The sequence below is a fragment of the Alosa pseudoharengus genome, unplaced genomic scaffold, assembly GCF_046254945.1.
Source record: "Alosa pseudoharengus isolate Yale_2024_CS ecotype anadromous, Long Island Sound unplaced genomic scaffold, YU_APseudo_1.1 YU_APseudo_1.1_scf_3, whole genome shotgun sequence".
In the NCBI taxonomy this organism is placed as follows: domain Eukaryota; kingdom Metazoa; phylum Chordata; class Actinopteri; order Clupeiformes; family Clupeidae; genus Alosa; species Alosa pseudoharengus.
Genome location: NW_027468718.1, coordinates 30,391,188 through 30,463,276, shown reverse-complemented (window position 1 = coordinate 30,463,276; position 72,089 = coordinate 30,391,188). Strand labels below are relative to the sequence as shown.

Sequence of the window (72,089 nt, the reverse complement as noted above, 5' to 3'; positions counted from 1 at the left end):
ACTAATTTTTTCCGACACGTGAATAACTTCGCTTAACAGAATACTCATAAGAGTGAATTTCTAATGGGTGAGTTACAGGTTTTTGCCATTTGCGTGACAGTGTTTCGATGTTGTAAATCCTTTTGTTATAAGAGGCAATACAAAATATCCCACATTGACCAACTATTAATTCAGACATTGCTTTAATGTTTTTTGAAACGCTGTTGCATATCGGGTAAATTTGTTGACGTCTAAGTGACATGTCGGCTTTGTCACCGAACATGACTAGCCTATAAACCAACATTCGATATATAGAATTGTTTGAGGGGCTGACGTTAGCGTGACATTTTTCACCATTGAAATTCCACCTCCCACGCTGCCAACTAATACCAACGTTAGGCCAACATGTGCTTGCTATCTGGGTAGCTGCCCATTCCCCCTGACCCCCAACGGCGCCCCTGCAGCCCAGGCTCTGAAAATTGCTGATTGTACCTTTAACATGTAGTAGGTATGTCAGTGCATTTGCCCTAATTATTGGGAATGGTAGTAAATAATTTGTCTCAATTAGCCCCTTTCCACCAACAGAGAACCGGCTCCATTCCCGTTCACAAACCACCATTTGCACTGTCCGGAACATTTCCACCAAACAAAAAAAAGGTTCAGAGCTGGAACTAAAAAATTGTTGGTTTTTTCCTGCAAACCGGAGTGGGCGAGACATTCTACTATTCAGAGAGAAGCAAGCTAAAAGCGTGAGTTTTCTCTACCGATCAACCGTTGCCATGAGTAGACTATTCAACTAGCATTTCACAGACATTATCAGCTAATACCTAAGTATTAGATGTACCTAAGTTCTACCGTTCTATCAGTATATAAGTATAAGTATAAATACTCTTTTGATCCCGTGAGGGAAATTTGGTCTCTGCATTTATCCCAATCCGTGAATTAGTGAAACACACTCAGCACACAGTGAACACACAGTGAGGTGAAGCAACACACTAATCCCGGCGCAGTGAGCTGCCTGCAACAACAGTGGCGCTCGAGCAGTGAGGGGTTAGGTGCCTTGCTCAAGGGCACTTCAGCCGTGCCAACTAGTCGGGGTTTGAACCGGCAACCCTCCGGTTACAAGTCCGACGCGCTAACCAGTAGGCCACGGCTGCCCATTCCACCGTTTTTACAGAACCACTATGCATGCAACCCCCACTATGCATGCAACCCCCTCTGTTGATGACACATCCTTGGTTCCGTTCAAAACTGGTGGAAATGTGGGCTGGTTCACAGATAGCGCCAAGTTTCACAAACTCTGAACGGAACCAGTTCAAGACTCAAGAAAGAAGTTAATTTTGTATTAGCAAGCTAGTTAAACTACTTTGGCTAATCAAGCAACTACACCACAGTCAAACACTTCCTGGGTATTTTCAAAGGCCTTAAGTTTAAAATACTGCCAATTGTAGTCACAAAATGCTTTATGTGAAACTAAAAAAAACTTATCAGGTAATAAAACTTATCAGGTAATGCTTTTGCCATTCTGGGATGAATCCAGCCCTGATATGTAGTGACCTCACTCTACCTGCGCTAGATTTCCTCACCAGCAAAACAGTGGCGACTGCTGGTCTTTCAAAGAGGGGAAGCTCATTTTCGGCCTACATCATAAAAATTGTCCATTTATTTATAAGTAAATTCTGCCCTACGTTCTTTTTCAAGAAAATGCTCTGTGACCCTGTCGTACCATTGTGTTACGGGTGTAGGACTTGAGCCACTTACAGAAGAAGCTCCTTTCTACACCTGGAGATGTAGCTCCAATTGTTGCACTGTCCAACTCCATGTCTTTAAGGAACACCAAGTAATCACACAGCTTTCCCCTATTACCCTGCAAGTCCTGATCTAAATACAGGACTTGAAATTCAGACCCCAGTCTCCCTGAATCAAAGTCATGGCCATAATGTTTCATGACACTTTGGAAGGACAATGCAACTGCAACTGCAACATGCAACTTAATCTTGCACATGCACTTACATATTCATTGCTCTTTTCATTGCGTTTTATATGCCCTGTCAAAGTTAGACAGACCTCCAAACCCCACCTTTGACCAAATAACACATCCGTGAGATGGTTTCATCAAGAAGCATGGCCAGCAGTACATTTTCTTTGTCACAGCACTACTTGTCACGTGACAACTTTGTCACACTAGAATAGCTGAAAGAACCTGTTGCACTAAATCAATCTTAGGTGTTGATCTGCCCTGCTGTTTAATTCTAAGTTTCTCCTTGTAAGGAAGACTTTCAAATGGCTTCGCCAAAATCAGGTCGAGAATATCAGCATTGTCTGCTGGCTAGTTTACCCCTACGACACTAGCCTAGCCTACTGTATGAATGAATAAATGAATGCTCTGATGAAGACATTTTGAAGTTTTTTGGTTAGACGTACACCCTTTAACTCATTGAATGCCAAGCTGCTTTCGGGAGCTTTGTCCTGAGTGCCAGCAATCTAGACCATTGTTGATGATTTTTGTACAGCCACAGCATATTCTGTGTTATAGCTATGAACACGTAGAATAGCTCGATTAAAAGGTGAGACTTTAAGCTCTCGGTGGGTGCAAACCGTGTATTTCTACACGCCTCTGTTCCTGAGAAATCCCAAGCTAAACAGTGGCTAGTTTTCATCAAAATCGCTGTTTTTTTTTCTAGAAATAGAGATATAACGTCTTTCATGAAATATGAAGTGTTGCCTGTTACTTACTTCTGTAAACATTCCGGGAAGTGATCAGCGAGACCTGGCGAGACTGCCACTTAGTGATAGACCCACGAAAATGGCCTGGTTTTGACCTGACGTGCATGCGTCACTGATTCGACCCAAAGCGGCAACCGAGGTATGATAAAATGTCCAGATAAAATGTCCAGATTGTGCGTTTTCATGAGTTTCACGATCGTCATATATTTCATTTCCATTCATAACAGAGTTCCCAAAATCACATATAAGGTGTATTAGAGTGTCTAGTTTCTTAATTAAAAAAAAAGCTAAAAACGTAATATTACGTTTTTGGCACTCAACGCATTACGTTTTTGGCACTCAATGAGTTAATGAAGTTTAACAAGTCAAGCCAACTCTCTAAAGACGTGAAGTATCCTCTTGATACCAAAGAGCACCTGCTTTTGAGACACACATCAGTGACAAAGCACTTCTAACCGCCAACCTTTTTTTGGTATTTGAGGATTTATACAATCTTAGTATGTAAAAACTTCATAAAAGGGCAGCAATCAGATCCACTGTTAGACTTAAACTCAGATTATAAGTCTATTTGAAGCCCAAAGCCAAAACAAGGCAACGATAAGCAATGGGTATTGGCCATATTTGCAATTTCATCTAGTTTCTGTAAATTACATTAAATTTCAAATGGAAAAGTGATTTCAAACCATTTTTATATTCAGAAAGCAGTCTGTAAAAAATAGATTATAACACAATGAAAGTGGATGGCCTGTACAGTTCACAGTCTTCGAGGAAACTTCCCATTATCTTACTGTTACTGCATTATCAGATACCAATCAATCAAAATCAATAATAATAATAATAATAATAATAATAATAATAATAATAATAATACACATCAGTTGTAAGTGATTGCTGTACATGCCCCATTGTCTTGAAAATACATGATGCCACTGGTGAAAATACATATCACTAGTGAATGTTAAATGGAAAAAGGTCACAGCTATGCATGCCTCCCCCCTGCCGATGCCACAACACTCCCCCACCCAGCCAACCCCCACTGGGACCACACAGGAAGAATCTGGCACTGCCCCAGGTGCATACAATTGTGAATAATAACCACTTACAGTGCGATTTAACAAACATTAAAGGCCACTATATAGCTTTGCTGAGTATGGAGTTTACACAATGGGTGTGTAGATCATGAAGCTATCAAGATCAGTATAAAAGACGCCGTGATAATGAGTTGATATAGTACTACCATTGCTCTTGTGGAAGGCAACCATCATCATCATGGGCAGGGTAGGTCAAAGAAAATAATTTTCACTGTTTCATTGCACTACTAATATCAATGGACTTGTCTCTTTGCTTCACCAAAGTTATTTTTTACAATATTGACAGCATGAGTTCTGCTGTAAAGATGTTATCTTTTACATTCAGATCATCTTCTACGAGGACAAGAACTTCCAGGGTCGCTCCTATGAGACCAGCAGTGACTGTGCTGAGCTGACCTCCTACCTCAGCCGCTGCAACTCCTGCAGGGTGGAGAGTGGCTGCTTCATGGTGTATGAGCGCCCCAACTACATGGGCCACCAGATGCTGGCTAGGAGAGGAGACTATCCTGACAACCAGAGACTGATGGGCATGAGCATGAGCGACTGCATCAGATCCTGCCGCATGATCCCCATGGTACGTTGTTTGTTCCTCGTTATGTAAAACAGTCCCACCATTATTTATACAGTTCCATAAACACCGACAACCCAACAGCCTCTTCTACCTAATCCCCACCATGAACGAGTCATTTTGCCACTAAATGATTATTTTAGTTTTGAGAAACAGTGCAATTTTAACTCCTTCCCTCATGACCTGACTTTGTTTTCCTCCTACAACAGCACAGAGGAAGCTTCCGCATGAGAATTTTCGAGAGGGAGAACTTTGGTGGACAAATGCACGAGCTGATGGATGACTGTGACTCCATCCAGGAGCGTTTCCGCATGTCTGACTGCCAGTCCTGCAATGTGATGGATGGCCACTGGCTGATGCACGAGCAGCCCAACTACAGGGGCAGGATGATGTATGTGAGGCCTGGAGAGTACAGGAGCTTCAGGGACATGGGAATGGGCCCTATGAGGATTGGGTCTATTAAACGTATCATGGAGTCCTGTTAAAGTTATTTGCCATCATGTGACACTACCTGTACCTCAACAAAGCTGAATTAAACAAACTGTTTTGTCAAACAACACACTTTCATTGTTTTAATTTGAAATTAAGGAGCATTATGTTATTGCTGCCGAAAAGGTTAAGGGAAATGGGACACATTTTACTGTATATTTTCCTGTACTATATATGAAATATTACATCAGTTCAGTCAAAGTGTGCAAAATAGTGTATAACAATTGTATGATACAGTCTATGATGAGCAAAATGATTTTAAGCTTAATATTATTACTGTTTTATGTTTTAAATTTATGTTTTATGTTTTTACAGTCATAAGCTTGTGAAAAGATGTTTAACATATGTGTAACAAAGTTTTGTAACTTTGGAAAATAATTTGTGCATGTGCAAAGATATTTCGCACCTGTAGAAATGTTTTGTACATGAAACGTTTTGTACGTGTGAAAAAAATTTGTACCTGTAGAAATAATTTGTGTGAGTCTCATATTCGTGTGAGTCTCCTGCTTGATGCTGCGCGGCGCTTTCCTATGCAAAATGTAAGTTATGTCCATAACTATGGATCTATGAGACCGACCGATGACAGTCACCATGGTCTACTTATTGAATGATGCCATCCTTCTACTTATTCTCGAGACTATTATATCAACAATATCATGTGACCAACCTGGAGGCTGTCCTGCAGCAATATAATGCATCCAAGGACATGCCTCTTCCTCTTGCCTGGAACGCCTAAGCTCGTTCCGAACAACAAGAGATGGTGACGGTCATCGGTCGGTCTCATAGATCCATAGTTATGGACATAACTTACGATCTATTTCGACCTCCCTCTGACCGTCACCGCGCATTGGATGAGTAGTACCAAAACTGTAGCCAGGACAGAAGATTACCACCAGTCAGGTCGGCAACCAACATAACAGTGGAGCCGATAGAGGCGGATGTCACATTTACTCTATAAAGTCTGGCAGGGATCCATGGAGTACTTCACGATGCCACTGCACATATGTCACCAAGAGAAACCCCTTTCAATGGTGCCCATGAGATGGCCATACTATGTGTGAAATGAGCCACCAAGACCGCAAGGGATTGGGAGACACTGCCCAGAGAAGGCCTGAAAAATTGTCTTCACCAATTCGTAGGTCAAAAAGTGTGTAGCCAACAGGTGAACCATCTTCTTACCCCCATAGCACACAAAGTTATGTGTGTGCGCTCGTCACAGCAGCCACATAAGCTCCCAATGCCCTGACTGGGCAGACAGCATTAAGAGCCACTTCAGCTTGGCAAGCTGGCTCAGGACAAAATGCCTCCAGTTCAATGACATGGCTAACTGACTGACATTATTCCTCCCCTATGAAGAGTGCACATAGCTCCCTCGCCATCTTGGTAGAGCATGTGGCCAAATATATGCAGTTTTATGCATCACAAAGTTGGTCTACACATGGGGCTGCGGTCAAAGACCTCACTACCAATACAAGGGGACGTTGCAGGATGGAGCTCTCAAACATCTGCCTGGATGCAGGTATACTCTGCTGAAGCAAATGGCATGTAGGACTGCCAGAACTCCTGCAACCCTTTAAGGGGCAAGAGTGGCCCTCATTGTGAGGGGGTTCAGGTAGGGCCCTAAAAGACTGCCTCCTGAGTTTAGTTTTAGCTGAGGGACTGAACATGGAACAGCACAGTGTCTGTGTACTGCATGACCTGTACCCAAAAAGTGTATTTCAAGTTGGTAGTGGTGAACCACTTCCTTAGCATCTTGACGGGTAAGAACGGGTAACAAAATTTCGGTGTCCACCACTCTAGTTCATCCGAAACAAACAAGAAAAGGGCCTTAAAGTGCTAAAAACCGGAATTTTCCTTTAAGGGAGATAGTAATTTAACAGAAACAAAAGGGCTCTGCACCTCCAGTGCATGAGTCTTAACTCTGGAAACGTGAATCCACTTGAGGAACACGTTATCTTTTTTGTTTTGTTTTACACCAGGAATGCTTATTGCCACTATGCGAACATACGCCCTAGGGGAGTGAGCAGATATTACATCCACTGCACACCCACACCCAGCTTGGGTAGGTAAACAAAAAGACTTGCTGTGTGCGAACACACTGCTAAGACAAAAAAAATGTTATGCCCTAGAACGCGAATGCGCTGTTTAGGCTACTAGGCAGAGATACTGTACGCGAACACTTTTCCTTTACAGTCTATGGTTATTTCAGGCAAGAAAATGTTTTGGATATCATACAAATGATGATCATGTGAAGGACAGACATATACAAGAGGTTTTAAACAACGATGTACCAGCTTGGCTTTTTGTGTAAGGTTGCCTTTAAAGGAGAATTCTGGTGTGATATTGACCTAAAGTGTGTTGAAACATGATATAGAGTGTGAATAATTCCGTGGAAATGCATGGATTCCAGTTGCTGCTACTGGAAGCAACTGGAATCCATGCATTTCCACGGAATTATTTTTGGAATCTGATCCCTTATCATACCTGTTCATTCGTACTCGTGGCTCGACTTATCGTGACTAAATTCAAGATGGTAATTCAAGAACGGTAAACTTCCTGAAGGTACTGTCTGTATAAATCATCTTGTAAATAAACTACCAGTGCTTTTTTCAAGTTCTCAATGTCTCGTTTTAAATGTCAGGGCCCTCGGAAGTCTACTAATGAAGTGTGGAGCTATTTTGAGCCTTGTAAATGGTGTAAAACAGTGATTTATTTGCATGGCTAGGCCGATGCCCGAGGCACCCCCTTTGAAAACCTGTTAGTAGCATCGGCTAACTAGCGCCAGATTTCGGAGTGCAGGGGACAAGCAGACATGAGCTATGAGACATACGTTCACACTCGGTATCATGTTTCAACACACTTTAGGTCAATATCACAACGGTATTCTCCTTTAAGGTAGATAGTCTACACTAGCAATTAAGTTACTCCCTTAGGCTACTGTTTGTTTAGTCCACACAGGAAGGTGCATTTGTTATTATTAAAACTCTAGACAACGTTTTTGTTGACGAACCATAGCCATTTTTGCACGTCTTTTCAATATATTTGGCCAACACATCAACATTACCTTCACAATTATATGTAAACTGTTGTTCATGGAACAATTTATATCCACGATCCAGTTTTGATCGGTTTGTTCTGCTATGCAGGTCCACAATTTCCACCACCTGTGACAGTCTGAATTCTGGCAGATCGCTCAAACTTTTGGAAAACATTACACAACTCTGCTCGCAGTGGTTAACCGGAAGTGTGTTTACACCTAGTTGATGTTCAAAATGGCGGCGTGAAATAGGCTTATTCCACAGACATGGTCATTTGAGATTAATGATGAAATTGGAGTGCAGCTGCCTGACCTGGTGTCCCACTTGAGCACTGAAGAACTGAATCAAATTCAATCTGAAATACAGTTAAAAATATTACCTGGGTCATTCCACGTCAATTCAACCAGGACCCACGCACTTAGGTCTCAAAAAATTCTGAAAAAATTACCAGGTGTACCTATGTTACCCAGGAGACACACTGTAAAATTACTCTTATGTAAGATCAATACTTTCCAAGATACAGCCAGTTTTACAGGGGGAGGGGTGTGTCGATTTTGTTCGTCCTCTTTTTTTTGTCAAAGTTCACAAGCCCACAGCGCAAGAACTAAACCATGTAGGAGGCTCACATTTTGCATGCTGGTACATAAATAGGAATAGTATGTAGCAAAATCGTCACGTTTGGTCTGGATAATCCTGCATGGTCATAGCTGTCCCTCAAAGTTGATACAAATTTTATTGGAGTTTTTGGCTGGGCTTTGTTTAAGCCTTCAGAAGACATATTTGTACTCAACAAAGGCATATTTTTCTTACTGAGATAAGTAGAAACACTCTCACAAAAAACAATGAACAGAAAATAAATTCCTTCAGGGTCTGAACAGCAGACTTTACAAGTCTAAAAAATCATTTTGGTTCTCATTTTCAGAGCACCCAAACACCTTGTGGGAATATACAAAGATTTTCTTAATATTTTTTTCTTTATTTTCCATGATCTTTTCTTTTCAAAAACACCAATTTGACTTGTCTTATGCAAATCTTTCTTTTTCACTTTCCACCCTGAACATGGGCAAAATGCACCATTGACATCAATATGTTTTGTACAGAGCTACCACAGGTTACTCTATACAACCACAGGTGGCAGTGTGGTGACTCTATATAAAACATATTGATGTCAATGGGGCATTTTATTTTGGAAAATAAAAAAGAAAGATTTGCATAAGACAAGTCAAATTGGTGTTTTCAAAAAGAAGGGATCATGGAGAATAAAGAAAAACATATTTAAAAAAAGATTTTTCAAAAGATTTTTCAGACTTGTGAGGTCTGCTGTTCAGACCCTGAAGGGATTTGTTTTCTGTTCATTGCTTTTTGTGAGAGTGTTTCTACTTATCTCAGTAAGGAAAATAAATCAAGAGCCTATGTTAAGTACAAATATGTCTTCTGAAGGCTTAAACAGAGCCCAGCCAAAAACTCCAATAAAATTTGTATCAACTTTGAGGGACAGCTATGACCATGCAGGATTATCCAGGATTATCTACATACTATTCCTATTTGTGGGCCCTGGTTGAACTGATGTGGAATGACCCACCTCTTTATGATCAGCATCACCACTAATATACTAACGGTCCACCTTCCAAGTCCGGCCTGTAGCAGTGGTATCTCAGATTATGGGGATTTGTTGATATTCTCAGGTAAAAGAAAAAAAATGAAATTGAAACCTTAGCAAGTTGTTTGCTCTGTGGGGATTGTTATCCTTATCCTTATTGTCTTATTTTGTTATCCTTATTTTTTGAATATGAAACATTTTTTTTAGTTATTATACTGATGTTTACATAACAACAATGTGATTGCTGCCAGGGCTGGTATCACTGTGTGTGCCAGTGCCAGACACTGAAGGACAGTTAATTTGCCCTGGCTGTAAAGGACCCATATAATGAATAGTTTTCACGACTTGTTGCTTCATGTGTATACAGTACATGTGCTATAGATTATGTCTCAGAATAACATAGTACACCCCTGCTGATGACAATGACAAGATGCCATTTTTCCTTTGTTGTGACATAGACAGGCTTGTAGGCCTGTCTTCAGTATAAGTATAAGTATATATACTTTTTTGATCCTGTGAGGGAAATCTGGTCTCTGCATTTATCCCAATCCGTGAATTAGTGAAACACACTCAGCACACAATGAACACACAGTGAGGTGAAGCACACACTAATCCCGACGCAGTGAGCTGCCTGCTACAACAGCAGTGCTCGGGGAACAGTGAGGGGTTAGGTGCCTTGCTCAATACTGCAGACACCTAACATGGGCAAGGAACATAAATAGAAACATAAGTGATAATATAAACTTATTTTATTACACAGAAATTTGTCTTGGTATACAATGGGTCAATCTAATGTTAAAAAGTAGTAAAATGCTTGCTTACCTGGGCTAGATAACCCAGGCAACATAGGCCTATATATAGTCACAATGGACTTTACACTGAATTTCTGGTAGCACGGCCCCCAGATATAGATAACCCAAGTAGGCTCAGGGGTACAGACAAAGGTGTATGCATATAATGTATGCATTGGTCAATATGGTTATTTTGCATGTGGCCTTTGTGCCCTCCACCAAATATGCCCAACTGAAGGCCAAGTGGCCTTGCCCCCAGAATGGTGAAGCCTGGTCTCACTCATTGGATCCAAATAACAGTAATAGCAACCTCCGAGTAATGTTAGGGTAAGTTAAGCTATAAGCACATAGCCAATTAAACATGAAAAACTGAACGTGACACTTTTTGAAACTATTTCAGCTTGTGTAGGCCTATCAGTGCTTTCTGAACATATTGAACACACTTTTAAAAATACCGTGATAATACCGAAAACCGTGATAATTTTGTATAACCGTGAGGTTAAATTTTCATACTGTTACATCCCTACGTGAAAGTGAAAGTAACACATTCGAAAGGCCAACGAAAGTTGAGGTTGCTTTTGGTAGTAGGCTACAAATACTTTCACCACAAAAACTGGTGCACTAAATAGCGATTCTGTCGTCTTTGAAAGGTTCTCTTATTGACGCATTGAACTGCAATTTGGATTAACACCTGCTTTTACAAGGCGGAAGTATTTAGGCGCAGAATAGACGTGCGCTTTCAGGAGCAGTCTTTGTACATACCGCGGAATACATAATTAAGCGCTCTTTACGCTTCCCCTCCCATCTTTTTACGCTAAACTCCCACTTTCCCCTGGATCCTCCCATGAATGCATATGCATAACATGACAAACGCAATCTGCCACTTTCAGCTCCCGCGACAGGCAGTTTGCGCTTTTACATCATTGCGGCCTGTTTGTACATACCTCGCAATGATTTTACACGCACATTGCGAAACAAATACGCCTGAAGTGGGTGCAAAAGCGTTAGTACATCTGGCCCTGAGTGAATTGCTAGTAATGCAAACTGTTTTGATTGTTTCACCTTTCAGGTGTTGTCGGAGGATACAGATGCAGAAAGTTTTTTGTATCAGTAAGTTTTTAGGGAAATGTTGCAATATTGCACTTTTGCATTCCTATTCTAAAGTGCAAAGAATGTACTTTAATGTTTGTTTAGTTGGTGGTTCTTACAACTACCTTCAACTATCAGAACATTTGAACAACACTACAATGGAAGAAAATCTGGAATAAAGTTGATTTGGGATCAAAGGCTTCAAACATCACTCATTACACATTACAACTCGTTGTGCTATGACTACACCAGGGTTGGAAATAAATACATTTGTATGTTAGGAACGTCGTCCGGCACTGCCGCCCCCACTCCCACAGCAATTCAGACTTCTTTCATCTGTGGTCCCACGATGGTGGAACAATCTGTCAAACTCCATCAGTGCAGGGGCAACCCTCTCTATCTTCAAAAAACTCTTGAAGACACAACTCTTTCCTCGATCCACTCCAATTCCCTCTCTTGTCTTCTCTATCTCCTCTTCTACCACTTCTCCTCCTTCATACATCTACTAATACGTATATGTACAGTAGGCAATGCTATCCTTTAGTACTAGTTTTGATAGATACAGCGATAACTCCTAGCTATATTCTCCTCTGCACTGTAGTTAAATGTTATTCTAACGCTGTAGTTTAAAAGTTAACATTTTAAAATGCTTAAATGGTAATAGCTTACATTTTATTCTATTGAATAAATAAACTGGGCATCCCTGCCTTAGAGTACTGTATCTGTGGTGTACGTGGTAGTTCACAGGGGAATTCCAGTCCCGGATACTCCCCATTTCATGCAATACTAAAGGAATAGAATAATAAAGTAAAATTTGTCTTCAATAATTGCATTTAACATTACAGCATTATGACTGTATGTTTACAGTAATATCAACACATTGGCTGTTAAATTTAATCTGTCCAGTTCCTTGACCTAGACCTGTTAACAATTACATAAATACATCTTGTTATACTGTACATGTATCTGTAAATCCTTCCAAAATAGTCAAACAACTCTTTGTGAGGGGAATTTTCTACAGAGCACGGCCAGACAATATAGAAACAAGTCCAAATAATAACCCTTTGGTGTCTGCTTTGAAAAACAGACCCAGTAAAACATAGGCTGATGACTCAGGGCTTTCAAACAAAGACAAAGCAGATGGTAAGGGAGGATGTTCAGTATAAAAATGGCCATAGGGCAATGTGTTAGCAAACCAGCTGTGAGATACCATCATCTATCACCATGGGCAAGGTAAAGTTCCTAAATGTAATCTTAGGGTTGAACGATCTGCTCCTTGATATACCTAAACCGCATTGTGCTCCTTTGTAACATGTGCCAAATGTTCAATGTGTAAACAAGGCTGATTTGAATAACCCCCCAAACAAATAATAATCAAATAATTGAAAGACAGATAAGAATATGTTGTATGCATATGGAACACTAACACATGAAGATGTACTGTATAGTGTTGTGTGGCAACAGTGAAACTGTGCCAACAGTGAAATTCTTTCCCAGTCCCAAGTAGGGTACAATTTCTCTTGCTCCTACAGTACTCTTAGCATAGCAGTATTTTCCCATAGAGGTATGATCAGAGATGCTGTCTTTTTTTTTGCAGATCACTCTGTACGAGGAGAGGAACTTCCAGGGTCGCTCTTATGAGTGCATGAGTGACTGCTCTGACTTTTCCTCCTACCTCAGCCGCTGCCAGTCATGCAGGGTAGAGAGCGGCTGCTTCATGGTCTATGAGCGTTCCAGCTATACGGGCAACCAGTTCTTCATGAGGAGGGGCGAGTACTCTGACTTCATGCGTATGGGACTGGGTGACTCCATCCGCTCCTGCCGTATGATCCCTATGGTAATCTATTTTTATGATATACATTTCATACAACAATGTTTACTGTATATATTTGATGTGATGGCTCTGAATTCCATAAATACAGACAACCCAAGAACCTCTTCTACTTAATCCCCACACGAACGAGTCATTTTGCCACTAAATTATTATTTTAGTTTTGAGAAACAGTGCAATTTTAACTCCTTCCCTCATGACCTGACTTTGTTTTCCTCCTACAACAGCACAGAGGAACCTTCAGAATGAGGATCTACGAGAGGGAGAACTTCAGCGGTCAGATGACGGAGCTGATGGACGACTGTGAGTCTATCCAGGAGCGTTACCGCATGTCCGACTGCCAGTCCTGCAACGTGATGGAAGGCCACTGGCTCATGTATGAGCAGCCCCACTTCAGAGGCAGGATGATGTACGTGATGCCTGGCGATCACAGGAGCTTCAGGGACATGGGCATGACCATGAGAATCAGCTCTATGAGACGCATCATGGATTCTTGTTAATTGAAGAGGATGGTGGACTTAGAACTCACGTGTATGGTTATGGAAGTAATCATTTAATTCCCATGTATATTACATTAAAATAATTGGACCTACATTATCAACTTCTTCTTGATATTTTATCTAGGAATCAGCAATAATTCTGATGATTTCATCTTATTAAAGCAAGTGCAAATATAGCTGCAAGCAGCAATGCGGGGGCCTAGCAGTGCGCTATAGCAGGAATAGCGTTGCCAAGGCATGAGCAAGCACGCACAGCAAGTTTGATGACAATTGGATAAAGAATGGCTGAGAAATAAGCTCATTTACTTTGTTACAGCACCCCTAGAGGCCAAATTACAACGCATGAAGTCAGAGTACTCGCCCCTTGTGCGTTCTCACAATCAGCTACCATGTCCCTCTACCAAGTTTGGACTTCATACACCAAAGTGTTGCTGAAAAACGAACCCACTTCCTGTATTACAGCGCCCCCTATAGAGGCCAAATGATACCAATTTCCTACTGTGTCATCACAATCAGATAAGAAGTCCCTGTACCCAGTTTGGACTTCATACATTAAAGTGTCTCCGAGATGTTAGCCCACTTCCTGTTTTGCGGCTTCATCGCCATATTTGATTGGCTGTCATGGGCCAATAAAGTGGAATTTAAAAAATGTGACAAGTATTGTTTGTGCGGCTCGGTCTGAAGATCATCTCCACCAAGTTCCGTGAAAATCAGATGAAATTTGTGACCGCTGAAACTTTTTGTAGAGTTTGGACTAAATCCAATATGGCGGAGGTCCAATATGGCGGAAAATGATGTAATAGGGGTCATTGAAGTTAGGTCGGTCCAGGGATTCCAACAGTGCCTGATATGTGAAAATCGGACGCACCGTTCACTGGTCACATGCGTGAATGCAATCCAGGTTCGACCCATTGGTGGCGCTAGAGTGTTGGGCATAGAGTTCTGGAAATTGGTGAGAGTGATGATGGGACAGTGCTGAATCAGTGTGCCAAATTTCATAATTTTAGACCCAGGGGTTCAATTTTCGGCCAAATTTTGACCCATTGGTGGCGCTAGACGGCTGGGTTTAGAGATCCGTAAATGAGCGTGAGTGGTCAGTGAAGTGTCCCGAAACTTTCTGCCACATTTCAGCACTTTTTAGCCAGGCGTTCTTTGGGCTGCCATAGACTCCAATGGCAGATATATAATAATAAATATAGCTGCAAGCAGCAATGCGGGGGCTTAGCAGTGTGCTATAGCAGGAATGGAGTTGCCATGACATGAGCAAGCACTCACAGCAAGTTTGATTGCAATTGGATAAAGAATGGCTGAGAAATAAGCTCATTTACTTTGTTACAGCGCCCCTAGAGGCCAAATTGCCCCAATGTCTTTGTGAGCTCTCACAATCAGCTACCATGTCCCTCTACCAAGTTTGGACTTTACACACCAAAGTGTTGTTGAGATGTGAGCTCAGTTTCCTTATTACAGCGCCCCCTATAGAGGCCAAATGATGCCAATTTCCTACTGTGTCATCACAATCAGATAAGAAGTCCCTGTACCCAGTTTGGACTTCATACATTAAAGTGTCTCCGAGATGTTAGCCCACTTCCTGTTTTGCGGCTTCATCGCCATATTTGATTGGCTGTCATGGGCCAATAAAGTGGAATTTAAAAAATGTGACAAGTATTGTTTGTGCGGCTCGGTCTGAAGATCATCTCCACCAAGTTCGTGAAAATCAGATGAAATTTGTGACCGCTGAAACTTTTTGTAGAGTTTGGGCTAAATTCAATAGGGCGGAGGTCCAATATGGCGGAAAGTGACGGGATAGGGGTCGATGAACTCGAGATGGTCCAAGGATTCAGACGCTACCTCAATTGTGAAAATCAGACAAAAGAGTCAAGGATCATTCGCATGAACGCATGTCCAGCATTGAACTGGTGGTGGCGCTAGTGTGTTCAATGTATATGCATAAAAATTGCTGTGAGTGATTGGGACAGTGTCCTAACTAATGGTATCAAGATTTGTTATGTTAACTCAAAGAGTCACCGAGATGTTAGCCCACTTCCTGTTTTGCGGCTTCATTGCCATATTTGATTGGCTGTCATGGGCCAATAAAGTGGAATTTGAAAAATCTGACAAGTATCGTTTGTGCAGCTCGGTCTGATGGTAAACTTCGCCAAGTTTCGTGAAAATTGGATGAAATTTGTGACCGCTGAAACTTTTCGTAGAGTTTGGACTAAATCCAATATGGTGGAGGTCCAATATGGCGGAAAGTGACGTAATAGGGGTCAGTGAACTCTGGTCGGTCCAGTGATTCCAACAGCGTTTTATTTGTGAAAATTGGTCACACCGTTCAATGGTCACATGTATGAATGCAATCTAGTTTCGACCCATTGGTGGCGCTAGAGTGTTGGGCATAGAGTTCTATAAATTGGTGAGAGTGATCATGGGACAGTGCTGAATCAGTGTGCCGAATTAGAGGGTGACAAGGGAATCAATTTTCACTCCCGTCCCATCCCGAGCCCGCACAAATACTCCCGTCATATCCCGATCACGTGACAGCCCCCCCAAAAAAATTCTGTCCCGCAAAATCCCGAGAGAAAGACTCCCGAATCCCGTCCCGCTCCATATGTTGATGTCTAAAGTTATCCGACTGTTAGGCTACCCAGTAGTGTGCGGTGACCATACATTTTGGTAGGGCAAAAAGCCTTGTCTAACTTTTCTTTAATAGCCGATCATTTTGGGATACATTAAAATTAGGGTTACATATTTTACAGGACTTTGTGCAGGCTATGCTTAAATCATTTCATAGTCAGAATTGTAGATCTCATCCCATCAGTTAAGTTTGCACTGTTCTCATCACGTTAAACCAGCGAAGCATATGGGTAAACAAAACTATTTTTTGTGTTCCTCCAGGGTTATGCGATAAATATATTGAGGAGTGCGATCGTCGAGGTTCCATGCCCCAACATTGCATGACACATTAAACTCAACGAGAATCGCTTTCCCGGACAGCTCGTGCAATTGAATAGAGCTGTCCTTTGCTGACACTTTCGCCTGTAACTGTTTCTTTGCATCCATTTTGCCTTAGGACCTAGTCGCTGAAGCTGATTGATTGTGAACAGGGCAGCTGCTTTGTCTTGCTCTGATAGGCTACCAATCAACAAACGTATTGTGGGTTGTAATTGGTTCTCTTTTCTAAAACGAAATGCCTCACGTCTTTGGGCACACTCACTGCATTGCAGTGTCATTTTTTTAAGTTAATCTATGGCTTCCCGCCAGCTCCCGTTTATTATTTCCTGTCCCGTCCCAATCACGTTACCAACAGTGAAATTTACTCGAAAAATTGTCACCCTCTATGCCGAATTTCATAACTTTAGACCCAGCGGTTCAATTTTCGTCCAGATTTTGACCTTTTGGTGGCGCTAGACGGCTGGGTTTAGAGATCCGTAAATTCGTATGAGTGGTCAGTGGAGTGTCCCGAAACTTTCTGCCAAATTTCAGCACTTTTTAGCCAGGCGTTCTATGGGCTGCCATAGACTCCAATGGCGGAAGTATAATAGGAAAAGCTAGTAACTCAATGGGAGCCTTCGCAGCTTCGCTGCTAGGCCCCCAATAATAGGAAACGCTAGTAACTCAATGGGTGCCTTCGCAGCTTCGCTGCTTGGCCCCCAATAATAGGAAAAGCTAGTAACTCAATGGGTGCCTTTTTCAAATGAAAAGGCAGCTAAATAATTGATAGCTGTGACAAAAAAAATCCGTCATGAAGAGAATAATGGTCATGAAAGGTCCTCAGATTTAGAGAAGTTCACTGGAGATTATTTAGTCAACAATACAACATACATAGTAGGGGTGTCACGATTCTCCAAATCCTCGATTTGATTTAATTTTTGATTTTAAAGTCACAATTTCGATTTTCAATCTTTTTAAATTATTTAGTTATTTGTTAATATTTTTTATTTAATTAATGCACTGTAACAAGATTCTGTGGTTTTCACAGCATCACTACTGTATCGTAACACCTCCATTTATCACCCATTTCGTCCGAAAATTCTAAAACAACAATGTTTTTTAATACTTCAAAATAACATTTGATAAATGAACCTTACATTTTTCAGTAGCCATAGGTGTGTAGAACAAAATCTGGTTTGGTTCTTACCAGGGCTTTTACTGCCTAAAATTGTTTACTGCGCCCGGAGGTTAGTGCTGGCCTGGTGGGTCGTCTACTTTCACCCTTTCAACGGCACATGAAAGGTTAGACTGAGAATTCTCGTCGCTACCTCAAAATGTACAAAGCGGATTTGTACACGCAGCCTTACAAGACTGTTTATAGCTCTTCGAGTCACGGTAATACGTAATTTTTGGTACATAGCTAATTTAGATACACTTATGGTGTGGGTGCTTGCGTTTCTTTAGGAATCCGCCATCTTGGTTTGTATAGAAATGAATAGTAAGTGACACATACACGTAAGACGACAGAAACACAGGGCTGGTGGTAATAGGGGGCGATCCGATATATGTAAGAAATATTTATTGTAATTGTGAATAGAGTATGTTGCTGTAGTTTCGCTATGGATTATGGTCAAAATGCCTTTCTTATGATGACAAATTTTTTGTCTTTGGTTATTTCCAGTAATGTTTTTGGGTTTTTTTAATTTTGAAACCACATTTTTTTTTTCATACCGTTCCTTCTGCGGGCTACTAAACAGAACAGACAAAAACATAAATGTGAGCATAGCGAAATGGTATAACACCGAATGATAATTTGATTGTCATAGCACACTCCAAGGTTAGTGTTTATGCCTTAAAGTATTTTTGGACTCTTTCTAGAACGTCACTTGCAAAGCTGAGTAACCTAGTGTAAGTTAGTGTTAACTGATGTGAATGAATGAACCTCAAAATATTTCCACAACCATGATTTCAAAGAAGCAGGAAGGGGTTCGAGTTCGGTTGATGTGTTTTTTAAGTGGCTGCAGCTTAAAATCTGAGATCACGTTGACATGCCACACTTCCACACGAATTGGTGTTTTTTTCCCCTTCTTGCCATGCATGCTGGACGTGACATTGGGAGTGTGGCTGCATCGTCGATTCTACAATTGATTTCGAGATTGTGTTCAAAAGTTCGAGATTGTGACGTCATTTTGATCGATTTTTTACTTAAATCCGAGATTGTGACTGCTAATACACAGACCTTCAGGCCTGTTGAAAAGATTGTGATGAGTTAAACTGGAGAAGGTTGTTTAAATAAAATCCATTAGTAAAATAATGGCCACCACAGTCGTGATGGGCATGTGTGTGCCAAATCCAGACTTACAACAAAAATCTGCAATTGTATCAATTAATAATGGTAATGATATAACTTACATGGGGCACTAATCTAAATGTCGGGCAAAGTGCAAAGTCCAAAGCTAATTTAATAATGAGGAAATATTTATTTGTTTATTTATTCAAATGCCCCAAGCAAGATCCTAAGCACAAACATCAGTGGGTCAACTCAACGCTCCCACACGGCACATGACAACTCTGGGGCCGATGTGCAAAGATAGAGTTTTTTTTTCGGAAACCTATGTCGCTAACAAGCGTAGTCTGAAAATACAGAGAAAAGCACAGTTCTTATAAAGCATGTCAAAACTTACATCTCCATCGGTGGTATGACAATTATTCAATGATCACATCACCCAACTTGTCATCAATCAGAAGGTTAAGGTCGACAACAGTTAATAAAATAAAAAGAGTCACAAAACAAGCTACTATCATTAGTAATAAATAATTAATGCACCTCAAACAGGTCCGTTGTGTAGTCTTATGGCGGCCGGAACAAATGACCTCCTGAACCTCTCAGTCCTGCAGCTCATGGAGAGGAGCTGGTCACTGCGGCTGCTTTGCTGGGCAACCACAGTGTCATGCAGCGGGTGGCTCCTCTTACTGAGGATGGATTTCATCATGCTCCTCATTCTTTCCTCCACCAAATATCCTACAGAGTCCACCCTACTCCCCAACACTGACACACATTTCCTGACCAGTTTGTCAAGTCGGTTAGCCTCCCTGGATGTCATACAGCTGCCCCAGCACACCACAGCAAAGAACACTGCACTAGCCACAACCGACTGATAGAAAAGGTACAGCATCTCATTACAGACTTGGAAGGATTTTAGCTTCCTGAGAAAAAAGAGCCTGCTCTGACCTTTCCTGTATGCTGCATTTACATGCACTGACCAGTCCAGTTTATGGTCCAGGTGGACTCCCAGATATTTGTACGTCTGGACCACCTCAATGCCCTCCTCCTCAATTACCACAGGTAAATGATGTGTCTTATGCCTCCCAAAGTCCACTATCATCTCCTTTTCATTGTTAAAATCCAGTGCTAAGGTTATGGGTAGTCAGATGTCAGCTGTGAAAGCATTCCTGAGAAATATCAGTCAATTTCTAACGGACAATAGACTCAAGTTTACTCAGTTTACATTCTATTGGTTTCTATGGACAGTATGATGTTTTCTCCAAGGATGTCCAAATATTTGAATGACTATACCTACCCCTTTATATGCAGCTGATTATCAATGCCAAAGGAAGCAAAACAGGCCTAGAGCATCACCTGGCCATGCTTCACTTTAAACATGGTGCACCTTTCAGGATATTCTTCATTCTTCCTCATCCAAGGTTAAGTATGATTTTCGAATATCTGTACTTTATTTGACTATTAATATTTTTGGAAACTTGTGACTTTTACTCCATTACATTTAAAAGGCAAATACTGTACTTTTGACTACACAACATTTGAAATATGAGCATGATGTACCTGTTACTTTTAAGCACATTTCAAGTGATTCTTTAAATACAATAATGCAATAGACCATATTGAAGTTAATTTTTTTAATAGTTCAATTTGAACTTGGCTGTGGTAATGATAGTGAGAGCAGATTCTTCATCAGAATATCCTCCATGATCATGGTGAATTTGGAATTAAATTAGACAATCACTTGACTTTCACCACATAGCTAGATCTTTACATCATTAAATGGTAAAAAAAACTTCTCATAATTGAGTTATCCTGTTTTGTATTCGAAGATGAACTTGTTTTAGATTTTTGAACAGAGAATGAATAACAATTTAAAATGAATTGTTACATCCTTTTTAACAGTTGCAAATGTGTGAAAGTAGGCAAAATGTTGATGCTGGATGCAAGGAACTAAAGGTCTGTTTTAGTCCATGCAAGGAACTAATGTTCTGTTTAAGTTCTTGTGACCAACCAACGGATGTACATCCTATTGTTGACAAAATAAACATTACATTACAACACATTACAAAGGACAAATACTTATGTACTTATGACAAATACTTATGTACTTATGTGACATAGTAATTTTCACTTGTATTTAGAGTAATATTTGACAAGGTGTATCTATACTTTGACTTAGTTTTTTTTTTTTTTAAAGAATTGTGTCTTTTGTCCACCTTTGATGGTGACATGCAAGAGAGGAACCTTTTAGTAGATTGAGGGGGTCAAATTCAGATGTACCTGTTAAAATATACACTAAGTGAATATTTATGTTTCATACTTTCAGTCTAAGCTTGACAATTTCTATTTTATCCACTGAGTTGTAAATCAGGACCTTATGAAGATTTTCCTCCATCATAAGGCTATTAATACAAAATGGCTATCAATATATAAACACGTTTTCAATGTATCAAGGTGTCATTGTGGTATTTTTTTCAGTCCCAAATATGCCCTTTCTGAGATTTAGCAAATCTACTAATCTCTAAAAAGAAAAAAAAGTCTGAAAAATCCTCTTTTTAAAAAAAATAAATAAATAGGAATTTTAAGTTTAAATTGTATTTAAGTTAAAACACTTGTGCATGTAGGTTGAAACTGTATATTTTGTTGCGGTTCAAGAAAGATTAAAGTAGATACTAAAATTTGCTTTCAGGGCACAGAATTTTCTATGCTTTCAGGCAATGCAGAGAACAATATGTAAATGGATCATCTAGTCACTAACATCAAATAATAACCCTTTACAGTATAGTGCGCTCTGACAAAGAACACGCCCCTCTGATACTGTATGCTGTTGAGTCAGGGCTTTAGTACAATGGTGCCACAGATGGTTTGGGTTCTTAGTTGGGTATAAAAGTGGCAGCTGGTGTTACAGGTTTCACTGCAGGTGTGCGACAGGACTTAAAACATCATCATGGGAAGGGTATGGGATGGAATCATTACTGTATTTTCACATCATCAGCCATGTATCTCACTGATCGATCGAGATAGTGTCGTGTAATCTTGTTGTGGTATTTTAAAGTGGGAAACATCACTCTCTGTAGCAATTTCAGTATTTCACAGTGTGGATTCAATTAACTGGAATTTACTTTGTTATCTGTATTTTCAGATCGTGTTCTACGAGGAGAGGAACTTCCAGGGCCGCTCCTATGAGTGCATGAACGACTGCTCTGACATGTCCTCCTACCTCAGTCGCTGCAATTCCATCAGGGTGGAGAGCGGCTGCTTCATGATCTACGACCGTCCCAACTTCATGGGCAACCAGTTCTTCATGAGGAGGGGCGAGTATCCCGACAATCAGAGGCTGATGGGTATGGGAATGATGAGTGACTTCATCCGCTCCTGCCGAATGATTCCCCAAGTGAGTATATTGTACTAAGAGGAGGGCACTCCTAGCTTCACAAAGGTCTCTAGAATAAATCTAAACCAACACATACAACTCTGAATGCACACTGGATATATTGTTCACAGTCATTATAGTTCAGCCTTCCAGAAACAAACATGCTTTGTCATCTTGAGCGTGTCAAAACTGTCATGGGATGATACTCTGAATAACTGAATAGGATATTTTCTGGTCTCTCTCAAAACAGCATAGAGGACAGTTCAGAATGAGAATCTACGAGAGGGAGAACTTCGGTGGTCAGATGTCTGAGCTGATGGAGGATTGTGACTCCATCATGGACCGCTTCCGCATGTCTGACTGCCAGTCCTGCAATGTTATGGATGGCCACTGGCTCATGTATGAGCAGCCCCACTTCAGAGGCAGAATGATGTACATGATGCCTGGAGAGCACAGAAGCTTCAGGGACATGGGCTCTAGCATGAGAATCAGCTCCATCAGACGTATCATGGATTCTTGTTAAACTGAATATCAGATGTTTATCTACCTGAGCCGTTTGTACAAAATAAACTGTTCAAAAAACTAATGGTGAAGACAGTGTTTCTATGTTAAATTCATATTATCGGCATATATCCCAGCATTTTTTAGAACCAGATCTACATGGTGCAAGTAATTATTTCAGATATACAAAAGGTACACGTTATTAATTCATACCCCAATGCAACCAAGACTTATGAGCTTCATTTCGATAAAAACCCACAAGCGCCGTAGCATAAGAAATGCAGTCCATCCAGATGCATCTAATTGTACCTATCCTATATAGCAGGGGTCTCAAACTCCCGGCCCAATTCCGGCCCGCGACGTATGTCAAAATAATAATGTAATCCGGCCCTTGAGGCTATTTTTAATTGCGACAAACAACGATACTGATTAAAAGACGATAGATCCAAGTACGGTGACAAATCTCATTTGTAGGCTACTCTCCTCCACTATTTGCTAGACATGCGCTTGATTCAAACCCAAAATTGCTGCACAAAGTTTTCAGGAAATACTTGTAGGCTATTACACGCAAGAAACATGAAGACGTGCATTTGTAATGACGCGATGCTGGCCATAGTTTTGCACAAATTGAAGCAGAAATAGGCCTACACCAAATGTTGAAAAACGTTCACGTGTGATGAAGTCTTAGGTAGGCAATGTTATTCACCTATTCTGATTCTGAAGGAGAATATCCTTTTGGAGATTATGATCGATCGTCTATTGACAGTAGTCACGGTGCGTCTGTGAATGGAGGTGCGTATTTGCGTGTATACGACAGTGTCCACTAAGCATACCATGCTTATTTCGACCCTCTGCCCAACACAGCTCGGAGGTTACAGAGGTAATTGTGATCCAGAATGGACGTGGTACAGACAGCAGGGCTAGTAGAAATAGGGCTCTGAAGAACTACAAAGTCACCCTCGATAGGAACTGATTTGACCAGGTTTATTGTAGGCCTTGTGGTTATAGGCCAGTAATAGTTTACGATTGTTAGTATAGGCCTACATCTTAGGTGTTTTCCTGTTGATTTGTTATGTGGGTAATATGACAAAAACGAAAGTAAACCTGCTCAAATATGTTCATCCAGTATTTACTGAAAGGTGCATAATTTGAGGTGCTTGCCATCCAGTGGCAAATTAGATGGGTAAATGTACCCCCTTCATAAACTTTTGTTTATACTCAAATATTTTTACATTTACAGTAGGACTTTATCTCTGACCACTTTCAAGCCATGGCCTTTTGAAATATTGATATAAAAATCCAATGGTGTTGCTTTCTTAACCCTGACGCCTATTGCCAGGTTTAAAAAAGTTATGAGGAAAATATTTTTATTTGGTGTGAAACACACACACAGGCCTACCTGTTTTTATGCTTTTTTGTTTGTTTTTATAATATTTATTTTATCATTATTTTATTTATAAGCTACAAGGTTGCTAGCACAGGTGTCTAAAAATAGATAAAAATACTTGCAATTTGAAAAACAACACTGCATTTTAGGAAATAGCCGTTCTTTTTTGTATTATTCTTTAACACTGATGTGGCCCTCCAATCAGATGACATTGGCAGAAGTGGCCCCCAGCTCATTTGAGTTTGAGACCCCTGCTATATAGTCATGCAGGCTAGTGACTAATGACTGAGTTTGAGTAACAACAATGGGGGGTCAGGGGCCCAAGGGGTCAGGGGGCCCTGAAGCCCAAGCCTTTGCATGGAATCATTGCCTCAATATCAACAAATCAGGATGTAGGCTATGAATCTGATTGAATTTAGTATTGACCATCCCCAAAATGCACCAGAATACAGGAAATCACATCAAACAAAGTAAAAATGTTCTGGGGGAGGACCCCCAAACCCCCCCTCCCACATATACGACAATTAGTGGGGGGCCCTTAATACATCTGGGCCCAGGGGCCCGAAAGTTCATAATCCGCCCATGATTAAACGGAATTACATAATTAAATTGAATAAACATGTGATTAAACAGGTGATTCAATAGTGTACCTAGACTGACATGTACAGTAATAAACAGGATGTGGTTAGAACTGCTACTAAGAGGATTGGAAAATGTGTCCCACATTCTTGGAGTCTTTGCAGAACAAGAAAACAAGGCATAGGTGTATAATGCAGAATAAGGTGGTTATTGCTCTTGAGTTGTTTGGAAAAATAATTTGTGTGAGCATGACAAGTAAATCTACAATTGTTTAAATATGATGTCCCAATATTAAAGGTAAAAAGGTAAAGGTCAATATTAAAGGTAAAGGTAAAAAATACCAAAAACATATTATAAAAATTATTATATTTTGAAATGTATCTCACCACTGCAAGCTGGCAGCTCGACTTGCCTTTCATGTGTGTGTAGGACAGATTGTCCTGAATCTGGCAATATCATTGCCATGGTAGAGGGATTCTCTGGGGCTGAGCAAATGTGAAAAATATGTGGTATGTGTCTTACAGAAATGCCATTTTTTATTTAGCCCTATGAGCCCTACTATATGTTTGGCCATTCTCACTACCTTTAGTTATAAGCATTTATCCTGGTCATTGTAAGTGTAATTTACACATGCTATATTTTTTCAGCACAGTCTAGGCTACCCGGATCTGCCACCATTTCATATATTAGTGCTTACAGTGGGCATTACTTTGAAATGGCCACTTCATTCACGCATATCATGCATAATTAAAAATGAGCTCGATTTAGGCTACTTGGGTATGGCATAAGGCTTGGCTACACAGCGGTATATCTTAATTTGCTGTCTACATTATTGTCCATGAAGGCATATCTGGCAAGTTGTTATTTTATGAAGGCGTAAATGGTTGCTTTGCTTTTTATTAATGGTTTCGCTATAGTCAAGTTTGCAAGAAGGAGACATAGGCTAACTCCTGAGCATGCCACACTATCCAGGGACGCACTCACACAGCTGTGGAAGCGGGGGCAGGAGGACTGTTAGCGCAGGCTTTATACAGCATAACATTCTTCAACAGAAGCCTTATGAAATAAAGGCCTGCCTCGAATGCCGGCCTCCCTAAAATAAAGGCCTGTGGTTTGCGCAGCCTACAGTAAGTAGGCTAAATAACAGACCCGCCATAATATGCGGTATGATGATTTTTTACGAGCAAGATGTTTTTGGTGCCCTACGCGCACTGCATGTTCTTAAATAACAATGAAATATCAGTAATATTTGACCATTATTTTGTGTAAATGGGCTATGCATTGGGTTAGACACCAGGGACCATATTCACAAAGCCTTTTATCTTACCACTAGGAGTACTCCTAAATCGCACTAAAAGATTTTAGCTAGGAGTTTTCTCTTAAAAGTTATTCACAAAGCCTTTCAGACCTACTCTTAGTAAGGAAAAATGCTCCTCCTAAACTAAGAGTGAGTCTTCGTTGCTATGTATGACGTCATTACTGATGCACAAGTTTGACTAAAGTGACCACCTCAGCACAGTCTAGGCTACCCAGATCTGCCACCTTGATTGGTTGATGATTGTAACGCGGGAATGATTCCAAACACCTCCCTTACGATGATCAGTGACAGGTGACAGGTCTAAATGAATCCAAAGTAAGGCAAAACAAATAGCCTAGTAGCCTAATGAAACATATGGATTGATGCAGTATCTTTGTAACATTATTACAAATGCACTCTGGACTTTGAATCCAGCGATCCGAGTTCAAAAATCTCGGTGGAACCTTCTGCTCTGTGGGCGGTGGTAGTGTAGTGGTTAAGGAGCTGGGCTAGCGTGCAGTAGTCTGAAAGTTGTTGGTTCAATTCCCGGCTTCCACCGTTGTGCCCTTGAGCAAGGCACTTAACCCCAAGTAGCTCCAGGGACAATGTGATCCCTCGTAATATACCTGACATATGTAAGTCACTTTGGTCAGGAAGTGTCTGCTAAATGTAATTTAATGTAATGTAATGTCATTATTAAATTAATCTGTCACCATAGCCTATGCCTACGTTTGCAAAGAGGAGAACATTTTAATTTGATTCACAATGAAACGTTACATTTAATTTACATGTTGACAATGAGTAGCCTAGTTTTGGTTGTTGTTGGTGGCGTTATTGCATCAGTTAGTTATGCGAATATGTGAATAGGTCTTAGTGAGTTAGGAGTCCTCTCGACTTCTTTTAAGCTGTCCCAGAGGTGGAAAGGTGTGATTTGTTGGGGGCAGGGCCCCTGGGAACAAAGGTCTGATGGGCCCCCCTGCCAACGTGAATCGGGCGGTCAGTTAATAGGCCTATAACGTGAAGATTTTTCTTGCCATCTAAGGCACGAGCGCATCTGTGAGGCCAAGCCTCACCAAGTAGCCCGTTTGTTTACAACGGAAATTACAGGTTACACTTTACTTGACAGTGTCGACATAAGAGTGACATGACATTGTCATGAATGTGTCATAAATGTTTATGACGTAACGCTTCTGTTATTAAGTGACATTCAGTTTTTGTCATAACAAGTTAGGGTTAGGATTAGGGTTAGGGTTAGGTTTAGAGTTAGGGTTAGGGTTGGGGTTAGAATTAGGGTTAGGTTTCATGAGTCATGACAGTGTCGAGTGTTCATAGTTATTTTTATAACTCATGTCGATACTGTCAAGTAAAGTGTTACCAAATTACATTTAATTAAACTGCTTGTATGTCGAAATAGTTCTCAACATTTTGAATATCAGTGCCGGGTGAATTAGGAAATGTTCTCAAAGTAGCCTTATGGCTGAAAGCTGCTTGGGATCGCCCCCTGCCAAGCAATATAACCATACAAATGCGCTGTCTGCTCACTTATTGTTTCAAAAGGAGTAATTTTGGCTTTGTCGGAACTGGCCATTGTACTGTATGCTACGTAAAAATAAACTTCCAAAACTAACGAAAAATATTTATCTTCTTTCAGTTCAAATGTTTCCAAAAAGTTAAAAACAGATGACGTGATGCGCGTCATTGACATAATGCGCAAATATAGCCTAGATATTTGAATATATTCAAATACATGTGCTTATTTTAGAGGGAAAATTCGAACGTCATTTTTGAGCAATTTTGACAGCCGTAGTCCACTGTAGGCTATGCCATCGACTATTAGCCCCGGTGAGTGGGGGTCGCTATAATGCGTGTGAAATAGCACCATTGAGTAGCCTATGCGAAAAAGCCTTAAATCGTTCCGGCGCCACTCTCTTGACAGGCTATGGACAACAGGCTGGTTGAAACATTAGAAAAGTATGCATATGTTGCACAGAATTTACAATTAAATTGAGCTTTTGCGCATGGTAGGACTAGGCAGGCACGTTGTTGACAAGATCAACGAATTACTGCGTACAAGAGATTGCATCTCAATTTAAAAAAATATATTCCAAAATGGCTTTCATTGCTTATTATGCAGTATTATTTTCTTGTGTTAAATACATGGCTAGTTTAGTAGTAAATGAAGAACATCTATAACGCCCACAAGAGTCCAACTGACTGAATTTGCAGCAAATTTGTGCCTAAACTGTGGACTGGCACTGTAACACTATGAATGGTAACACAACAGCCTTTCATTTCTTATTCTCTTAAAGTGCAAATATCAGGTTAAAAAACATTTTTGACAAATGAAGGAACATGAAGCAAGATAGTAGTGAGTAGTGATTTTTCTTGAAAAATCAACTTTAAATACAATAGAACGTTTTTCATGTGACGTATTCTAGGTTCTGAACATCGTTGTCTGCAGCTGCCTCTCAGTAGGCTACATCTCTGTATTTCAGCTTTCAACATTTCAGGCATCAATAAAGGTGATGATGAAACGTTATCCCATTGTTCAATATTTGATAGCCTGTCACAGGAACGTTATTTCGCTAAAATCGCCCTGATTTGGTGCATTGATCTGTATCGATAACGTTATGGGAGAACATGCATGTAAATTTAGCCTATGATAGCCTAACTTTTTTTCTCTGTTCAAAACTCGGTTTACACAAAGACGATAGACTTTCTTAGAAGCTGTGAAATTTTGCCAGAAAGGAACATGTCTTCCCTCTGAAAGTTGACACAAAATCAAACAATATTGGATCATTTAACTTGAACTGAACAGCGACAGGTTTTGGTAGGCATGTAGACTCAGCAGACGGTAGCCTACATAGCCAGCGTCAGTCAGCATCATGTAACATTAATGTCGTTAAAGTCATGAATCCTGTAACATATTATAACATATAACAGCGATGACTCATTCGAAGACGATCTGCATGGATATATAACCACCCAGAAAAACTCAGAATGTGAGTGATAAAGTTAATTAATTGTATGAAACTTTTTTACTAGTTCATTGCAGCATCGGCTATATTAGGCTGTTATGCTAGCTCAGCCTTTAAATATGCTGTTATTTTAGTCATGTGGACTTGATTAAACGGGTAAAGATAATTCATAAACTGCTTATTTAGGTTCAATATTTAGGTGTTTGAGGTTGCTGTGTTAAGTTCAGCTCAAAAATCAGTTTATTTTGACATACGGGAGTTAGCCTAACTGAGCTGTAGGCTATAGCACATAGGCCTATTCTGTTTTCATTTATTTTGTGATAATCAAATGACACTCATGATAACTTGAAATAGAAGGACAGAAGATAGGTGATTGATGTCCACAAGCACGAATTTCACGAGACAAATTAGAACAAACTGTTCCGGTAAAAATCCCTTCATATAGCCTATCTCTGGCAATTCATTTTTGGATGACTGTAGATAGTTGTATTTTAGCCTACGTCTTCGTAGACAGTAGGCCTAGGCTACACCATTAGGCCATCTTGAGAATAAAAGACTTCACAGCTGCTAACGATCACCCTCCACAACCACGAGGATAGGTAGGCTAAACGGTCGTTCGTCGCCTTTTTGCTTCTTATTGTAAAACCAACTGTTAGGGCCTACACAAGTGGTCGGCATCCCGGTCAATATTTGATATTAAAATTTCAATTTTGAAGCTATTTGTAACCATGTGTAGCCTATGCAACCCGACTGTTGTAGGCTTGCCTACCACTCTCTGCAGTGCCTTGCCTACCATTCTTGCCTACCACTCTAGTTGTAAACAAACAGTCACATGACATTATGACGTAGATGCAAAACCTTAATATTTAGTTATTTTTATAACTGAATTCATGAACATTCCAGGAAACATTCCAGACACAATGATGACCTCATAAGAGGGAGTCCAGAAAAGTTGGTCAAGTAAAATACATGGTATAAGGGATCATACAGTAGTTTTTTTTTTACACTGATACACTGAGGCCAAAAACATGACTTAATTCCAGTATGTCATGCTAGAGTCTACTACCTGCCTGACATAAAAATATCCTGATACATTTTTTCTTTACTGGCAACCATTATTGATGTGATGTGATGAAGAGGATATGGGTTAGTAGCAATGCTTGAAAATGCCAGTTAGTCACTTGCCATCACATATATAGCCTAAACTAAGTAGAATCAGTAAGCAACTCATTAGTCTGTGTTCAGCCAACCATGGGCATATATGCTTCCTGCTTTAAAGACCTGACTATAAAACCATCAGTGAATATGGGCTACCACACATTTGCTCTTTATATATCCATCTGCTTATCAACTAATGTTAGCTATAGACAGATTATTAATTTGCTGACTGATTCTGCTTAATTTGTTGTATATGAAAGCCTATGTGATGGAAAATGACACAACAGCAATTTTGAAACCATGATACATACTAATAGTGATCCGATCCTACTCACACCCCTAATCAATTTCTTACTGATGGCCATGATTTACCTAAATTTTGTAGCCTATTTGTCTTTACCTTGTCCCTGCCAGGCAGGCTCATGCTTATGAACCACTGGTATGTCATAGAGGACATTTTTGGCTTCTCAGTGTAAAAGAAAATGCAGTTAAAACCCATTCTCCCCTATGCTCAACTTTGCTGGAGTCTCTCTTATAAGTTCATCACTGTGTCTGGAATGTTCATAAATTCAGTTATAAAAATAACTGTAAATATTGTTCTATTTAAAGTTGATTTTTCAAGAAAAATCACTACTCATTGCTATCTTGCTTCATGTCCCTTCATTTGTCAAAAAAATTTTTCTTAACCTGACATATACACTTTAAGAATGATTTTCATGAATAAACTCAAATATAACAACAAAATGGGATGGAAACCCACCTAATGTTTCCCTTACAAATGTTAAAAATGTGTATGGGGGGCATTTAGAGCTTCTGTTGTGTAGTGATGTGTGTGGAACTGGAAACTTCTTTTTACTTCATGTGGAAACAATACCAACACACATGCTACAGAGCATACAGTGAAGAATAACAATCCCGTTGGAGCTTTCCCCGCAGGGCAGGTTTCAATGTGTTGTTGCTGGGTCAGATGTTTATATACAATGGCGAACATGTTATTTACGCTGATCGGCTATAAAAGTTGGGGTTAAATCGTCAGGATGTCAGTGCATCACTCGGTCAGTCCTGGGACACAGCCATCTCCAACATACATCAACATGGGAAAGGTATGTAACATCAAAGGCCAACACTAACTCTTCCATACACGACTGTGACAATCCAAATTCAGAACTTTTTTTCTATTTTTAAATATGAATTGTTAGTTATCAGTTATTGATACTGACATCAGGATAGTTCTACAGTGAAACTATACTTACTTATACTGAATTATCTAATTTATGGGGCTTATTTAATTTAATTAGTAACCATTTATCAATGTATGCTTTCAGATAATCTTCTACGAGGACAAGAACTTCCAGGGTCGCTCCTATGAGTCCATGGGAGACTGCTCTGATATGCACTCTCATCTCAGCCGCTGCCAATCCTGCAGGGTGGAGAGCGGCTGCTTCATGGTCTACGACCGTCCCAACTTCATGGGTAACCAGCACTTCATGAGGAGGGGCGAGTACTCTGACTACATGAACATGTTTGGTTGGAACGACTGCATCAGATCCTGCCGCATGATCCCCATGGTATATAAGTTCATAATTATACGTATTTTTATCATAATGACTATTATGATCATTTTCCTACAGAACTAAACTTTTTGTGACATCTTATGTCTACAGCACAGAGGACAGTACAGAATGAGGATCTACGAGAGAGAGAACTTCGGTGGTCAGATGATGGAGCTGAATGATGACTGTGACTCCATCATGGACCGTTACCGTATGTCTGACTGCCAGTCCTGCAATGTTATGGATGGCCACTGGCTCATGTATGAGCAGCCCCACTTCAGAGGCAGAATGATGTACATGAGGCCTGGAGAGTACAGAAGCTTCAGGAACATGGGATTCAACAACATGAAATTCATGAGCATGAAGCGCATCACTGATATGATGTAAATGTTTATATTGTCATAATTTCTTGGCCGAACAGTGGGTATAATAATGACTCAAATAAAATATTTCCCTTTTTACAATGAGGGAAGTGTGATATCTTTTTAAAAACAGTTTATAGTTTTTTTGCTGTCACATTCTCCCTTACACTCCCTTACAGACCTGAAACTAAAAAGTCATACACATTCCTCAATCTAGTGTCAATTTTGTTTTCTGGATATGTCTGCCCATACTGTAGATCAGTACACATTCACCACCTATTGGACTGTGACAGCACTACACGTTATGAATGGCATGTGTGTCCACATGCAGTTTGCTGAAAGACTAGGTTATTTCGGCAGAAATATTAATCTATTACTACAGTAATCAATTACCATTTCTAGTAATAGTAATATATTAACTATCATGCATAGTTAATATATTTTCCAGACCACTAATCTTAATTACTACCGTATTTTCTGGACTATAAGTCTTATAATATATATATATTATCATTATCAAAATATATATAATTTAACATTTAAAAAAAAAAATGTTAGTCAGCATGAATTAACATGAACCTTACATGAAACATTACCGTCTACAGCCGCGAGAGGGCGCTCTAGGCTTGTGGAATGAGATTGGGAGCTTGGTGAACTTGCGATAGGTCAGAAATTTGTTCGTACTTAAGACTAAAACTTCGGGGGTGTCACCACCGGGAAAATGTATTAAATATTGTTATGTAAATGCACAAGTTCTGCGCACTTTCAGTCAGAGATTAGGGTTTGCACTATGCCTAAAACATGCGTGCATACCGTAAATCCTCAAATTATGGATTCTATTTATAGCCGAGCCTCAGATTCAGACAAATAATGGCCGGCCCCCAAAAAGCCTACAAGCCGGGAAATAATTGCCTACATTGCTTCGATTTAACTCGATGAAATAAAAGAGCTCTTCTTAATATTTTATATTGTAAGTTGGTTTAATACTGTTGCCAATGAAAAGTCGTTGTCCTACACTGGGTCTCCAACACGTTGCTCTCAAGCTACCAGTCGCTTGCCACCCCCTTCTGAGCTTGCCAGAGACTGAAGCAATAAGCCTATATTTAAACACAAGTGTTGCCGGAAAAATGAAAATTCAATCAGGCCAATCACATCGTTTATGGAGTCGGTAGGGATTAATGGTAGAGTTGCGATGGTTCCGCGTGAATTCCCTGCTACTTCAAAAAACAACGAAGATGAATGCTGCTGCTGGCGAACAGCGCAACACGAGTTAAGCTTTTTTTAAGTTAGCAAAAGTTTGATCAACTAGCCAACTAGCTCCGCTGGTGGGAAAACGCATGGGACTCATGAGTTGTAGCGCTATCCTATTGCGTGCAGAGGGAATTTGAAACACAACCGTTTATCCCACCCCTCAGATTGAGCACTGCGAATGGTGAGTTCCCAGACCCTACATCTTGATGTGGGTCTGGTTTGTCAGGCTAGCCGGCAGGCATTCCAGCCTACGAATTTAATAAAAAAGTAAATCATGCATACCGTATTTTCCGGACTATAAGTCGCTCCGGAGTATAAGTTGCATTAGTCAAAAAATGCGTCATGAACAGGAAAAAAACATATAAGTCGCACTGGACTATAAGTCGCATTTATTTAGAAATGTATTTCACATAATCCAAAACCAAAAACAGACTATGTAACTGGACTATTGAGGCCAAAAAGATTAATGTTAATGAAGACGAAGGAGTGAAAGCAGCCAAGAGGAGGGCCTGAAGGTCTAATTGTAAAGCAAAAGATTCACTGAAAGAAAATGTCATGTGGTACACCAAAATGTAGCTAAAATGTGGAGAATACAATGCAATCAAGCATTTTGGGCAATATGGAGTCACAAGCTGGCAGCAGATTAAATGTTCATGAGAGAGAAAAAGATGTAAAGCAATTTAAAAAAGATTCACTGAACAAAAATGTTGATGTGGTACATGAATATTTAGCTAAAAATGTACAGAATGCAATGCAATCAAGAATTTGGGCGATGTGGAGTGACAAGCCGGCAGCAGATTAAATGCCCATGCACGAGAGAGAAAAATCTGTGGGGTATTTGATGGTTCATGTATGAAAGGGTGTCAGGATTTCCATCCGCTTATTGCGAGATAATAGCCAGGCTAGCGAGATAAGGCATCCGCTTTCATTTATTAATGAAACGTGTGTTGTGCTGAAATGGAAACCTTATTCCGTATAACCAGAGGTTTTCGATAGCCTGAAGTTAGTTATTTTTTTAATTCGGCTGATGCTTAGCAGCAACAATTGTGTTTAATATAGGTTACTGCTTCAGCCTCTGGCAAGCTCGGAAGGGGGCGGCATGCAACTGGTAGCTTGAGAGCAACGTGTTGGAGACTCGTGGTGTAAGACAATGACTTTTCATTGGCAACAATATTAAACCAACCAACAATATAAAATATTAAGAAGAGCTCTTTTATGAGTTAAATTGAAACAAAATTATTACTGGCCTTTATTTGTCCGAATCTGAGGCCCGGCTATAAATAGAATCCCGGCCATAATTTGAGGATTTAGGTATGCACGTGTGCTTCAGGCATAGCGCTACCACTAATCTTTGAATGAAAGTGCACAGAACTTATGCATTTGAGATCGCTCTCTCGCGGCTAGACAGTAATGTTTCATGTAGGGTTCATGTCAGTTAATATGAATTAACATTTAAAAACAAGTTCAATTATATATTTTTTCATATATAAGTCGCACCTGACTATAAGTCGCAGAGCCAGCCAAACTATGAAAAAAAGTGTGACTTATAGTCCGGAAAATACGGTAATTAAAAAAAATAACTCAATTTAGGCTACCGTAGGCCTATGCAATAAGGTTTCCAATACAGCACAGTGCACGTTCAATGACAGCAGATGCCTTGTCTCAAACAGTGGGTGGAAATACCGACACTCTTTCAACTACATGAAACGTAATAGTGAATCATCAAATACCACCCACATTTCAGTGCCCATCAGTCCAAACACTTAGCAATATAATCAAACAGCCCAAAAGTAAATTAAATCCCAAACCAAACCGAACATCTTCTGCTTTTGATAGTCTACCGGTATGCCGCTCCAAACAAAACGCATGTCGCATAATAATGAATCCCGATTACCACTCCGCTGCTGTCTGGGACTTTTGCTAAATGCATGAAATACAAGCCTTACAGTGAAAGACGGATAGGCTACCTTCTGATCCTGTAATTAACGAAATAAATGGTTTATTTTAACACCGGGAAGGAAGGACGCATTTGGCGCTCGCTGTAGCCTCACAAAAATATTTGAGCGCTAGAATGTCCTAGTCGTAGCCTAACAATAATAATTCAGCCTTTAAAGTAGCTCAATTTCATTTCCAGAGAAAGGCTTTTTTTATGTTTTAGCCTGTTACAGCAGGAATTAGTGACTGGCATGTGGGGGCGTGGCATCACGATGGTTGCTTCCCATCGTGATGTCTGTCAACCATCACGATAGTGTAGGGCATATTTGTAATATTGACAATTACTTGTACAGATCATTTTTAGTTACAAATAATTTCTACAATTTCAAAATGTGATACACACGTACAAAACATTTGAATCTAATATTCTTCCATAAAAAACCTATTGTAATAACATCACTTTCAAATATTTTTCTGCATTGCAATTCGAAATCGAAAAAAGAACACAGCATATGATCCTTGATTTTTCTGCACTGGAAATGTATGGGGGAAAAATATAAAATTGCATTTCAATTATTTGGTAAGTAGTATTCAATCCACTATTTTTCAACCTTAAACATTCAGACTGCCGAACTTCGGGAAGAAAAATTCAGGTTGAAAAAACTGACTGTTGGGCACAATTTACCAGGGGATTTAAACCTCTTAGGGTTTCATAGAAATATGTCTATTTAAGTGACCAATGTTTATAATGTGCAAATTATTAAATCAAATTCACCTCAAATATCCTGATATTGAGGAAGAAATTGGCTGATAATGTTAGCTAACATATAATGTTAGTTCCACTGACCGTTAGATTGCTAGCAATAACTAGCTAATGTCAACTACACATCTTCAGAGAAACATGGCCAACTATCTGACTTCAATTGTTAAAAAATACAATCGTATGGACATTTTAGGACATGTATATGTAGATTCATATGTGGGGCAAATAAAGGTGTAACTTGTCTGTAGGTGATGAAATGAAATGTCTTAGCGATAGCTTGTTTAATTTAGCCTAACAGTTGTAGACCCATCACAAAGAGTCTTTGCCCATTGACTTTTGTTAAACTGTTAGTAAACTGGAAATTGCAAAGCCTACAAATGTAATACAAGTCCAGATCTCACTAATTCACAGCTCTTACTCCAACCACATATTGTTACTTTTACTTTTTTGGGGGTCGTTTAAGATGGGTCATTATGTTAGTTCATTATGGTTTGTATAATATTGTTTTATTTTCATTAGGCTGTTGATTAATTTGACATTGTTTTTTACTATTGGTATTCTCCTTAATGTAGTCTTATCATGTTATTGTTTTTTATATTATTGATTGAATGGACATTATTGTTTATTATTGCTTTTTTCCCTCATTTTCATTGTTTATTTCATTAGGCTATTGATTCTCCTATTATACTGTAAAGTGTCGTTGCCAGCTTTTAGCTCCCTGCTATTCTAAAGAATGTTCTATCTGGAAGTTTTGATAACCATATTACAATTAATATACTGACAAACTAAGGCATTTCTCTTCTTCTCTGACCTTTTGTATATGTACATGTTTTCTACAAAAAAATGATTGCATTTGATTGAGATTTATTCCACTGGATTCCAAAAAACTAACTGGAACCCAATAGCAAGATATGCCACTCAATTCTGAATCAAAAGCAAGTACAACTCTTCACAAATTATATTAAATTGAACGAATCTTTACATTAACCACCTTAGCAGCATAAGTATATGCTGGCCATTACTGGTCAATATTTCCTTTTTTGTAACTTTGATACAGATAGTATACACACATACACACATATGAGAACTCAGAATATAACATGATATCCTCAGAGACTCAGAAAACAAGGGCACACAGTTAAAAATAACAAAACCTTTAGAACTGTCCCTAAAGAACAAGTTTCAATGTGTTGTTGCTGGGTCAGGACTTTACATACAATGGCAAACATGTTCTTTACGTTGGTCAGGTATAAAAGTAAGGGTTAAACCGTCAGGATGTCAGTGTATCACTTGTGAATGCTCAGTACTGGGACACAGCCACCTCCAACATCAACATGGGAAAGGTATGTAACACGAAAGGCCAACTCTAACTCTTCCCTACACGACTGTGACAATCCAAATTCAGAACTTCTTATTTTTAATCACAAATTGCTAGTTATAAGTTATTGATAATGATATCAGGTTAGATATACAGTTAAACTATACAATTCAATTCAATTCAATTCAAGTGAGCTTTATTAGCATGACAAATATTTTTGCATTGCCAAAGCAGAACATACATTTAGACATACATTTACATAGAGAATGCTTGGAATACAGTACATAGCAAATAGATACACATCCAAGATTAACAAACAAGCTGGTGTGTGTGTGTGTGTGTGTGTGCGTGTGTGTGCATGTGTGCGTGCGTGTGTGTGTGTGTGCGTGGCTGCATGTATGTATGGTGTTTGTCTGTGTAGTTATATGGATAGGTGCCATATACTTTAACTGCTTTATCTCATTTATTGGGCTTATTTCATTTATTTGTGATCATTATGATTTCAGATCATCTTCTACGAGAACAAGAACTTCCAGGGTCGCTCCTATGAGTGCATGGGAGACTGCTCTGATATGCAATCTCAACTCAGCCGCTGCCAATCCTGCAGGGTGGAGAGCGGCTGCTTCATGGTCTACGACCGTCCCAACTTCATGGGTAACCAGTACTTCATGAGGAGGGGCGAGTACTCTGACTACATGAACATGTTTGGTTGGAACGACTGCATCAGGTCCTGCCGCATGATCCCCATGGTAAATAAATTCATGATTATGAGTATTATTATTATAATGACTATAAAGAACTAAACTTTTTGTGACATCTTATGTCTACAGCACAGAGGACAGTTCAGAATGAGGATCTATGAGAGGGAGAACTTCGGTGGTCAGATGATGGAGCTGATGGACGACTGTGACTCCATCATGGACCGCTACCATATGTCTGACTGCCAGTCCTGCAATGTTATGGATGGCCACTGGCTCATGTATGAGCAGCCCCACTTCAGAGGCAGAATGATGTACATGAGGCCTGGCGAGTACAGAAGCTTCAGGGAGATGGGAATGAGCAACATGAGGTTCATGAGCATGAGGCGCATCACTGATATGATGTAAATGTTTTTTTTTTAATATAATTTCTGGGTGGAACAATGGGTATAATAATGACTCAAATAAAATCTTACCCATTTTACAATGAGGGATGTCTGATATCTTTTGAAGCCGTCTATATATTTTTCACTGGTTTCCTACATCACACTCCCTAACACTCAAGACCTGAAACTAATAACTCATACAATGATATTCCCAGGGGTGGGTAGTAACACGTTACAAGTGACACACGAGTAAAAAAATATTTTTTCAAGGAACGGCAACTTTCCTTATTCCTTTTTCAAAAGTGTACTTCTACTCTTACTCAAGTACATTTTTAATCCAGTAATCCACTCCATACTTGGCTACATTTTCAATTGCCTTTCGTTACGAGTACAACTTTATTATCAGAGGAGAAAGTATCTCGAGGGAGAAAAGCGCACCTCTCTCTTGGTGCACAACAGCGTAGGAGAAAAGAAACAGGGCTTCAGAATATATTGTTACGTTGTCCCACGATCATAAAAGTAATGACTGGCCTATGTAGAATCCATCAGACCATGTTTTAGCCTACTACACAGAAGTACAGGTACAGTACATATATATATATATATATAACTGAGCTGTTAGATATATATATATATCTAACAGCTCAGTTAACGCAATGACGTCCTGCCACCTGCTGCATCTTCTGGTGAGACTGCCAGAGTAGCAACGAGACGAGAGGTATGACATGACACAGAAACTTTCACCTATATTAATTTCGGGCCAGCATCGATCAACAACACATTGGACAAGGAAAGTTGACCTACAAGTTAATTTACAAGCAAAGCAAATGCACTGGAAATCGAGCACACAAGTTAGAAAAAACCTAGCATTCGTTTTATGTAGCCTCAATGTTGCAGGACATGACAGAGACGGTCGGCTGAGAAAACAGATAGCCTATTCTGTCGCTCTGTCCGAGTGGATATGACTAGGCTACCCATAATATACAGTAGCTGTATGGTGAAGTATAAACAGACTTCTAGCAACGCAAAACAGAAGAATCAGCTGCCAATGGTTTGGAAGTGACTGCTTTTCTATCCGTAGCCACTTAAAGCTTATTCTGGCTATGACAAGATAGCCTTCAAATTCAAATAATATTGAAGTATATTAAATAAAATACAACCCCAAAACAGAAAAAGTTGAGACATTGTGTAAAATGTGAATAAAAACAAAATGTAATAATCTGCAAATCTCTTAAACTCATATTTAATTGCAAAAAGCAAGACACAGACAACATATTAATTGTTGAAAATAACAAATTTGACTATTAATTTGATACCAGCAACATGTTTCAAAAAAAGTTGGGACGGGGTAACAAAATGCTGGAAAAGTTGTGTAATGATAAAGAAAACAAAAGGAAGAATGTTTCACAACTAATTAGGGTAAGTGGCAACACGATTGGGTATGAAAAAGAGCATCCCAGAGAGGTAAGGTCTCTTAGAAGTAAAGATGTAGGGGTATTCATCACTCTGCGTAAACTTGTGCACACAAATGATGAAACAATGTAATTTTAATGCTTCTTAACATGAAATTGTGACATATTTGGGGAGTTAATCATCTACAGGACATAATATTATTAAAAATCCAGAGAAATCTTTGCAAACAAGGGATAGAGCTGAAAAACACATTGGATGGCCGTGGTCTTTTGGACCTCAAATGGCACTGCATCAACACCAGACCTGTTTCCAGACCTGTCATTGTATGGGCTCAGGAAAACCTCTGATAACCATTGTCTATGTGCACAGTTTGATACTCAATTCAAAAACTGCAGCCAAAATTGTAACAGCTAAAATTGTATTGAGACATTATACAGAAATTACCACCCTCTTATCTGGGCCTGAGCTTGTTTAAAATGGACTGAGGTAACGTGGAAAAAGGTCCTGTGGTTAGACCAATCAAAAGTTTGCCATTCTTTATCGAAATCATGGACTCATCTGGGCTAAAGAGGAGAGGGCCTATCCAAGTATCCAACCTATCCAACTTGTTTTAGTGCTCAGTTCCAAACCCAACATCTATGACGGTGTGGAGGAGCGTTAGTGCCTACAGCATGGGCATCTTGCACATTTGGCAAAGCACAATCAATTCTGAATGATGTATACAGGTTTTGAGCAACATATACTGCCATCCAGGCAATGTCTTTTCCAGGGACTACCTTGAATATTTCAGGAAAACAATGCAAAATGAATTCTGCACATATTTAAATAGTATTTCTCCATAGAGGAAGAGTTCAGAGTAATTGTACTTTTACTTGAGTATACATTTTCAGTACTCTACCCCATACCTGCCATACCTGGGGGGTGTCAGTGTTTGCACAGAATAAGTGTTTGCATATTTAACATGTTTCATACACTCTTTGCAACACTGCATTTTGGTCGTTGCTTTTACCTTACTGAAACACGCATGCCAGTTATGTATCAACCAACTTCAAAACTCCAAAGCTGCTGTCAGATTATGTTCCGAGGACAATATGTCAATAACAGTTCATGTGATGTGTTAATCACAAAATTTCTTCCCTAACAATTTGACAACAGCTAGTTGTGAAGTAGGCTATTCAACTAGCCTACATGCTTGCAAGACTCCGTGGCTGGGTTTAGGTTGCCAGGTTTTATGACAAAAAGGTTTAAATTTAAATTAAGTGATTGTGTATGTGTAGGGTGTATTTCATACACAAACTGGCAACCTGGGAAATGTCAGACTAACAGAAAAAATGAATGGATCAGTGATTTTAAAATGAAGTTTGATGGTCATGCAAATTACAGGAGTTTTCCGCGAGAAATAACAAAACGGGAATGCGCCGGGAGATGACCTATTTCTAGCAATATATTATTATCGTTTGAATGTGCTGTGCAAAATCTCAAGACTAATGTGTTTCAAGTTCTGGAAGATCTGGGTTGACAATTGTACAGAAATTATTTTAAGGAATATAATGAAAAAGTATATGCTATATAAGTAGGTTTCATTAACCAATAACAAGGCCAAATGTGAGACAAACAGGGCTTATAAATGTTTAAAGGATGGGCTGTCCTGGGTTGGGTTATAAATGCTTAAATCAGCCAAGGGCGCGGGAAGGGGGGTGCTGAGGGTGCTGCAGCACCCCCTGCTGGCAGGAGATAGATTTTTTAAATTTGTTATATATTTTTTTAAATAATTGCTAATTCGCTGTCTGACATTATTTATATTTGTGTATGTGAAATGATGAGTCAAATAGCAAAAAAGAGTTATGGATTGGTTGGAATATAAGCTACTAAAAATTAACAGTTATAGAGATCAACGTGAACGTGAGTCAGTTACTGTAAGAACCGTAGCGTGGTTTCAGCTATGTGATAGCCAGAGAATGTCTAATCCGTAAACGGGCTCAAGTGTGTAGGCCTACGATTGATATAGGCCTACATATTCTATGTGATTTACACGTTCAAAAAGCATGGATAAGCTGAAAGAAACTTTAATTGTGTTGTACAGTTTTTCAAAATTAATAAATTATAGCTAGTGAAATCATTTCACTAGTCGCTAAAGATAGAAATTATTAGGACACATTCTTGCTGTGGAGACGACACACTTTAGGCTATTCAGGAATTATTTGCGAGATCATTGCAGCCTGATTATTAGCCTATATTTAAAGCCAAACATCTCTGGTGTGGTTTTGACGATCAGAAAAGTAATTTTCCTTAGCTATACTGAAATAGGCTAATGATGTCAAGTGCGCTTCTGTGGCTGCCCAGGACGTAGATAGATAGATAGATAGATAGATATACTTTATTGATCCCTAAAACTTCTCTCTATCACCCGCACACCGCACTAAAATGATGTATTTAGCAGTCAAAATCTGAAACATGTCCAGGAGGGGAGAAATCGTCGGACATCCATTATTTTTGTTATTCAGCACCCCTGGTCAAAAATAGGTTCCCGCGCGCCTGAAATCAGCTAACAGGCTACAACATGCATACAGTATAGTCCAGTGCTGAATCTATGCTTAACCTGGGTCACCATGGGGTCAACCGGATTCACCAACTCCTCTACTAAATGTGAGACAAACAGGGCTTATAAATGTTTAAAGGATGGGCTGTCCTGGGTTGGGTTATAAATGCTTAAATCAGCTAACAGGCTACAACATGCATATAGTCCAGTGCTGAATCTATGCTTAACCTGGGTCACCATGGGGTCAACCGGATTCACCAATGACTCTGTCATGAATTTGATGACTTTAGACTCGACTTGACAAAATCTAAAAAGACTTGCAACTCGACTTGGACTTTAACATCAGTGACTCGTGACTTCACTTAGACTTGACCCTTTTGACTTGAAAAGACTTGCTACTTTCCTTGAACCAAAATACTAAAAAGTGCGTTCACACGACACTGACCGCTCTATCTCCTTTTGCACTTGTGTGCATTTGTGTGCATGACGTGTGTGTGGCACGACATCCAATCAAATTAGATCCACGTTGTTTCGATCTGACAGCATCGATATGTGAATGGCCATGAACACAATCATCTATGATACACTAAAAACAAGGCTTGGTTAATAACTTGCCGTGAACCTAGACAACCATTTTGATTACTTAGACTCATAGCCTATACCTCGGTTACGGTCTCGTTCAGTAAGTATAGTCTGAAGTCAGCAACATTAACTTCTCTAACATTTAACTTTATAACTACCCAGATAACGTGTATTTGTAGCCTATGTGATGTAGGCTACTTCCCCATCAATAATGTGTAAATTGCCATGAACGCAATCATCTATGATACTAAAATAAGGCTTGGTTAATAACTAACTTGCCGAGAATCTAGACCGTTTGATAATATTAGACTCACCCTAGTTCTCTTTCAGCCTGGCATTGTCTTCGTTATTAGGCTACTATGAATCCAGCAACATTCACTTCTCTAACATTTAACTTTTTTAACTTTAAGATAATATGACGTGTAGGCTAGTATGAGATGTAGGCCTACTTCCCCATCGATAATGTGTGAATTGCCATCATCTACGATGCACTAACAAGGCTGGTTATAATGAATCAAACTTGCCAAGAACCAAGACACGAAAGGGTAGCCGTTCACAATGTCACTGGCTATTTGATGTTTGGTAGGCATGTGCGCTTACCAGTTTTTTTATTGTTATTTTTTTTTATCTGTAGCCTAGGCCCAGGTAGCACCCGATGCGCAATGGATGCACTGTTGTTATTCATAGGAAAGCGCTCGTGTCAAGGCAGCTTAGTTAGTCACGGCCTGAATGAGATTTTGAACGAGGTTGTGAGAGTGGTGGTTTTCATCAAGACCCGGCCCTTAAAAGCGCGTCTATTCTCCGCGAGGAGAGGAGATGGGAGCTGACCAAAAGGCTGTACTGTTTCACAGCGAGGCAAGGTGGCTTTCCCGCAACACTTTCCCGAGGTAAAGTGCTGTCGCGCGTGTTTAAGCTCCAAGTCGCCTCTTCTTGGAGGAAGAGCGCATGTTTGAATCTGCAAGCACGTTCACTAATGAACATTTCTTGACGAAGCTGGCCTATCTTAGCGATATATTTGGAAAGCTCAATGAGTTAAATCTCCAGTTACAAGGCAAAGACAAGCACCTACCTCACCTAGCAGATAAGATTACTGCATTCACCAAAAAACTTGAGGTAGGGCCTATGGGACAGGTCCCTCGATCGCAACAATATTATGCCTTTGAGAATCTGACTGAAACGTTTGCTTCGGGAGCCACTCTTGTGATCCCGTGTATTAAACAGTAGGCCTACATCACATCCCTGCAAAGTTTATTTCAAAAATACTTCCCAACCAGCAGTGCTCAGTATGAATGGATTATGGATCCATTTAATGCAGCATGTTGGTTTTTTATTGAATATATTGTACAATGCTGTAAAATATTGGCCTATGCTTCCTAATATGTTGCTGGAAAACAAAAATACCTATGTTTATTTACAATGGCACTTTATGTATTTATTTATTATTATATCTGCAGCACCAGCTGATTTTAACTCTGGTGAAGAGGATACATTTAGAACTTGTCATTTTGTCAATACATTTGACAATTTTAAGCTTGATCTACCACTTTCTTAGAGCTATGAGGGATAGGTGGGGCTCGAAAAGGCCCCCTTGATCAAAGTGGGGAATGAAAGAAAAAGTTTGAGAACCACTGGTCTACAGTGTGTACGGTTACATTCAGTCTCATCCTTGTGACAGCCTGCAGCCTACAGTCATTCACTTCTAAGCATTTATTTAAAGTAACTACCAAGATAACATTAGGCCTATGTGTAGGCTATTAGTAGGTATGTGATATAATACTTTCCAATCCATAACATTTCCATGAATATAATCATCCAGTTTATTCACTAGAAAGGCTTATGTGATCGCGTTGATTACTGGAACTTGCAGAGAACCTAGTGAACAGTTTGACTTGTGTGGCAGCCACGGTTATGAGGCCCGGAGAACCTAGCGAACTGTTTGACTCGTTTGGCAGCCACGGTTATGAGGCCCAGAACCATACAGGCTCATTATAGATTGACTGATTATAGCCTACTACCACTCCAGTAGAGGCGCTAATACGCGATAAGATGAAAGAGTAGCGATGAGAACACTCGAGCACAGCCAATCAAGCCAGTGTTGCTCTGTATGTGAAAACCAGAGTGGTAGATAAAACTGATAGAGGCATGTATTAGGCTACATGTATATTATTTTTTTTTAATTATTTATTTAATTTTTTAGAGTGAGGATATCTTTTATAACGTGGTGACATGGTTGAAAAGGTTAAGGTTACACTTAGGTTTTGAAATGAGTGGTTTTGAAATGAGTGTTTGAACAATGTTCTTCCAAAAAAAGGTTTAATAAATATATACAAATCTTAAAAGCATACATGTGTAAATATTATTTCTCTGTTGTTAAAAGGACTCGAAACTCAAATGGTAGGACTTGGGACTCAACTTGAGACTTGTCGGTCTTGACTAGCCTGTCTTGACTCGGGACTTAAAGACAAAGACGTAGGGCCCCGGGAGGTGTGTGAGCCCAGGGCCCTGGGAAGAATTAATGCGGCCCTGGTTGAACCACAATGATTAAACCATAGCAATTCAGAGCACTTTGAAAATGGAATAGAAAATTGTAAGGACAATGTGGAGAGTTGTTGAAAGGCAAATAGATTCAAAGACAGAAAGAGAAGAGTTAGTTAATCAGTTATTTACACAATACAAAAATGCTGATGTGGTACATGAACATTTAGCTAAAAATGTGGAGAATGCAATGCAATCAAGCATTTTGGACGATATATTGGCACAAGCTGGCAGCAGAACAAATACTCAGCTGGCCACCTCCGAGAGAGCGAGAGAAAAAAATATGCGCATTTAAAACTAGGGCCTAAATTTCAGCACGGGTATTGCACATAAGTTATTAAGTATTGAGCATAATAATAAAAGTCCCACAACATCATAATGAGAGAAATTCCCACACATGTTACAGCGCTGCCTGATAATGTTAATCTAATGGAGCGGCCTGAATGCGGGACTATTGACTGGACGGACCAACTCTGACTTCGATTGAACCCCATGCAGAGACATATACACGCGCGCAGGACCACTTTGCGGGTGCCTCTCTCACCGCTGAAGTCAAATTATAGCCTAGGTGCTTCTACATCAACCGCGATCGACAGGAACGAAAACAAATGTTTGGCGATCAGGAACCGTAAGGAATTTTGCTAACACAGAAGCATGACAGCCTATAATGCGAGAGAACATGGATGTGTTCTCCATTTGAGGAACGTTATAATCGATTGCGGACGTGAACAGACAGATACAGACACGGAGCGCATAGTAGGCCTACTTTCACTTTCTAGTGTGCATATTCCAGTGCTGTAGTCAAGTCACTATGCCTCGAGTCCGAGTCCAGGTTCGAGTCCCAAATGTGTTCAAGTCCGAGTCAAGTCCAAGTCATTAAAAAAAAATTCCAAGTCAAGTCCGAGTCGAGTCCACTACTCATCCGAGTCAAGTCCGAGCCGAGTCACTATTGATCCAAGTCGAGTCCGAGTCGAGTCCCTATTGATCAAGTCGAGTCCAAGTCCAGCACTAAAGTAAGCATAGCCTACATGTCGTTCCATTTTTTTTACTAGGCAATTTAATGTTATGCTTCTATATTTTATGACACCAAAATTAAGAAGTATGCTATATCTTGATTGGGAAAACTTTTAGTTTATTTTTCTTTCGATCCGATAATAGCCTGCTGCAAATTAACAGACAGAAGTATGGCAGGGCACGCCAAAATAAAAATTAATGAATGGAACCTCGCTTCTCGTGTCAGTCAGGAAAAACGCTGTACACTAAGTCACGATGATCAGCTATCCAGCAGCAGTGTGTGATGTTTAGCCTAGGCTGAGTGTAATCTTATGTAATGTCATGTATGAGAACTAATATTGCCTGGCAATACTACATTGAAATGGTGGCGGCCATGTCTCCAGGCATTTTGGTGTTAAAGTTAACGTTAGTTTGCTTTGCATGTGAACATGACTTGCGATGTATGACACAAAGCAGTAGCCTAACATTCCCTTACACTAAAATTAGTATTACAAATAATTTAGATATTAAAATCATATAGCAAAATTATAGCCTAATGACATACTACAATTATAGCCTTATGATATATTACAAAAAAAAGTCAAGTCCTCGACGAGTCATCGCGAGTGTGAATGCACGAGTCCAAGTTCGAGTCATTCAGTGCTCAAGTCCAAGTCAAGTCACGAGTCTCTAAATTTAGCTAATGTCTCGGACTACAACACTGGCGTATTCATTACGTGAAAGATAATTAGTAGCAAAACAGCGATCAAATATTAGCCTACATGGCAGTGAGTTTTGTTTTCAAATGTTTTCATGCATGTTTAGATAGAATGCTTGAGAGCAACGTGTTGGAGACTCATGGTGCAAGACAATGACTTTTCATTGGCAACAATATTAAACCAACCAACAATATAAAATATTAAGAAGAGCTCTTTTATGATTTAAATTGAAAGAAAATTATTACTGGCCTTTATTTGACCGAATCTGAGGCCCGGCTATAAATAGAATCCTGGCCATAATTTGAGGATTTAGGTATGCACGTGTGCTTCAGGCATAGCATCTCTGACTGAAAGAACTTGTGCATTTGAGAGCGCTCTCTCGCGGCTAGACAGTAATGTTTCATGTAGGGTTCATGTCAGTTAATATGAATTAACATTTAAAAACATGTTCAATTATATATTTATTCATATATAAGTCGCACCTGACTATAAGTCGCAGGGCCAGTCAAACTATGAAAAAAAGTGTGACTTATAGTCTGGAAAATACGGTACTGATCATATTAGATAGATAGATAGATAGATACTTTATTGATCCCCAAGGGGAAACTCAAGGAATCCAAAAAGTTACAAAGTAAAAGTAAACAAAGAAATAATATTGTACTATAATACTGTAATATTATTAAAAAGATAGATTAGAAACAGTACCGTTCACGTATACAGGCTAGCATCATCTTGGGAAAACAGTCACGTGACAATTCAGCTCACGTTGCATGACGTTGGACTAGATGATGCCAGTCTGTATACGTGAATGGTACTGTTTCTAAACTCTTTTGAATAAACTGTCTGTACACTTACAAAGTTCTCAATGCTTCGGTTTACATGTAGGGCCCCTCATTATGCTACAGTTGAAGTGTGGTGCTATTGTGAGCGTTGTTAGTGGTATAGAAATAGCGATTTCTTTTTACTTTGCTTGTGCCCCGAAGACTAGCGTTAAACGCTTATAAGCGGTTTGTGGTAAAACTGGTCACTTTCGAGTAGCATAAAAACATATCCCAGAGAACGGACGAACTCAGTACACATGTGTTATTAACCCCTAGGTTCATTTTGCACCGGAATTGTGCTTTAAACAAATTTTGGGGTTTGTCCAGTCCACATTGGGGGTGGTTTTGTTATCAAACTTCGGCGCCTAGTGCAAAAAGGTTGGTCTTATGTTTCTTAACCAGTCATGGGTGTGTTTTGAGCTTAACATCCTTTGAACCAATGAAAATGACATCTGTCATTCCCTTTAACAGCAAGGAGCGCATCGGTATTTTGATTTGAAGGAATTTGCTTGCACAAGAGACCATATGGAACAGGTATTCCACTAAACTATGCTTTACTAAAACCTAGCAGAGTATAGCCTACACACATCTGCACTTGTCTATTATTTGAACTCATAGGCAAAGTGAAACTAACTTCATCATGGTGTCAATGTCAACGACAAAACAGTTATACACAGTTAATTACTTTCACTATTGACTGACAATGGGTTACCATCGAAAACATAGCCTGCAAAAAACAACACCTACCCCAATAATTTTCAAATGACTGAATAAAAAACCTAAGGACATTTATCCTGCAGAGGAGTTGCTGCTAGGTCTAGGCTACTTTATATCTAGCTGAAAACGGAATATCTAACATAGATTTCTTGTTTTTCAACAGCTGTTACCATTACAGAAACCCCATTTTCTATTTCATTGGAATGTAAACAATGATTTTATTATATTATTATTTTGTTTAATGTCATTTTATTTACTTCTGTCTTCCTCCATTGTTCTGTGGTTTGGAGTGTAGTTTCCCAAAATTTTTTAGTGTTGGGTGTTTTGGTTCCGGGGGGAGTGATTTCCCCACCGGACGGTTTTTGAGAAGTTGAGTTGGGAAGAAGCGAGCGCACGGTAGGCTACTGTGTGTTGGCTTGTCTGATCTGGTTGTGCATAAAGAAGTTATAGCCTAACCGAAGTGTAACCTGTCTTCGTCTTGCCCACGTCTGAGAGACTGGAGAGTGTGAACTAGGGCTGGGCGATATGGCTGAAAACTGTATCACGATATAAGTATTTCATATCAGTCGATATCGATAATTATTGATTTTTTAAATTAAGGACCAGAAGGGAAAAAAAGTTCAATTTACACACTTTTATTTTAAACTTAACCTTCCTCTGATTTTAATCACCTCAGTTATCAATCAAAGCAAACAGGGAAAAGAAATAGCAACACAATCATGAAAAACACTCAAATAAATAAATGTATACGTCTGAATGAAAAGCAGCACTGGTTGAAGCCTGGAAATATTGTAAACAAAGTAGCTTAATTTGCTAGTTTATCATAGTCTAGCCCAGTGATTCTTAAACTAGGGGTCGCGACCCCAAATGGGGTCACCAAAAACTTCCGTGGGGTCGCCAATTATTTTCTTTATTCAGTCTGAAATTATTATTATGCCAGGTGAAACAAAGGAAAATAATATTGGGGGGAAAATGCCTTTCTATGGGCTACTGGTCCACTGATAGAAACAATGTAACTATCTGCTCCCACTACACAAATTCAGCTTGTTCCCGCTATTTTAAGTAAAACAAAACAAAAATACATAGGTAGCCTACTAGCCAAAATGGACAGGTGGCTGCTTAAAAAGTCAAACCAAAGCTCGGAAGTGCCATCTACCAGCAGTGTTGGGGAGTAACGGAATACATGTACCAGCGTTACGTATTCAGAATACAAATTATGAGTAACTGTATTCCGATACAGTTACAAGTTAAATAGTTGGTATTTAGAATACAGTTACATTGTTGAAATCAAGTACATGACGATACTTCTCTGTTTCATAAGTTTATTCACTCTCTAAATAAATTAAGGCAACTCCATTTCCCAGAAGCTCCTGAAAGCAATCTATGATGAAATTGTTTACATGTTTAAATCCAAGCCCCGCCGTCTTGCACTAGCATCAAAACGCAGTCAGCACGCATTATGGACGCGTCATCGGAGACCCTGAAATGACTGTTTGCACAGCAAATTAGGAGTAGCCTAAAGTAAGTGGAGGTAACTCCTGTTCCTCACTGATCGTGGTTCCTGATGTCTGTTCAAAGGATATTTTCCCAAGTATTAACAGCTCAAGCTACTTCGGCCAATCGGTTACACAGTTTGCTAATCAATAAACAAAGCCTAGCTCACGTGTTGATTTAGACCTAGACCTACAATAAAACCAATCTCTAAAATAGGCACTGCATTCTAAGTTTTTTATTCTAACTTAAAATAGATTTATGGATTATTTTTTTTCTAATTAGATCTACATTCACGTTTTAAAAAGAATTATATGGTGCAGCCTCTGAAGAATTTTCCTTGCGAGTAGGCCTAGCATATTAGCGTGCGGTTTTTGATTGTCATTACGCGATCACGTTCATTTTGAGAGCCCTGATATACAGTAGCCTATAGTGTTTACATTTACAGGTCATTTGCGTTCCACCTGCATATGCGCCCCTCACTTGTACTGGGTTGATGCCACCGGCACATCTTAATTATAATTTCTGGCTACCCCCTTAAAGTAGCCTATTTATTTTGTTTGTTTTAATTAGCCTAGTCGCCTGCTGTAGTTTTAGTGGTCACCTTGCTATTTTAAAGTTGTATCAGGTAGCTATGTGGGCCTAACACTTCAGCCATTTGGAACAGACGAACACACCAGAATAGGCCTTGATGGCCGCATTCCTACACTTATAAAATGCAATTCAATGCGGAAGTAATCTAAGTATTCAGAATACGTTACTCAGATTGAGTAACGTAACGGAATACGTTACAAATTACATTTTTGGGCATGTATTCTGTATTCTGTAACGGAATACGTTTTGAAAGTAACCCTCCCAACACTGTCTACCAGTGAGTCTACACCTCCGCGATCCTCAGATGGGACAAGTCTACAGGCCGGTGAGAACAAAAAGGAAAAAAACGAGGCGTCGGCTTTATCAGAAAGAATTCCTGAAATATGGATTCACTTGTCATGTTAAAAATAATCTCGACCACCCACAATGTGTGATTTGCGGCGATGTTCTGGCGAATGAGAGCTTAAAACCTGTCAAAATGAAACCATCTCGAAACCCGCCATCCCGAGGACGCTATGAAACCAATGACTTTCTTTCTGCGAAAAGAAGCTGCCCTACAAGGGCAGAAGACCGTAGTGCATGGGCAAGCTACCTTGCCCACCACCCATGACCACCGCAATGCATGGTGAAAAGATTGCAAGTGCGCTCAAGCAAATCCCCCTCTCCAATGATACAGTGTCCAAGCGCATAAACGAGATTGCTAATGATATGAAATGTCAAGGGCTAAAAGCAAAGGTCCTTAGCGTTGCACCACACATCAAGTTCAATCACTGCATTATCCACAGAGAGGTCCTGCCATCCAAGACACTTGAGCCCGAGCTTAACAATATTCTCCAGACAGCGATTAAAATGGTGAATTTCATCAAATCTCGCCCACTAAATACCAGACTCTTCACCCTTCTCTGTCAGGAAATGGGGTCTACACACGAATCGTCTGGGTTACAGCTGTAACCTCGGTTCCCTGAGTAGGAACCAGACCTATTACTCATGGGACTTGATCGATCGCCAGATGATCCAATCGAAGCTCAGTACTACAATCACATCGATTGGCAGATGGAAGCGCCAGTCTAGAGCCCGCCCTCTGGCGCTACTATAATACCACTGACGCCCATCCCTCTGTCTTCTTATCGCTGAGCCCTTCAGCAGAGACACAGAGTGCAGACCAGTAATAGGTCTGGTCCCTACTCAGGGAACCGAGGTTACAGCAGTAACCCAGACGTTCCCTATCGCAGGAACTGCGACCTACAGTGGGCATCGCTGTCAAATGGCCACTTCAGTCGCGCATTACGAGGCGTGAAGCTGCGTGAAGCTTTAGTACCACTTTCAGCCACTGTGCGTCGCTCTGACACTGTACATCGCTCTGCCTGCCGCCCCTTCTGAAAAAGCTCGATTTACCTCGATTTAGGCTACTTGGGTATGGCTTAAGGCTTGACTACACGGTGGTATGAAAATCTAAATCGAAATTTGCTGTCTACATTATTGTCAGTGTTGGGGTAACAACACTCGAACTCTTGGACAGGGGACTGGTAACTGCTGTGCAACGGCGGCTGTCATCTGCCGGCCTTAACGCAATGCGCCACAGAAGTATGTCCAGGTGCCCGTTCACGTGCTACTAAACGTCATTTACCACCTTAGTCCAGACTACTGAAGTTTGGAAACTATCATGGTCCAAACTTATAGTACTATGTAAGTACGACAGTTTTGGGAAACAGTCGTAACTTACATGTTGGTTAGTTGAATGATGCATCCTGTTAGTAAAAAGCTAACCTATGTAGTTGTACGGGAAACGCTCCCCAGATCAGCTTGTAGGCCATTAGCAATCTGTTTATTTTATTTTATGAAGCCTACACAGTAGATCACATGCCACATTGTCACTTTCAATAGACAGATGCAATAGCCATTGGTAAAGTATTGAGTATAAAGCAATTAAGATAGTACCCTATACAAAAAGTACTTCATACTATCATAACAATTTGTTAAAACAAATAGCATTTTGCAACTTGACAAAACACTGGATTAAATATCGTAGGCACAGGAGAAAACTTGTACATCCATTGGCCCGTGGGGAGATCATATGCCAGTTGCCTCTCCCTTCAGTGCTATGACTCGTTCGGCTGTGAGCTTGTTTCGCCAAAAAAAACTATTGCAGATATCAATGCGTCTTTGTTCATGGGTTTGGCCTCACAGCAGAGGCTTAGACAACTATGACCCACGTTTTGGTTTCGTAATTTGCCCTACTTATTGACTGCAATGTAGTCAATTGACTGCTTGACAGGTTATTTTTATTTTTCTGTACAATAAACAAATACATCTGCTTTATGCCGCAGAATTACGCACTTGGCCAGCCTATAGAACGGGCACGTTTTGGAGAGAATAGAGAATGTACGCACGCAAGAATCTGTAGGCTATTTGTGGCTGGTTACCAGCTAACAATGTTTAATGCATTAACTCAAGACGTCAAACATTTTCTAAACAATACAAACAGAAAGGATGCAGCAGGCAGCAAATGTAGAAGAGTCATTTCCAGTGGAAGAACAAAATGCTGAATGAAGCCTAAAGATATGAAGGCATATCTGGCAAGTTGTTATTTTTTGAAGACGTAAATGGTTGGGCTATAGGCCTAGTTTGCAAGAAGGAGACATAAAGCGTGAGCATGCCACACTATCCACAGCTGTGGTAGCGTGGGGTAGGAGGATAACTGTTAGCGCAGGATTTATATAAAATTCTTCAACAGAAGGCCTGCCTCGAATGCAGGCTTGCCCAAAAAAAGGCCTGTGGTTTGCGCAGCCTACAGTAATTAGGTCTTAGTGACTTAGGAGTCCTCTAGACTTCTTTTAAGCTGTCTCAGAGGTGGAAAGTTGCGTTCGTTGGGGGCAGGGCCGATTAACAATTCATAGACCCTTGAGAACAAATGTCTGATGGCCCCCCCTGCCCCCCAGCCAATGTGAATCGGGCGGTCAGTTAATAGGCCTATCGTGCCTATCGTGAAGATTTGTATTGCCATTTAAGGCACGAGCGCATCTGTGAGGCCAAGCCTCACCAAGTAGCCTGTTTGTTTACAACTAATATTACATTTAATTAAACTGCTTATAGGCTATGCCGAAATAGTTTCAACATTTTGAATATCAGTGTCGGGTGAATTAGGAAATGCCTTATGGCTGAAAGCTGCTTGGGATCCCCCCTGTCAAGCAATAACCATACAAAAAGTTAAAAACAGATGACATGATGCGCGTCACTGACATAATGCACAAATAACATAGCCTAGATATTTTAATATATTCGAATACATGTGTTTATTTTAGAGGGGATATTCGAACGTCATTTTTGAGCAATTTTGACAGCCCTAGTCCACTGTAGGCTACGCCAATCGTCTATTAACACCTTCCACCTAACCCCGGTGAGTGGGGGTCGCTATAATGCGTGTGAAATAGCAATAGCATTGAGTAGCCTATGCGAAATAGCCTTAAAATCGTTCCGGTGTTGTGTGCCTTCTGGTTTCTCCACCTACTGGTTTCCTTGCACGTGCATGCGCTGCAGCAGTTGTCAGATATTCACAAACAAGTTGTTTTAGGCGGTTTGAAGTCGCTTTTCATACGCCATGAGCGCTCGGCTACATTACAGCCACTCGGACAAAAGACATGTAAAAAAATTAGTGCTGTCAAACGATTAAAATGTTTAATCGCGATTAATCGCTGCATTCCTATAGTTAATCACGATTAATCACATATTTTATCATATGGTTAAAATTCTATTATTTTGCATTTCTGAACTTTCCAGGAGTCCATATTAACAATAAAGCAATTATTGTGTATCTTGATTGGGATTCAAATGAAAGCAAAGCAAGTTACTTTATTAACTGAACTTTAAGACTTAGGTCTATTTGATTATTTCAAATAAAACGTCAAAAGATGTGCAGCAGACCTGAGGCAACACAATATTCTTCAGAAATGTAGCTGATATGTTGAAGGAATGTTGATAACAGAGCAAGTGACGGTGAAAGAATCTTTGGCGGCACACATTTAATGCGTCAGCCTAGGCTACTACTCTTTGGCCAGCTCGTAAGCCCAAACAAGTGTGTGCAGCATGCCTTTACGTAGCCTACTAACGGCGCATCATCATAAAGATACATTTAATCTGCATCATCACGCCTCATTTTAGAGGAAAACATTCCAATGGGAAAGACAGCTAGTAATCACACGTTGACGTTACATCTATTTTTAATTCACAGGACATTCAATCATTTTACTAACACGGCAGTTATAAGAATTACTCATGTCGAAACTATGTACATTACCAACCTAATTCGTTTGCAATACCCCATGTTGAGAACAAATTTAGCATGTACACTTACCATAATATCCCATGCAAAACGGTTAGCTTGCTAGCTAGCTAACTGTGGAACTTAGTATAATATAGCCCAGGGGTGGGCAACTAATTTCCCCAAGGGGCCACATGACAAACTGGGACTGTTGAGGAGGGCCGGACCCAAAATATCGAAGTCTGAACTCAATTCTGTTCAATTCTATTTTGTTCTTGTATAACATTAAGTAAATCATATGGTTTTGTTTACTACTCGTAAGAACAGATGAAAATGTGAGGGAGACAAAGAAAAACAGCAATATTTAATCTATGTCCAGTATTTAATCCTCATTCTCGAAAAAAAAAAATTTACATTTTTTTTTCAGTTTTCAAAGACTGATATAAAAAAGTACTACAATATCTATATAATTAGGCTAGGCCATGAAAATGTGAAGGAGTCAGTACAACCAGGCCTGTGCCACCATTTCATCAACACTCAGCAATATTTCATCATTAAATCATTACCATCATTAAATTAACTCTATGCAGAATTAGACTATGAAAATGTGGAGCAGACAATAGTAGGCTGTCATTAGTTAATCAACATGCACAAATAAAACTATTTTGAAAATGTAGGCTATGTTTTTGCTTTAACTTTATGCACAAAACTGTGATTGGTCAACTCGCCCTGTGTGTTGAGCAGGCTGCTTCAAGCAACCTGTGGGTAGTAGCATCATACCAGTTCGCTAACATAAGCTTTGTGAATAAACTCAGACATATTTTGATTACAATGACGGGGTTATCCGATTGTAAACTGTCTATCTGCCAGTAACGTTTTGAAATGAACACTTCGTATCGCCAACGAGCAGCAGTATAGGAGTTCGTTCTAACAACCTTTGCGGTGGTGAGTCACGCAGACATAAGAGACACAAAACTTTGAAAGGTTTACGCCGACGTGAAGGCAGCTGCATTGTGTCGACGCAGAAGCATAAATTCTATTCACCAGCATATCAGTGAGGGTGTTTACGAGTAGCCTATGCATCCACGCACAAATGTATGGGCGTACAATTAGCAGTCGCTTTCAAAATAAAAGCAACGATATTGATTTGTGTGCATTATCTCTATGCTAGGCTCTTGACTATTGTTTTTCACGGACCTACGCGGGCCGGTCAGGGAAAGCCCACGGGCCGTATGTTGCCCATGTATGATATAGCCAATTATCTCACCTACTGTAGTTGTAGAAAATAGGCTACGTTCATATTACAAGTGATAGAATGAATGTGTGACTTATGTTGTTGATGTTATGACATGTAAAGTTAAGCTTGCTGAACCTATGCTGCATCGAAGTGGGGAGCGAAAAGGGCTTATACTTACTAAATCTTGAAACAAACGTGAATAAAAGGCACAAAATAAGGTTGGTGTAAGAGTTATCTGTGTGTTTATGGGATTAATGTGACCATGTTCCTATGGTTTGCTCTTTCTAGTTTACAGGAGTGTCACGAATGTATCGATAGGCACAATCAATCTGCCTGTGGCTGACTATAACTAAGTTTCCATTATATCAGTCATCTTTTCCCTAAAAGGGGGCGTGTACGTGCAGCACATACAACGCTCCATTCCATTCCTCAGTGCGTATTGTTTAGTTTCCGGTCTAGCTAAATCCGGTGTGGTGTTGTAGTTGTTCTAACGTTACTAGTTGTTGCAACAGCATGTGAAGAACTACAGTGTATTTTTCAGAACTATTAGTGTATTTTTCAAGTCAATAAACTCGAATGTCTTTGTCAGGGAAAATCTGACTTTTAAAAACCATAGGCCTGGTAGTCGCTCAGACAAGGAGTTATAAGGTAAAGGCAATACCATTTGTGTCACCTAATGCAGTTCAGTGAATTAGCAAGATACCATCAGAAGCCAACAATCATAAAAAGCACCTGCGTGCCCGCGCGCTCTCTCCCCTGCGCATGAAGTCTGCGTGTTGTAGGCTAGATTTGCGTGAGTTCTTTCTATCTGCTTTACTTTTGTGAGTTGCGACCACCTAGGCTATGTTATAGACGTTCTATGAGGTACCAGTGTTCAGCTGTGTCACAAAACAATAAGCTTTGTCAGACTACTTTTAAAATGATATTCAGGGCTATATAAATTTTAAACATTCGGGGCTGAAGACCCGACAAAGCCTTGCGTTAATTCTTCAGGTGGGAAGCGTCAGGAATTTTCATACGAGAGACGCTCTCATTGGTGGTTAGTATATGGAGTAGGGAATTGACAGCAACATATCCAATCACATTATGAGAGATGCTGAATTTAACATAAACTGCGATGTTTGATTTTAAATTAATGTAAATTTAGTCGGGACTTTAAGCTGGCAAACGTGGGTGCTCGATGTTTTCAGTGGTGTGCCCGAGAGACGAAGCACCCACGGTATCGGCGCCTATGGCAAGCGTATCTCGCGGTTGCATCCATTACAAACAAACATGCAATGTGAACGTCTGGGATTGGGGAGAGCACTAAATGCTCTTCTGAATAAGCACAAAGTCAAGCCTTTAAATGAAAAACACTCTTTAATAATCAAAAAAATAAACACTAATGAAGTAAACTTGTGACCATCAAACATCGTTTATCGCCTGTAACTCCGTGATACCAGGACGTAACAGGAAGGCATTTGGCTCAGCAACGGAGGTTAATATGCTCTATATTTTGTCCAAATGATGTCTGTCTATCATCGTTGCACTCGGAGAAAACCAGAATGTTTAATTTGTCCTGCGTTTCTTCTACGGCTGCAAACGGGATTCACTCGCCGTTAACCAAATATTTCTTTATTAGGGCAGGGCAGGCATATTTCTGGCTATTAAATTATTTCTCTGTCTGTAGTGAAGTCTGTGTAGGGTTTTCCAGTTACATTTCTTTTCACAAGACACCCTGCTCACTTGAGACCTCTGCCGGTTGTTGCAGCGTCACTGGAAAAATACAAAGTCGCATGACCGTGTCCAATCAAGCACAATCTGTGTCGAGGCAGGAGGTACCATTCGTAAGTGTGACATCACAGTATATGAGGGCACCTGCGGTCATATATGAATGCTGGGTCAATAATGGGCTAGGACACCCAGAGTATGGAGATACAGTGTATGGCCATATAAGGGAAGAGAACAAGTGCTTGTGCATACATTTCAAGTGCCGGTGAAGCTGGCACCGAGTACGGCCTGTGAAACAGACGGTTTGGTTACATCCAGCATGTAAAACACAAATGTGTGGATGGAAGTCCACCCTGCTGCCCTGCAGATATAGTTCACAGACACGCCTTTGTAGAGAGCCCATGAAGATGACACCCCCCGTGTGGAGTGAGCACGTAACCCCACGGGTGGTTCCAGTTTAAGGCTCCTGTAGGCCATTTCAATGACCTCCACTATCCAGTGTGCCAGTCTGCTCTTGGAGAGGGCCTTGCCCCGTGAGGCTGACCCATGACACACAAACAGTTGGTCACAGCACCTGAACTCTTTAGTTCTATCCAAGTAGAGGCGCAGTGCGCGTACTGGGCATAGTTTATGCAATGTCTCTTCTTCCACCGAAGCGAAGGGCGGTGGAGAAAAACTCGCCAGCTCAATCACCTGACTCTGGAGAGGAGCTGTAATCACCTTGGGGATAAAAGATGGGTTAGGGCACAGCACCACCTTTTCACCCCCTGCTGAGAAGCGTAAGCAAGATGGATGCACCGAAAGTGCATGTATTTCACTTACCCGCTTGGCAGAGGCAGCGCCACCAAAAGCGCGGTCTTTAGGGAGAGTGTTTTTGTGTCCACTGACTGGAGGGGCTCAAAGGGCGGCTCCGTCAATGCACGTAGAACTACTGTCAGATCCCATGTCGGGAAGAGAACAGGTCGGGACACTTTAAGGCGTCGCACTCCCGCCATGAAGCGCGTAACCAAGAGGTGGGTGCCAGGGCTGGCACCTCCAATGCCAAAGTCTAGCACTTTGAATAGTTTTTACCACTGCACCAGACAGGCCTGTCTCGGCTAGTTTTACCCTTTCAGCTGCCAGGCTGCTAGTTTCCATAGCGCCGGCCGCGGGTGCCAAATCGTGCCGTGGCCCTGTGTCAGGAGATCCCGACGCAGTGGAATCTCCCATGGTGTGCCCACCGTCAGCCTGCAAAGGTCTGCAAACCAAGGCTGGTTGGGCCACCTCGGGGCGACTAGGATGAGTGACTGGTGTTCCTCTCTCACTGGCCAGAACATGTGGAAGGAGGGCCACTGGTGGGAAGGCATACAGCTGGCCGACAGGCTAGGGGTGTGCCAGTGCATCCACCCCCAATGGGGGGCTGTCCCCTTCCAGGGAAAACCATAGGGGACATTGTGTGTTCTGTCGTGACGCAAACAGGTCGACATCAGCCTTGCCAAAATGCGTCCAAATCTCCTCCACTACCTGAGGGTGTAGCCGCCAGTCCACTGCACGTGGATTGCCCCTGGACAGAAGATGTGCACCCACATTGATGCGCCCCGGAATATGCACTGATCGGAGGGAGAGGATACCATTCCTCTCTGTCCATAAAAGAAGACGGTTCGCCACCTAAAATAGAGGGCGGGACCGTATCCCTCCCTGTCGGTTGATGTAAGCGAGGGCAGACGTGTTGTCTGTCCTGATAAGCACGTGCTGGCCCCTCAACATCGGCAGAAAACGTTGGAGGACCAACCACACTGTGAGGAGCTCCAAAACGTTTATGTGCAGCCTGGACTGGGTCGGAGACCAGAGCCCGTTCACTGGCACACCCTCGCATATCGCCCGGAGGTGGATGCGTCGCCTCGCATATCAACCGGAGGTGGATCCGTCCGTCGTCACTATCTTGCGGCGTGCCACCGTGCCCAGTGGGGCGCCCCTTAAGAGAAATTCTTTATTTCTCCATATTGACAGAGCTGTCATGCACCAGGGGGTGACTAACACCCAGCGGTGTCTGTCCCTGCATGAGTGTAGTTTTTGGGAACCGTACCACATTTGGAAATGTCTCATGCAGAGCAGGCCCATAGGCAGTGCTACCGCTGCCGCAGCCATCATGCCAAGTAAAATTGACTGCTGACTGCAAATTCCCCATCCGTTCCTGGGACAAGCGAATGCGCATTTCCCTGGAATTCAGTTCCATCCCCAGAAATACAGCAGACTGGGCTGGTGTGAGTACACTCTTTGCGTGATTCACAATAAACCCCAGCCCCTCCAAATGGGCCACAGTCATGGCAACACGAAGAGAGGCTTCTGAGCTGGCACACAGTAACCCGTCGTCGAGATACTGGTAAATTCGCACCCCCTGGTGGCGTAACGGCGCTAGCGCAGCTTCGAGCCGTCGAGTGAATAGGGGGGAGGGGGGCCAACCCAAAGGGCAGAACCCTGTACTCGTATGCTTGGCCTTTGAACACAAAGCGTAGAAATTTCCTGTGTCTGACGTGAATGGGTACGTGAAAGTAGGCAGACTTCAGATCTAGGATTACAAACCAATCGTTTTTGCGAATGCACCCGACTAAACGATGTGGAGTGAGCATTCGAAATTTCCGCGTCATTAAACATTTGTTCAGTGACCTTAGGTCTAGTATTGGGCGCCAACTTTTGTCTTTTTTGGGGACCAAAAAATATTTGCTGTAAAACCCTTTTGCCATCTCATGTTTTGGAACACTTTGTATAGCTCCGCTTTGGAGAAGTGAGGTTATCTCGTCCTGTAGGACGTGCGCTTGAGTGTCTGGAACAGATGACTCTAACACGCTCATGAAACGCGGGGGAGGGCGTGCAAAATTCAGCACGTGCCCCTTCGTTACCGTTCTCAGGACCCAGGGGCTTACAGCGCATGCACGCCAAGCCTCTGCGTTCTGTGCCAAAGCGGGGAAAATTAGTTTCATGTCCACTCCCTTTATTGCCGAATGAGGGAGGGTCAGGATTTTGTTTTCCCTGTGCAGGGGGCTTGTGAGAGCGGCGGTGCAAGGGGGGGCTACTATTCTTGTCTGTGGAGGGGAGGGGGGGCAAAGCTTTATTTGACAAAGCAAACATTTGACTGGGCATGAGATTGGGCAGGTCAAAAGTGTATGTGGGCATATGTTCGGGCATATAGATGGGCGAACTGAATGTGCTTGTATACTTAATTTTGGACACATGTGTGGGTAAACTAGATTTGTTTTTGTGCACTTTTCTTTGGCTGTGTCCAGGGAAAGAAAAGGTCTCTTTGGTGGGAGCGGATGGCTGCACTTCCACGTCCCCCTCCTCTTCACTCCCGTCCTAGGGCTGTGTTGGACGCTCCGTGGAGCTCTGCCTGGAGCGCGGTTGTTGGCGGTTGTCTCGCCTCTGCAGGTTCTGCTGCTGGGGTGGCGGAGCCTGGGGCGTGCGGAACGGCTGCCGGTTCCAGCCCCTGGGGTACTGGGACTTCGGTGGCGGTGCCAGCAATGCATTCTCAGCTTCCCTCTTTGGTGGTGGCCTGGGACCCTCCGGGTAGCCGAAACGCCGAGCGGGGGGTGGCCCTGTTGATCTTGGCATACAGGCTTGAAGAGCCTCTCGGTTCTTCATGTCCGCTTCAAACTTTGCAGTCATCAGTGTGACCGCTTCACCGAAAATCCCACGTGCGTTGACGGGTGCGTCAAGCAAGGGGCTCTTTTCCGCGTCGGAGAGGTACCGTTGTGACACAATCAAAGCACCCATGTTACGTCCTATTGCCTGTGCAGCACACCTTGTAAGCCGGAGAGAAAGGTCCGCAGCTTTCCTCAGCTCAGTCACCACCTCCGGATCCCCACGCCAACTCCGTGAGAAGTTTGGACTGGTATCGCTTCAGTAAGGCCTGGGTGTTGATAGCGCAAGCCGCTTGACCAGCCGCTAGATAGGCCTTCTCGGTGATCACAGTTTGCTGCTTACCCGCACGGGAGGGCAGCACAGGCTTCTTTCCTATCCTCATGGTTGGAGCCGCGGGGCTTAGGTAGCTAGCTACTGCATCCTTGACTGGCGGGAAACTGAGGTAGCCTAGCTTGTTAGCCTTGTCCACATCCAGAAAGGCTTCGAAACCACGGACCAGGGAGCGGGCCGAAAAAGGGTTATCCCAGAATTTCGTCAGTTCCCTGTGAACATCTGGGAAGAGCGGAGTCGGGGCGGGTCCTGAAACAGGCGGCGCACCGAAAAACTCACCATCCAATAGAGAAGCCACCCGAGCGGGCGGCTCGGCCGCCGGTATGCCTAGCTTAGCTGCAGCACGTTGGGCTAGCTCGCGTAGCTCCGAAGCTAGCGGCCTGCTAGCCACATACTCCTGCGTCAATGGTGGATCCTCGCTGGATGCTTCCGTTGACGCATTCAAATCATCAAAATCTTCGTCGGACTCCGTACCGAACACGAAATAGCCTTTTGACTCCGGAGGGAAGTCTCGGGGTAGGACCAGGGGGGGCGTGAAGCCGGCTCTGGGTGCCATGTGTCCTGGGGAGAGGGTATCCTCGGGGGCTAGCTGAGTTAGCAGCTCCATAGACTCTTCCTCGTCCTCTCCCTCCGTTGCCTTCGTGGATGCCGGGTTCGGTTCAGCGTCATCCACGGTTGAATGAGTCCAGTGATCAAGACGTTTCTTGATTCTCGCTAGGGGCATGGAGGCGCAGGCCCGACAGGGGTCTTCCTCGTCCTTGAATGCCGCCTCAGCGTGAGCTCTACCCAAGCAGTCGAGGCAGCGGCGGTGCTGGTTGTCCCCCTTCGCCCTGGGATGACCGCATTGGTAGAGTCGAGACATGTTGAAGTCGAAACGAAACCGTTGGCACTCAAAGCTAGTGAACTCACACCGGCTGTCGCGAGTTAGAAGCCACACGGTAGGAAACTAACTGCAAGTACGAGCTGTTGGACATTCAAACGCGAAGCGATTAAGAAGACGGGCGTCAGTAGTATTATAGTAGCGCCAGAGGGCGGGCTCTAGACTGACGTTTCCATCTGCCATTCGGCGTGATTGTAGTACTGAGTTAGGTGGCTTTCACGGGGCAAGGTCCTTACACGGTTGTTTGAGTTGCAAAGCGAGGTGCGCACATGGGTGGATTATAAACTTTCGGGTCCCTGGGCCCAGATGTATTAAGGGCCCCCCACTAATTGTCGTATATGTGTGTGTGTGTGTGTGGGGGGGGGGGGGGGGGTCCTTCCCCAGAACATTTTTAATTTGTTTTTAATTTGATGTGATTTCCTGTATTTTGGTGCATTTTGGGGATGGCCAATACTAAATTCAATCAGATTCACAGCCTACATCCTGATTTGTTGATATTGAGGCAATGATTCCATGCAAAGGCTTGGGCTTCAGGGCCCCCTGACCCCTTGGGCCCCTGGGCCCGGTAGGCCCGTGCAGTAATCCATCCCTGGGTGCGCACCTTCCTCTCAGACGCGAACTCCGCTTTTGCACACCATCTCACTGACTCGGAATGGATAGCCCGTCTTGCTTATTTGTCATGCATATTCGACAAATTAAATACGCTCAACCTGTCACTACAAGGCCTCAACACTAACATCCTGACCCTCTCGGACAAAGTGAATGCTTTCACAAAGAAGTTGCAGCGTTGGGCAGTGCGTGCGGAGAGTGGGGATTTTAAGATGTTTTCGGAGCTGCATGACTTTTTGGAGGAGGATGACGTGAATGTCAATTCATTGAAAGCCTCCTCGAAAAATTCCATCAATATTTTCCGACGGAAAACGTGGAGAACTTTGATTGGATACGACAACCATTCACCAGCTGCTCTTCAAACAATCTGTCATCTGAGCTCGAAGATGCGCTGCTTGAGCTATCCAGTGGTCGAACCATACAGACATCGTTTGCCTCAAAAACACTGGATGAATTCTGGCTGTCTGTTGCCCAGGAATACCCCGGATTGTCAAAGGCTGCCATGGACATTCTAACGCCTTTCGGGTCGACCTATCTGTGCGAGAAGACAGTTTCGTCCCTGGCATATATAAAAAATAAATACAGATGTCGGCTCAACACCGTGGAGGAAAATCTCTGTGTCGCCGTATGCAGCATTCCTCCTAGAATTAGCTTGCTATGTTCACGGAAGCAGGCCCACCCTTCCTATTGAAATTGTTAAATATAGTAGGCTAGGCCTAAACCAGAAAAGGGAAATAAAAAATATATAGTATTGTTATCGCCATACATATAATTGATGTAACGTTGTAGGCCTAATGGTGTATGTGTGTGTGTGTGTGCGCGCGCGCTCCACGCACATAGCGTTATGATCTGATATGGTGGCAGCTTGTTTAATCGTGATTATTTGGTTTTCTGTTCTTGTTCATATGGAGTAAATTTTAAGGCTAAGGACTTAAAATGGGTTTTGGGAAAGTGGGGTCGCTAGACCTTTCCATACTTTTTTGTGGGGTCGCCAGACAAAAAGTTTAAGAACCACTGGTCTAGCCTACAGTTTCCCCTCGTGTGTTTAAGTTTCAAATGAATACTTTTTCTCCTTGGGACAGGCCCGTTTGAGTCTTGGAAAATACTTTTCCATTTGCATCTGGATTGAGATGATTAGAACCTAGCAGTCAATTTGAATGCAACTATTCGTGCAGCGTGCTAATGATGCTAACCGGATTTAATATAGCAATTTAGCAAGTCGTCTTCCACGATTGTGAATGTTGAATGGATTATGTGCATGCTGAGGAGGGATGCGCCTGTTGAGAGGGAGAGAGAGAGAGAGAGAGCACGGGGCAAGGACTCAAGTCTGTGTTGAGGTAGGCCTACTTCTATCGCCTACTCTGGTAGAGTTGCACATACTAGCAACAATGCAAGATATATTTAGCCTATTTATTTATGGCAGCCATGGCTTACTCGTTAGCGCTTCAGACTTGTAACCGGAGGGCTGCCGGTTCAAACCCCGACCAGTAGGCACGGCTAAAGTGCCCTTGAGCAAGGCACCTAATCCCTCACTGCTCCCCGAGCGCCGCTGTTGTTCCAGGCAAGCCACTCCGCCGGGATTAGTGTGTGCTTCACCTCACTGTGTGTGCAGAGTGTGTTTCACTAATTCACGGATTGGGATAAATGCAGAGACCAAATTTCCCTCATGGGATCACAAGAGTATATACAGCGGAGAAAATAAGTATTGAACACGTCAACATTTTTTTCAGTAAGTATACTTCCAGAGAGGCTATTCGCATAACATTTTCTACAGACATTAGTATTAATTTAGGTAATCCACACATATTAAAAAATCCAAACATTAATGTCCCTAAGTAGAGTTATGAGTAAAAAAGTGGAATGGCACAGGGAAAAAGTATTGAACACACTAAGAAAAAACACAAAGGCAAGGAACGAGCTGGAATCTATACATAGTTAGAGAGTAATTGTCCCTCCTATCTGTGCAAATTAATGTAAGATGGGTTAGTACATATTGATGAGCTATAAAAAGGTTTTTTCGTTACCAAGTTGTCACACAAGAAACATGTCATGATGGGTAAAAGCAAAAAAGCTCTTCCAAGACCTTTGCAACATTATTGTTGCAAAACATATCAATGGAACTGGTTACAGATGCATTTCAAAACTTCAGAATCATCCAGTAAGCAGTATTGGAGCCATTATCTGCAAGTGGAAGAAACATCACTGCATCATCAATCGGCCATGCACAGGATATCCTCACAAGATTTCTGACCAGGAAATCAGAAGGATAGTCAGAAGTGTAGCCTAAGAGCCCAGGACCACTCCAGAAAGACTTGGAGGCAGCAGGTTCAATTGTTACAGAGAAAATCATAGGTAATGCACTCCACCGCCATGGCCTCTATGCACGCTCACCCCACATGACTCTATTACTGAAGAAAAACATGTCGAAGCTCATTGAAAGTTTGCTACACAACATTTGGACAAGATGAAATACTAAGAGAATGTATTCTGGTCAGGTGAGAGCAAATTTAACTCTTTGGATGTCATACTACACACCATATTTGGAGGAGAAATGGCACTGTGCATCACCCTAAAAATACCATACCAACAGTGAAGTTCACAATGTGGGGCTGTTTTTCATCTCATGGTACTGGCAGACTTCATACACTTGAAGAAATGATGAATGGAGCCATTTTTTCTGGGAGAATCTTGCCATCCACCAGAACAATGAGGATAAGACATGGCTAGACCTTCCAGCAGGACAATGATCCAAAGCATTCAGCAAAGGAAACTCTCAATTGGTTTCAGAGAAAGGAAATTCGGGCCCTGACTTAAATCCAATTGAAAAAAAAAGTTTTGGAAGTTACCTAAAGATCAGGATTTACAAGAGGGACCCCTGGAATCTTCAATATTAAAAGACTATCTGTTTAAAAGAATGGGCCAAAATCACACCTGAATACTGCGACTGATTAGTTTTGTCATAGAGGAAATGCCTTGAAGCTCTCATTACAAATAAAGGGTTTTCCACAAAGTATTTAAGAAATTTCAGTAGGCGTGTTCAATACTTTTTTCCTGTGGCATTCCACTTTTTTACTCATAACTCTACTTATGAACATTAATGTTTGGATTTTTTTGTGTGGATCAGAGTTTCCGCTAGAAAAAAATGGTGCCGGTCAAAGTGACCGGCAGAGGTTTCGTTTTTCGGACATTTTGATGACATACCAGTCAAATATCCTATTATCCCTTCTTAATTAGTCAAATTGAGGAAAACTGGAGACAGGCTAGCTTAAAAAATTGACATAATCAGGCTGTATAGAATGCAAAATGTTTATTAGCCTAACTTAAACATGCCTAACAAGATCTAGCCAGTATCTCTTCATGGACAGCAAGAGTCCGCTTCGTTCGTAAAAAGACTAGGCTACTGTACGTTGTTTGTTGCTGCTACCCACGTTATCTCCAGTGGTGACTGTTTAACTTACACAGATGCGCACACACAAGAATGAGCGCTCAGTCGCTCACACCACTACCCCCTAATGCTATGCCTCTTTATTTGATAACAATAAATTAAGAAATGTTTCCTATCCTGGGAAATGTTTAGTTTCTTTTTCTTTCGGCCGCGGTTCAATGATACCGTTTAATTGTGCCAGAAATTATCCGCGGACCAGTAATCGCCTCGTCGAGGAGGCCCTAACCCTGCAGATCATAGACAGAGAACGCATAGGCCTACTGTATGCTTTGGGTAAAGAACACTGCCTGTCCAGTGTACACGGAGAATGACAGTGTAGCCTATTGGAGCGGCCGCACCCCCCGCAACTCCACTTCCAATGTCACTGATTCCGACAGATACGCCCGACACTTCTGCTTTTTATCTGGTGGTGGTGGAGTTGACCGGACATCTGAGGCTTCAGACGTTACCAATTTATCATCATCCATCGCGTCTGGCCTCTGAAAAAACGTTTAAGGCTAGTCTGCCTGGGCCTGGCCATGATTGAACCGCCTCACTCATGTTCGTTGTTTAACATGGACGTTTTAAGCGTGCGCTTCCTATTTGAAATGCAGCATAGGTTATGCGTGTTGTTTAATAGCTTAGGCTACTTTGAACGGTAGAGCCAGAGGATGTATAATATAGGTTTACATATTAAGGCTTATTCTCAAATTCAGATTGCGTTAGGGGACGGGATTATTAGTCAATTTCAATCGGACAATTTGACCGGAGAGATTTAATTTTGTCGGACATTTCATTTTTTTTCCGGCCAATGTCCGGTAATTACCGGACAACGGAAACCCTGGTGTGGATTACCTAAGTTAATACTAATGTCTGGTGAAAATTTCATGCAAATAGCCTCACTGGAAGTATACTTACTAAAAGAAATGTTGACGTGTTCAATATTTATTTTCCCCGCTGTATACCTTCTTATACTTACTTATACGTAAGGCAGGAGGTGTGTGTTGCTTTTAATTATCGAATGTTCTATCGAACAAATTTTTTATTGATATCGATTACATGTCTATTGCGATACATATCGCTATCGTTTTATCGCCCAGTCCTAGTGTGAACTCTGCAAACCCACGAAATACCAGGTTACAGGAACATTCCAGTCATCATGTACATGAAAATATGACAAAAGCATCTCCACTCTAAAGGGCTCTATGCTGTGATGCTTGGTCAGGGGTTTAGAAACAATAGGAGGCCACATAGTACCTATGTTCAGTCACATATATAAGGAAGGGTTAAACCAGCTAGGACAGTGCAGTGCCATCAGCTCAGTATTGAGGGAAACTCCTTAAACTACCATCATGGGCAGAGTAAGTATTTGAAAAAAATAATTAGCATTTTCCCAATAGAGTATTTGGGGGAAATTTGATTTATACGATAATCACTATGATTTCAGATCATCTTCTACGAGGACAGGAACTTCCAGGGTCGCTCCTATGAGTGCATGAGCGACTGTGCTGACATGAGTTCCGTCCTCAGCCGCTGCCACTCCTGCAGGGTGGAGAGCGGTTGCTTCATGGTCTACGACCGTCCCAACTTCATGGGTAACCAGTACTTCATGAGGAGGGGCGAGTACTCCGACTACATGCGCATGATGGGCATGAGCGACTGCATCAGATCTTGCCGCATGATCCCCATGGTAAATAATTTTAGTAGTTAGTCATAAGCTATCAATATTGGTTTACTGTTATTTTGTTGTGTATTATTAGAACGCCAATGTCTCATATACTTCATGTCTGTCCTATACAGCACAGAGGACAGTTCAGAATGAGGATTTACGAGAGGGAGAACTACGGTGGTCAGATGATGGAGTTGATGGATGACTGTGACTCCATCATGGATCGCTACCGTATGTCTGACTGCCAGTCCTGCCATGTTATGGATGGCCACTGGCTCATGTATGAGCAGCCCCACTTCAGAGGCAGAATGATGTACATGAGGCCTGGCGAGTACAGAAGCTTCAGGGAGATGGGAATGAGCAACATGAGGTTCCAGAGCATGAGGCGAATCATGGATTCCTGTATGTAAAACTACAGAGAATGTACTGTTAAAAGGTTTGAATAAAACTTTTTGAAAATGTAAAAACAGACTTCTATAAAGCTTCTTTTATGTGAACTCTATGTGAAGAAAATGCAATTGATGTGCAATGCTCTATATATTAGAAAAGAAATATTGTAGATGTTTACCGGTAACTACTTCTAACTTTCTTGCCACCTCAGTACATTTCCTCTCCATTAAGGACCAATCAATAACTTTTTGTACTAAGGTTCCCCCTCGCATGAGCGGACAAGATTACATGGTTTAGTATTTCAGAGAGGCCCCCCTTGTAGAAACACACAATGGGCTACAATGGGCACGAAAGGCTCTAATACGCTCACTTGTTTTCTGGTGGAGCCAGGTGTGTTTGAACCTGCTATAGTTAATGAAATTAGTGCCGGACACGGACCTGGTTGGGTATTGCACCTAGTGAATCAGCACGTTATGATAAAGAAGGATTTATGTGTGTGTTAAAATTGTATTACGTAATGGGCAAACAAGATATTCAGTGTCGGAGTGAAGATATAAGGAGCAATATAACAGAATATTATATAACAGAAGATGCCGTTACAACACAGTTAATGCTTCACCGGAAAACAAACGAGTGTACAGAGCCTTTCCTGCAAGTAGCCCAAAGGACCTAAATTCCTGCACAGTTAATTGTATTTTCACAAAACTGACTTTGCTCTTTCATGCGTCATTGTTAACCTAATGCACACCTATGTTTTATCAGATGAGTTAAATATGGTTTTTGATTGGATAAAGCGAAATAAGTTGGTACTGAACATCTCAAAAACCAAATCAATTATCTTGGGATCGAGTCATAAACTGTCAACCACACCAAAGATGAGTATGAACTAGGGGTGGGCGATATATATCGTCTGCGATAATATCGTGATTGTTGTTTTAACGATGTGCAAATTGACATTATCGAGTATTTAAATTACTTGTGGGGAAAAAACACTCGAAATCACGCACTGAAGACTCATACATTCCCAGGAGGTAGGCTATGCGGGAGAAGTGCAGCAGAGCAAGTGTCACGTGATCACTAGTGGGTCACATCTAGGTCACAACGTTGTCCCATGCATGCCTAATGTTTATTTTGTGCAGCAAGAGTAGCCTACTTGGGATTTTATGCGGCTACTTCTGTTCAAGTAGCATTGATGAGACAGTCACGTTTTGTCCTACACGGTATTATATGGAGAGAAAACATTAGCCTTTGAGTATTTTAATAGTCAGTTGTAAACAAATAACTATTCTCATGTAACTCTTTTGCAAATGGACTGAAGTTCGCTCTAAATATCTACGTTTATCGATTATGCTAACCGTTAGCATCTCTATGGGATTTCTCATATACATTAGCCATAAGCTAACGCATTAGTTTCTATTCTGTAACTTGGAATGCTAATATACGTGATTGCTCTAAAACAAAACATATAAGGAAATAACTGAGATGTAGGCTACTCTGTTGGTCTGCTCTTAGTTTTACAGTGAATCCTATGTAAAGGTTTGAAAGGAACTTCAGCTTCAGACTTTCTCTTGGGAAACTGTTAGGCCTATTCATCTTCTCTAATGTAGCTGGCTAGACCATGCCATTGCCACACACACAAGTGGGGGCAGAATTGGAAATGTGTCATAGAGTGACAATGCATTGGTTGATTTGGTTAAAAAGTCACAGGTTAGGTTATTGGTTATTATTGTAATGATGCTATTCATAAATAATGAGCTGTAAAGTAACTCAGACTTTAACAAACATTTTTTTTAAAGGATATCGACTAATTATCGCTATCGTCAAAATCACAAAAAATGATTATTATTCGTAGCAATCTTATTACGATAAAAACTTCTTCGGTGAAGCAAATTCCTCCAAAAACGCAACTTACACTTGCTTTACTTAATATTCGATCACTGTCAAGTAAAACTGCCTTGGTTAATGAAATTATTACTGACAATCATATAGATGTTATGTGTCTTACTGAAACCTGGCTTAAACCAGATGAATACCTTCCATTAAATGAGTCTACACCTCCCTCCCATTTGAATTATCATGTACCACGCCACACTGGCAGGGGAGGTGGAGTAGCTACAATCTATCTATCTAGTCTTCTCACATCTCCCAAGCTCACACACAAGTTTAAATCTTTTGAAGTTCTAGTCCTCAATTTTTTACCGCCAGACTGGAAAACTGATCAGCCTGTAACTGTGGTCACATTGTACAGACCCCCTGGCCCCACACTGATTTCTTAGAGGAATTTTCTGATTTCCTTTCTACTTTAACTATCCAAACAGAAAAAATACTTATATTGGGTGATTTTAATATTCATATGGATAATGTGCACGATTGTCTCACAATTGCATTTCAATCCCTAATTGACCATGTCGGGTTCTGCCAAAATGTTAATTCGCCCACGCACCGACATAACCATACTATTGATCTAGTCTTATCATACGGCATAAACATAGAGCAGTTAACAATCTTGCCACAACACCCGACCTTAACTGACCACCATCTAATTACTTTTACAATGACATTACAACATGCAGTACCCAATTTAGCTGAATACTACAGCCGCGGCTTATCTGAAAAAACTAATGCAGACTTTCTAGAAAAAATTTCGCTTACGCTTGCCCCATTCCGGACTCATGTGGTAGGCCTATCAGAAGGCCCATTCCTTAATCCAGCCGAGGTCGACTTGTTAACTGATAATGTGATGAACTCATTACGCTCAACCCTTGATTCAGTAGCACCACTCAAAAAGAGAATGAGAAAACAAGTAAGGCGTGCTCCATGGTATACCACACAGACAAAAACACTCAAACGAACAGCGCATAAACTTGAACAAAAATGGCGTACCACTAAGTTGGAAGTTTTTCGCCAAGCATGGAAAGATAGCCTTATCACCTACAAAAAAGCACTCAACGAAGCCAAGTCAACTTACTACTCCTCGCTGATCGAAGAAAACAAAAACAATACAAAATTTCTCTTTACCACAATCTCCCGCCTGACGAAGAACCACACCGAAGTAACCGCATCTATCCCTATTTGCCTAAACAGTAATGACTTCATGAACTTT

At 41.1% G+C, this 72,089-nt stretch overlaps 6 protein-coding genes across 11 annotated transcripts in view; all 6 read left to right on the top strand.

The window, feature by feature from the left end:
- LOC143100623 (gamma-crystallin M3-like) overlaps positions 1-4,850 on the top strand; it is a 6,071-nt gene extending 1,221 nt beyond the window's left edge. For 2 of the 4 annotated variants that reach the window (XM_076264001.1, XM_076264000.1), the window contains exons 2-3: positions 4,123-4,371; positions 4,575-4,850. In XM_076264001.1, coding sequence (XP_076120116.1) covers positions 4,123-4,371; positions 4,575-4,850 — 525 coding nt within the window. Of the gene's footprint in view, positions 1-3,975; positions 3,985-4,122; positions 4,376-4,574 lie in introns of those variants that run through there. The other 2 variants (XM_076264002.1, XM_076264003.1) reach the window with 2 other exon arrangements.
- A 6,761-nt stretch (positions 4,851-11,611) lies between these two features.
- Positions 11,612-13,703, top strand: LOC143100622 (gamma-crystallin M3-like). 2 transcript variants are annotated; one of them, XM_076263998.1, is made up of 3 exons: positions 11,612-11,644; positions 12,970-13,209; positions 13,431-13,703. In XM_076263998.1, the coding sequence occupies exons 1-3, from the start codon at positions 11,612-11,614 to the stop codon at positions 13,701-13,703; spliced, it is 546 nt and encodes a 181-aa protein (XP_076120113.1). The 2 variants fall into 2 exon arrangements, with proteins under 2 accessions (XP_076120113.1, XP_076120114.1); XM_076263999.1 differs by lacking the exon at positions 11,612-11,644 and adding an exon at positions 12,597-12,605.
- A 5,360-nt stretch (positions 13,704-19,063) lies between these two features.
- LOC143100621 (gamma-crystallin M3-like) lies at positions 19,064-22,814 on the top strand. 2 transcript variants are annotated; one of them, XM_076263997.1, is made up of 3 exons: positions 19,064-19,075; positions 22,061-22,312; positions 22,542-22,814. In XM_076263997.1, exons 1-3 carry the CDS (start codon positions 19,064-19,066, stop codon positions 22,812-22,814), a joined length of 537 nt encoding a protein of 178 aa, XP_076120112.1. The 2 variants fall into 2 exon arrangements, with proteins under 2 accessions (XP_076120112.1, XP_076120110.1); XM_076263995.1 differs by lacking the exon at positions 19,064-19,075 and adding an exon at positions 21,847-21,874.
- Positions 22,815-31,285: 8,471 nt separating this feature from the next.
- Positions 31,286-32,131, top strand: LOC143099919 (gamma-crystallin M3-like). Its single transcript, XM_076262831.1, has 3 exons — positions 31,286-31,294; positions 31,517-31,759; positions 31,856-32,131. The coding sequence occupies exons 1-3, from the start codon at positions 31,286-31,288 to the stop codon at positions 32,129-32,131; spliced, it is 528 nt and encodes a 175-aa protein (XP_076118946.1).
- A 5,240-nt stretch (positions 32,132-37,371) lies between these two features.
- Positions 37,372-38,479, top strand: LOC143099918 (gamma-crystallin M3-like). Its single transcript, XM_076262830.1, has 3 exons — positions 37,372-37,398; positions 37,880-38,122; positions 38,204-38,479. The coding sequence occupies exons 1-3, from the start codon at positions 37,390-37,392 to the stop codon at positions 38,477-38,479; spliced, it is 528 nt and encodes a 175-aa protein (XP_076118945.1). The 5' UTR covers positions 37,372-37,389.
- A 29,800-nt stretch (positions 38,480-68,279) lies between these two features.
- On the top strand, positions 68,280-69,006 carry LOC143099917 (gamma-crystallin M3-like). The gene is made up of 3 exons (XM_076262829.1): positions 68,280-68,288; positions 68,375-68,617; positions 68,728-69,006. The coding sequence occupies exons 1-3, from the start codon at positions 68,280-68,282 to the stop codon at positions 69,004-69,006; spliced, it is 531 nt and encodes a 176-aa protein (XP_076118944.1).
- Positions 69,007-72,089: the final 3,083 nt, after the last annotated feature.

Coding starts and splice junctions, on each gene's coding strand:
- LOC143100622 (XM_076263998.1), top strand. CDS start 11,612: ATGACTACACCAGGGTTGGAAATAAATACATTT. Junction 11,645..12,969: donor GGTTGGAAATAAATACATTT/GTATGTTAGGAA, acceptor TTTTTTTTGCAG/ATCACTCTGTACGAGGAGAG. Junction 13,210..13,430: donor CCTGCCGTATGATCCCTATG/GTAATCTATTTT, acceptor CTCCTACAACAG/CACAGAGGAACCTTCAGAAT.
- LOC143099918 (XM_076262830.1), top strand. Junction 38,123..38,203: donor CCTGCCGCATGATCCCCATG/GTAAATAAATTC, acceptor TTATGTCTACAG/CACAGAGGACAGTTCAGAAT.
- LOC143100621 (XM_076263997.1), top strand. Junction 22,313..22,541: donor CCTGCCGAATGATTCCCCAA/GTGAGTATATTG, acceptor CTCTCAAAACAG/CATAGAGGACAGTTCAGAAT.
- LOC143099917 (XM_076262829.1), top strand. Junction 68,618..68,727: donor CTTGCCGCATGATCCCCATG/GTAAATAATTTT, acceptor TGTCCTATACAG/CACAGAGGACAGTTCAGAAT.
- LOC143099919 (XM_076262831.1), top strand. Junction 31,760..31,855: donor CCTGCCGCATGATCCCCATG/GTATATAAGTTC, acceptor TTATGTCTACAG/CACAGAGGACAGTACAGAAT.